The sequence below is a fragment of the Lolium perenne genome, chromosome 7, assembly GCF_019359855.2.
Source record: "Lolium perenne isolate Kyuss_39 chromosome 7, Kyuss_2.0, whole genome shotgun sequence".
NCBI classification, from domain to species: Eukaryota; Viridiplantae; Streptophyta; class Magnoliopsida; order Poales; family Poaceae; genus Lolium; species Lolium perenne.
The window spans coordinates 259,988,517-260,059,144 of record NC_067250.2 but is presented as its reverse complement, the minus strand read 5'-3'; the positions used below and the strand labels follow the sequence as shown (position 1 = coordinate 260,059,144).

The 70,628-nt window shown below is 46.7% G+C and overlaps 5 protein-coding genes across 6 annotated transcripts; 3 read left to right on the top strand and 2 right to left on the bottom strand.

The window, feature by feature from the left end:
• Positions 1-120: 120 nt before the first annotated feature.
• LOC127311830 (ABC transporter G family member 26) lies at positions 121-3,152 on the bottom strand. Its single transcript, XM_051342306.2, has 4 exons — positions 2,991-3,152; positions 2,171-2,460; positions 757-1,942; positions 121-685 (listed from the first exon to the last, which is right to left on the bottom strand). The coding sequence occupies exons 1-4, from the start codon at positions 3,150-3,152 to the stop codon at positions 308-310; spliced, it is 2,016 nt and encodes a 671-aa protein (XP_051198266.2). The 3' UTR covers positions 121-307.
• Positions 3,153-28,529: 25,377 nt separating this feature from the next.
• Positions 28,530-29,443, top strand: LOC127311831 (3'-5' exonuclease-like). Its single transcript, XM_051342307.2, has one exon. The coding sequence runs from the start codon at positions 28,700-28,702 to the stop codon at positions 29,300-29,302; it is 603 nt and encodes a 200-aa protein (XP_051198267.1). The 5' UTR covers positions 28,530-28,699; the 3' UTR covers positions 29,303-29,443.
• Positions 29,444-40,685: 11,242 nt separating this feature from the next.
• LOC127311832 (3'-5' exonuclease-like) lies at positions 40,686-41,599 on the top strand. Its single transcript, XM_051342308.2, has one exon. The coding sequence runs from the start codon at positions 40,856-40,858 to the stop codon at positions 41,456-41,458; it is 603 nt and encodes a 200-aa protein (XP_051198268.1). The 5' UTR covers positions 40,686-40,855; the 3' UTR covers positions 41,459-41,599.
• An 8,165-nt stretch (positions 41,600-49,764) lies between these two features.
• On the top strand, positions 49,765-55,017 carry LOC127313079 (phosphatidylinositol/phosphatidylcholine transfer protein SFH2). Of its 2 annotated transcripts, XM_051343617.1 has the most exons (12): positions 49,765-50,006; positions 50,229-50,257; positions 51,307-51,372; positions 52,303-52,386; positions 52,469-52,522; positions 52,636-52,713; positions 53,270-53,323; positions 53,580-53,639; positions 53,732-53,827; positions 53,924-54,025; positions 54,110-54,190; positions 54,367-55,017. In XM_051343617.1, exons 3-12 carry the CDS (start codon positions 51,364-51,366, stop codon positions 54,664-54,666), a joined length of 918 nt encoding a protein of 305 aa, XP_051199577.1. In that variant the 5' UTR covers positions 49,765-50,006; positions 50,229-50,257; positions 51,307-51,363; the 3' UTR covers positions 54,667-55,017. The 2 variants fall into 2 exon arrangements, with proteins under 2 accessions (XP_051199577.1, XP_051199576.1); XM_051343616.1 differs by lacking the exon at positions 51,307-51,372 and having other exon boundaries at positions 49,766-50,006.
• A 382-nt stretch (positions 55,018-55,399) lies between these two features.
• On the bottom strand, positions 55,400-57,470 carry LOC127313080 (phosphatidylcholine:diacylglycerol cholinephosphotransferase 1). The gene is made up of 2 exons (XM_051343618.2): positions 56,955-57,470; positions 55,400-56,144 (listed from the first exon to the last, which is right to left on the bottom strand). Exons 1-2 carry the CDS (start codon positions 57,327-57,329, stop codon positions 55,671-55,673), a joined length of 849 nt encoding a protein of 282 aa, XP_051199578.1. The 5' UTR covers positions 57,330-57,470; the 3' UTR covers positions 55,400-55,670.
• Positions 57,471-70,628: the final 13,158 nt, after the last annotated feature.

Sequence of the window (70,628 nt, the reverse complement as noted above, 5' to 3'; positions counted from 1 at the left end):
CCAAATCCAAAACCCTTGAGAACCTCCAACACATAACCCCAATAAACTGAGTTAAAAGCCTCGGCAGTATCTAGCTTAATTGAGAAACAACAAAGACTTTTTTCTTTCCATGAGCTTCCTTGATAACATATATTACTGGACAAGATGAAAACCACAGATATATTACTCAGAGTTCATGCCTTGTACTACCCCTTAATTAACATGCATTACATGCTGCCAAGGAATAAAGTAGGAAGACCTAAGCTAGCAAATCATGCCATGCCAATTCGCCGTGGCAGGCGCAGTTCACATTTTCTTTCCCCTCTTTTCACAAGGGCATGAGGCTGATCCTCTTGAGGAGGCAGAAGTAGGCAAGAAGGCGGTACGCGACGGCCATGGCGAGCAGGATCCATACTTCCCGCATACCGCCGTCGAGGTCGACGGTGTCGAAGGACGGCGACGACTGCAGCCGCTGGCATCCCGTCCGGCTCCCGCAGTTGTAGGTCAGGTGGCCGTGGTACTGCGCCTTGAGCAGCAGGTTGAAGCCGTAGTGCATGAACGACACGTACCTCAGCCACCGGATGAATTTGGGTATGTGCTGCACGTAGTACCCTCCGGTGAGCAGGAACAGCATCAGCACCAGCGACGCCATCACCCCCGCCCTCTTCACGCTGAGAATCGCCGCCCCCAGCAGCTCACCCGTCCCCTGATCGCAACAAATTTATCATTTTCGTCGTCATCGCCGGAAGTAGTATCAGAAGATGTATGATCAAGTACCTGGCTGGTGAAGACGATGAGGAGGGTGGCGAGGAGTGTGAGGAAGAAGCAGGGGACGGTGCGCCGTAGATCCGCCATGAAGTAGAGGATGCCCATGAAGAGGACCGGGTACACGACGTGCGGTACGGCGTCGCAGAGGGTGCTGCTGGCGTAGTAGGCGCTGAGGCGGTACATGTCCGCCTTGCGCTCCTTCACCAGGTAGAGCTTCTCGAAGGGGAACACGTAGACGGACCCGAACAGCGACGACGATGTCCAAAAGATGCAGATGTAGAAGATGAGCCCCACCTGGTCCCTCAGCTGCGCCTCGTTCCCGGTCTTGGACTTCCACCACAAGAGCCCCAGCAGCAGCGCCACGCCGACGGCCTGCGCTAGCCGCATCTTGTCCAGGTAGTCGGCGGCGCGCTCCCGGAACGTGCGCCGCGACAGCACCAAGAACTGCTGGAACCAGTTGATGCTCCGGTCCTTGCGCATCCGGATCGCCAGCTTCAGCTGCTCCCCGGGCCGCCTCGCCGCCACCTTCTGCAGCTTCGCCTCCTCCTTGTACTTGAGCTGGAGGTAGGACACGACGCGGGACCTGAATTCCTGCGGCGCCGGCGAGCCGTCCCGGAGCAGCTCGGGCACGCTAATGTCCTCGAGGTTGCCCGTGGCGAGGTCCAGCAGGAACTCGGCCGGGTTCATGGGGATCTCCGGCGTGAACCCAAGCGAGGAGAAGTGGTGCATGCAGTCCCTGGCCTTGCCGTGGTAGATGGCGTGGCCCTCCGAGATGAGCAGCAGCTTGTCGAACAGGTGGAACATCCGGCTCGACGGCTGGTGGATAGTGGTGATGATGGTCCGCCGCGTCGACGACTTGGCCAGCCGCTGGAGGATCACGATCAGCTTGCTCGCCGACGTGGAGTCCAGCCCCGACGTGGGCTCGTCCAGGAGCAGCAGCGACGGGTCCACTAGGATTTCGTACCCGATGCTTGTTCGCTTCCTCTCGCCGCCCGACACCCCGCGCACGAACGCGCCGCCGATCTTGGTATGCCGGCACCGCTCCAGGTTCAGCTCCGAGATGATGGCGTCCACCCTGTCGCGCTTCTGCTGCTTGGACATGCGCGCCGGCAGCCGCAGGAAGGCGGCGAACACCAGCGTCTCCTCCACCGTCAGCTGAGGGAACAGAACGTCGTCCTGAGTCACAAATCCAATCCTGTACGTTTTTGCAACCATCAGAAACAACAAACTTACATTAATCTTCGTGATCTTTTTCACTCAACTGAATCAAATATGTTCCTATGATGAATTGCAAGAACTATGCACAAATTCAGGCACTGACTCGACTTTCTGAAGTAAAAAAAAAAATATGTTCCTATGATGAATTGCAAGAGCTACGCACAAATTCAGGCATTGACTCGACTTTCTGAACTTTGTTAGTTACCTCCTCTTGAGGCAGGGGCTGTAGGGTGTGTCGTTGTAGGTGATCTGGCCCTTGATGCTGCCACCAAGCCTGCCACCGAGTATCTTGAGCAATGTAGTCTTGCCACTGCCAGAAGGGCCCATCAGTGCAAGGATCTCACCAGGGTCAACGCTGCCACCTATGCCCTTGAGGATGTGCTTGCAGCTGCTGCTGCTGCCATGATCCGCCCTCATGTGAGATGCAAAGGCCACCTTTGCAGCTGTCAGGGGGTTATTGGGGCTAAGCTTCACCTTGTACTCCACATTCTCAAACTGCAATTTTTTCATATAATATGGAAGGTGTTTTAATTTTTGATGAGCAGAACTCTGTTACATGGCATGCATATTTTTCATGTAAAAAGCATTTCCTCTGCACTTCCTATATAGTTGCCAATTAGCTAGCGAGCTGTTGGAGCTTGCAAAGGGTCACACAAATCGCCAATCACCTAACTTGTACCTTCCAGAGCTTATCGTCTAGTTGAGGTTTCATAGATAACCAAGACTGTAACCAGATTAATTTTCTTAATCATTCTGACCCAGATGTCATGATCATGGTTAACTGAGATTATATGGCAGCTTCCTAGTTAAGTCTATCAGCACTAACTGTTCCTCTGCTACTACTATGTACACTTTTGCCTATGTATGGAAAGAAGATAAAAACAGTTTGATCTCTGATGTAAACACAATTCATTATATTCTTCCTTGTGGCAAGCTAATTAAACATGCTAGACACGTAGAGAACTCTACTGATATAAACGTGCTATGACTATATGAAAGAAAAGAAAATGGATGTACATAAATACCTTAAGGAATATAGGAAGAGGGCCATCTTTGGTTGGCCATAGATGATCCTCCTCCATGGCAACCTCCACACCGCTGGTGCCTCCATTGTTATGGGAGGAAGGAGGAGGGGGGAGGTGTTCCACAATGGATAGCTCCACTCTCTCATCACTGCTGATCTCCATGGGCAGAGAGAAAATTAGATTGAGAAGAAAGCCAAGCACACGGCCCTCTCTTCTTTTTATGAACCAGTAGAAAAAATGGGAGGCGCGAGAGCAACTACTAGCAACCAAGAGCATGCCTACTTTGTTATATACGGTTACAATTTTTTTAACCTGGTTTGGTGACCCACAATCTTTCCAAGGGCCTCTGGTTTGGGAGAACCTTCCACTCTAGAGGATAACTGTTGACGATATCATCTCCTCCTGCCTCTGTGACAAGACGGAATTTGTGAAGGTAAATGCATGAGGGATAACTAATTATCTGGTTTGAAAATGCCATGATGTTTTACTAACTCCCTCCATCACTATGCTTAGGTTGACGCCAAAAGATTGGCATTCTGTAACACCATGTTCAGATACTATACCGCCCCAGTAACGCTCTCCAGGTTTCGAACAGGCTTAGAGGCTGCCATCTATATATGGAGCACATGGTTTTATATGTTGGCTCCATCTACATTACCAATGTGGAACTATTTCCAACCATTACACACACACACATACATGTCCATCAAAATTAAACTCATTCTTTAATAACCTGAAATGTCGGGGGATGACCCCCGGTATGCCAAAGGCATGCCAAACCGGATGGTTTGAGCCATCAAGATACCGGTTTAATGTTTACACCGGAGGACAAAGTTAAGTGTTTGGCTAAGTAGAGCTAAGCCGGTATTCCCAAGAGGGGTATACCGGAACCGGATAAAGAAGACACCGGGCTACCGGTAAGAAGAGCGTGTCGGCAAGACTGGTCAAAGATTCTCTCCAGAGCTAGAAGACAAAGATGAGCTAAGCAAAGTAGCTTTAAATGAAGCCCTGACGCTAAAGAGGAGGGTGACGCCAAAAGCAACCGGAGGACGTCAGCCTCCCTGATTAAAGATACCGGCACCGCCATTTATGATTAAAGTTACTTTGTAAAGTAGTTTGTCTAGTCAAAGATGCCATTAGGGTTTTCTTGGGTTCCTTGCTCTGTAAGCCACCTCTCCCCTATATAAGGAGAGGGGGCATAGTCCTTTACGGGCACGAAACACTTGACCTATGTGTGCAATAGACGCGAGATACGGTGTTGTAACCACAAACTTGTAACCTCTTAAGATCAATGAGTTGAAGGATCTAGAGCAGAGTTCTTCCTTGTGTATTTCTTCTTCTACCTTAGTTCTTGAGGAAAGCACCCGGAAGTTCATCCAATCTAATCCAAAAACCCTCACCCGAATCCTCTAGCGTCCATATGGCCCCAACTTAAGCCATCCCATGGCATCTGCTCGTTCGCCACGACGACAGTTGGCGCCCACCGTGGGGCAAGAAGTGGCGCTTGACGGAGTTCACATTCGGGTGGGCCTCCTCGACGTCGCCGGCCAGCGTACGGTGTCCGCGCTGGTGCAGCGCATCTATTCCATGGACTTCATCAACGACAACGCGGGCTGCTTCGCCAACGGCGGCATCTTCCCCAAGAACGGCCACATCATCGAGTTCGGCAGCCACCGCGTCTACTTCGGCACCGTCCCTGTGCGCCAGCGCCTTTCGCCGGTGCTGGTGGCGCCGGATCCGCCAAGGTGGCTATGTGCTGGCCGCGCCGCCGGCAGCGTGGAGGTGATGATGGCTGGCGCGGTCGGCGCTGGCAAGGAAGCTGAGGGAGAAGGAGCCGGGCGTGCGGCATCGACTCGTGCGGCCAAGCCACCGCTGGAGCGCGACACAGGCGCTGTGGGAACATCTTCCGCGCCACCAGAGACCCCGCTTCAGGCGGCGATGAGCGTCCTCGCCACGCCCATCGCGCAGAACATCGACCCGGCAGCGGCTCAGGCGGAGCTGGAGGCGCAGCGCCAGAAGCTGCTCGAGAACGGCAAGGACATCATCCGGGCGCAGCGCGAGCTGAACCTAACCCTACGTGAGTATAACGCTGCCCATGGCTTTGCTTCTGTTAGCGCTCAGGCTGCTAGGATACCGGAAAACCCGCTTAAAGCTCGCAATCTAGATCAGGATTTGCGTAAGGAGATTCTTACCGGAAAGAGCACTTCTGCATCTGTGAGCATCATAGAGAAACCTAAGTATAGTAGCCCGGATAAAACCATAAAAGCTGCTAAGGCTGCGGTAGAGCTGTGTGAATCACTTTCCGGAGACGCTCTGGCAAAACAGCAAGAGCGTGTCAGGGAGTTGCTTGATACCATCGAGCAGCAGAATGCTGAGCAGGTGGCTAAGCTGAACAAGGCTGTGGCTTCAAAATCCGCGCGTTCAACAAAGAATGCCGGTAGCAAGTCCCAGGGCCAGGCATCGCCCCCCCATCCGGACAGAAGGAAAGAAAAAGAGGTGAATGCGTAGCAGATGACTGTGTATGATCCGGTCCTTGCCGGAAAACAACAAGCCGGGCAACATGATGCCGGAAGAAAAAGCCAAGGGGCAGATCGAGGCTACGCCAGAAGGGGCTATGCCGGAAACAATCATGCTGGTAAACACGAAACCGGGAAAAATTATCAAGCTGCAAGGGCAGCGTACGAAGAGGAAGAAATGCTTCCCCCAAGGTACCGGCAGGCAAGGGCCGCGGTACCGGAACCCTACGATGAGGCTGATTCGACAGCTGAAAGACTCACGGCGTATCGGAACCCGTTGGGAGAGCGCGTGGGAGAAAGACACCTGCCAGAACGGGATGCGAGGCACCGTCTGGATAGAGTGTATCTGTCTGAAATGATCGAGGCAGAAGGTCCTCCGGGCCCAAAATGTTTTGGTCCAAGGATCATGAAAGAGGAACCGCCAGTTCGCAACTTTCAGTTGCCGCGTGATACAAAAACATACGATGGAACCACTAAGCCGGAAGATTGGCTTGCGGACTACGTAACTGCAGTTTATGTTGCTGGTGGCGGAGGAACCGTCACTGGTGGAGGAAACTGGCGTTGGGCCGTGAGAATTGTACCATCATTCTTGGTGGGACCGGCACGAATCTGGCTGAACAACTTGCCGGCAGGAAGCATAAACGGTTGGTTGGACTTCGAGGAAGCTTTTGTGAGTAACTTCAGCAGCACATACCGGAGGCCCAACAGGCTGCAGCAGCTCGCCTTGTGCGTGCAACGCCCAAACGAAACAGGCCGGGATTACCTGACCCGGTGGAACTCCACGAGAAACTCTTGTGAAGGAGTGATTGAAGCGCAGGCCATAGCTTTGTTTTGCAATGGCTGCAGAAGAGGTTCGCCGCTGTGGCAAAAGCTGCAGCGAAACATGCCGGCAACTCTGGCGGAAATGATACGTGTGGCAGATAGCTACGCGTTGGGAGACCCAATGCAACCGGCAGTGCAAGCGGATCCGGCGCAAACAAGCCAGCCGCGCCAAGAGCAATACCGGGACAACCGGCACAACAAGAGAAGGGAAGATTTTCCGGATCGAAGGTATGGTCCACAGCAGGTAGCTACGGTGCAGGATAACTCCGGCCCCAGCGGGAGTCAAAGGCAAAAAACCGGATCGCAGCCATGGACGGGTCCTAAAAAACAATGGGTTAAAAAGGAACCCTGGGGCCAGAAAAAAGATTGGCAAGAACATATAAGGTACACTATGGAAGCAGCGATGGAGCAACCATGCCGGTTCCACACTCCGAATCCGGCAAAGCCGGCAAACCATTTGACAAAAGATTGTTCTTGGGTTAAGCACTTGATGCTGAGAGGTGCGGTAAAAGATGCGCAAGCACAAGGATGCTCCACAATATTGCCTCCATCGCATGACATGTTGCACCAACACCCGTTACCACCACCACCGCCGCTTACCGGAGCCAATGCTATACCGGTGCAGCCTCAGCAACACCAACAAGTTCACCAGGTGGCTGATGGCAATGGCCAACCACCTCCACCGGCACCTCTGGGCCGGAATGTGTACCATGACCCAGACATGTGCTGCGTTGTGTTCGTCACTGAGCCAACAGACAAACAAAGCTTGCGTCGCCGTTCCATGGAAGTAAATGCTGTGATGCCGGCAGTACCAAAGTACATGATGTGGTCTGATCAAGAGATCTCCTGGTCGTTCAAAGATCACCCCAAGATAATGCCTAATCCGGGTGGTTATGCTCTTGTGGTTGACCCAATCATGCAGGGGCCATCGACTCGAGTCAAGTTCAGCAAAGTGCTGATAGACAACGGAAGTAGCATAAACATCATGTACCGGCACAGCATGAACATGCTGGGCATAACAGAAAACATGTTGCAGCCAACTCGCACGACATTTCATGGAATCGTGACGGGCTTGTCCTGCGCGCCAGTAGGAAAGGTCCATGTGGACGTATCATTTGGAGGGCGTGACAATTGCCGGGTTGAAAACGTTGAATTTGAGGTGGTGGATCTGGACAGTCCCTATCATGCATTGCTGGGGAGACCGGCGTTGGCAGCTTTCATGGCCTCAACACACACGGCTTACCTCAAAATGAAAATGCCGGCACCTCGAGGACCCCTAACTGTGGTGGGAAACTACAAAGTCTCACTGGAAACCGCTTCCGCCGGATCAAACCTGGCAGAATCGCTGGTGATTGTAGAGGAAAAGAGGAGGATGCAAACTGCGGTTGCGTTGGCTCAGTCCTCACAGCTGAGCTTAGCGGCAATGAGCGCAAACTTGGGCGCACCGGCATTCAAGCCGACAAAGGAAACAAAGGACATCGTGCTGGACCCGGCTTACCCTGAGCGCACCGTTTGTATCGGTGCCGGCCTCAGTGAGGCATAGGAAAGCGCGCTCAATAGCTTCCTCCGTGAGAATCGGAATATCTTTGTCTGGTCTACTGATGACTTGGTAGGTGTTCCGAGGGAGCTGGCTGAGCACTCTCTAAATGTTCGGAAGGATGCTAAGCCGGTAAGGCAGCCGCTGCGCCGGTTTGCTGAAGACCGGAGAAAGATCATTGGAGTGGAGGTGACAAAGTTGTTGGTTGCCGGTTTCATTGTGGAAGTGTTGCATACTGAGTGGCTAGCCAATCCGGTGCTGGTCGAAAAGAAGAAAGAAGAGAACCTAGAAGCAAAAGCTCCAAAGGTGTGGCGCATGTGCATCGACTACACCAACCTAAACAAAGCTTGCCCGAAAGATCCTTTCCCCTTACCCCGGATCGATCAAGTGATTGATTCCACTGCTGGATGTGAACTGTTGTCTTTCCTGGATGCTTATTCCGGTTTCCACCAAATCCCCTTGAAAAAGGAAGACCAAATAAAGACTGCGTTTATCACCCCGCACGGGGCTTATTGCTATGTCACTATGCCTTTTGGTTTGCGCAACGCTGGTGCAACGTACCAGCGCTGTATGCAAAAATGCTTGTTTGATCAAATTGGCAAAAACGTGCAAGTCTATGTGGACGATGTCGTAGTAAAAACTAAGAAAAAAGAAACCTTAATCGATGACCTCCGACAAACATTTGATAACTTGAGAAGATTCCGGATGAAACTCAATCCGGCAAAATGCACCTTCGGTGTTCCCGCCGGCAAGTTGCTTGGTTTTCTCGTGTCAAGCCGGGGCATTGAGGTTAATCCGGTAAAAATCCGGGCAATCGAAAGAATGACTATACCGCGAGATCTCAAAGACATGCAAAAGTTTACCGGAAGCTTGGCATCGCTAAGCCGGTTCATAAGCAGGTTGGGAGAAAAGGCTCTGCCGCTCTACGCCTTAATGAAAAAATCCGATACGTTCGTCTGGACCCCTCAGGCAGACGCAGCGTTCAAAGAGCTAAAAACGATGCTGGCTACTGCGCCTATATTGGCTTCACCTCTAGAAAGAGAGCCCATGCTATTATACATAACAGCAACAATCCGGGTTGTGAGTGTGGTGGTTGTAGTTGAAAGAGAAGAGGAAGGTAAAGCCGTGCAGCGACCGAATCAAAGCTTCATAGGCTTAAGGTTGCAAAAGAAATCGGTGCACACCGAATCATTTGTTATTGCGATTCAGATCTAGTGGTGCAACAATGTTCCGGAGATTGGGATGCGAAAGATGCCAACATGGCTTCATACCGGTTTCACGTGCAAAAGATTGCCGGCTTCTTTGAGGGCTGTGAATTTCACCATGTGCCACGAGCAGAAAATGAAGCCGCGGATGCTTTGTCCAAACTGGGCTCATCTAGGCAAGAAATCCCTCCTGGGATAGCCTTGGCACACTTAAGAGTACCATCGATCAAACCAAGCCCGGAATCGGAATCAATTTTCATACCGGAATCACATGTTGTACCAATGGATATCGATGAAGAAAACCCGGGGACTGTTCCGGTAAACCCGGGGACTGTTCCGGTAAACTCGGGGACTGATGCGTCCATACCGGAAGAAGCAATGCTGGTGGATAACATGGAGATAGACGTACCGGTGTTTCTAGTTCGAGAGGCACCATCTTGGGTTAAACCTATTAAGGAATTCCTGATCGATGGCACATTGCCGGTTGACGAAAATGAATCCAGGAGAATACAGAGAAGGTCCAAAGCATACACCATCATCAATGGCGAGGTGTACAAAAGAAGTGTAACCGGTGTCCTCCAAAGATGTGTGGAACCGGAAGAGGGAAAAGAAATGCTTGTGGAGATTCACCAAGGGGAATGTGGGCACCACGCTTCATCGAGGGCGTTGGTGGCAAAAGTATTCCGGCATGGGTTCTATTGGCCCACTGCTTTGGAGAATGCTGAGGATTTGGTACGAAAATGCAACGGGTGCCAGAGGTACGCCAAACAAAATCATACCCCAGCATCCGGTTTAAAAACCATACCGCTAACTTGGCCATTTGCTGTTTGGTGCCTTGACATGGTTGGCCCATTCAAAACCGCAAGAAGTGGCTTTACCCACGTCCTAGTGATGGTAGATAAGTTCACCAAATGGCTTGAGGTGAAACCTATCGCAAAATGTGATGGGCATACAGCAGTGAAGTTCCTGAAAGATGTCATCTTGCGGTACGGATACCCACATAGCATTATCACTGACAATGGCACAAACTTTGCTCAAGGTGAGTTCAAAAGATTTTGTGAGGATAACAATAGCCGGCTGGATTTATGTTCAGTCGCACATCCGCAAGGCAACGGCCAAGTGGAGAGGACCAATGCCTTAGTGCTTTCCGGTATCAAACCAAGGCTCATCGAACCTCTTGAAAAGACACCGGGGTGCTGGCTTGATGAGCTGCCATCAGTGCTGTGGAGCATAAGAACGACTCCAAACCGGTCAACCGGGTACACTCCATTCTTTATGGTTTACGGAGCAGAAGCGGTCATACCAACCGACATTCTCCATGACTCACCAAGGGTACAACTCTATACCGAACAAGAGGTAAAAGAGGCCCGAGAAAATGATGTGGACTTGCTAGAAGAAGCAAGAGAATTGGCATTGGCAAGAACAGCCATTTACCAGCAAAACCTCATACGCTATCACAGCCGGAAGGTTAACCCGAGGATATTTCGGGAAGGAGATCTGGTGTTGCGCCTAGTGCAACGCACTGAAGGCCGGCATAAGTTATCACCCCCATGGGAGGGACCTTTCATTGTGAGCAAAGCTCTTCACAATGATGCCTATTACCTGATTGATGCACAGGAATGGAAAGAAGGAAAGGCGGACAAATCCGGAGATGAAACCAAGCGTCCGTGGAACGTAGCTCTGTTGCGTCCTTTCTACTCATGAAGTTGTGGTGTAAGAAGTTCCTTTTGGTACCTTATTTGCTATGAATAAAAGATGTCGGAACCTCGAATGAATCTCGGGGACTACCCCTACTGAAATTGCATGCAATATGTTTATTTTTTCAGTTCACCGGTTGCTTGTCGAACATTTTTTCTTTCCGGTTTAGTAACGTGCTAAAACCTACCGGAGTCTTCGACTCTGCTGCTGTCCGCAACCCGGCTTCATGGCAAGCAAGATAAACCGGTAGGAATTAAGCACGTGAACGACGGAAAGAGGTAGTGGGAACGAACAATCCGGAAAAGTTTAACTAACCCCGGTTAAACCGGTTTTTTGTGAAAATTTCGAGTTGTTTCTAAGTTCAAGAAAGTGCTTGCTTGGCAAAAGAACTTTGTGCCTCATACGCCAAAACACCCAAAAGAGGTAGCCAGAGCCAAAGTAAAAGAGCCAAGTGTGCATCGGATTGGATGCGAAACGATTCCGGAATCTTTGCGGTGCAGGATCAAAGCAAACAATAAGTAAGATGCTAAAGTGATAAGCAAACATAACTTAATAACCTACCGGTAAAACATACCGGCAGGCAATATGGTAGCACAGCCAAAAGAATGGCTAAGTTTTATATTACATCATAGACCCCGGTATACCGGGGTAGAATTTAATGAACATTGTTTTGAGTCAAACAGGATACAACCAAGCAAGATAAGCATGTTCAGGCAGCAGGAGCTTCCGGAGGCGCATCACCAGCTCCAGCATCTTCATCTTCCTCATCCTCTCCTTCTTCTTCGTCGCTGAGGTAGTCCTTGACGTCGGGAGGAGGGTGGACGAAGGTGCGGACCGGGGCGTACTCTGCGATCCGGTAGGCTCGATCCTGCCGCTTCGCGGTGAGGACCGGATCCGTATCAGTTGGAGCATTTTCGCGCACGCCAAGGAGGGCGTCCAGGTCCAAGTCCTGGTACCAGGAGCAGGCGACGCGTAGCGCCGAATCCGCCCCGGCACGAGCCGTTGAGCATTGCCACTCCCGGATCCTCCGACCGGCACCTTTCAGGCGATCGTTGGTGAGCGACAAGTTAGCCGGCACCTCCTCCTCAGGCCAAAGCACCTTGAAGAGCTGAATCGCCACCTCAGGGATGTCGGCGAGGTTCCGGTCCACAGCACGCATGTGGGAGACACGGGCAGACAGCGCGACCAGGTGGTCATAAGGGTCCCAGGGCGCATCCAGGTTCTTGAACGCCTGCGCAACCCAGCGCTCTACTACCTTTTGGATCGCGTATGCCTGTGAATCCGGAAAGAGCCCTGCAAGACAAAGACCAGAGATAAGGACATGCTACCGGAAGGTATAAGCTTATAAGCAGAAGCCGGAAAAGAAAGAAGAAAACTTACGGAGGGCGAGGGCGTCGGTTTGCATGACCAATAGGTCATACTCCTTCTGCTCTGCCTCTAAGTGGGCGACCCGGTCTTCGGCTGCTTTCCGCGCCTTGCCTCCCTCCTCCAGCTCTGCCCGCAGCACCGCGGTGGAGTTCATAGCGTCATCCAGGGCCTCCTTCAGCTGCGCCTCAGCCTTGGCGTCCTTCATCTCCTTATCATGCCGCAACCCAAACTGGATGAGCTGGTCCTTCAGCCCCCTGGAGACAAGCTCCTGGGCATCCAGAGCCTTGCGGTGATTCTGGATAAGCTGCTCCTTTTCACCTAGAATCCAGAAAGAAAATGTTAATAAAGTTGTAGTTGATAAAACACAGGAAGGCAAGTCAACCGGAAAAGAAGCGATACCTTGAAGGGTGCTGATCTGGGCCTTGAGGGCCTCAATGGAGGATTCCGGGATAGCTGGTATGCAAAAGTTGGTAAGTAACGAAAAAAGAAAACCAACCGGTAAAAAGAAGCCGGAGATAAAAAAGAAAGAACCAACCGGTAAAAAGAAGCCGGAGATAGAAGAGCTTACCTTGGCAGCGGCTGTGGGCCTCGGAAAGATCCCGGTGCTCCCACAGAAGCTCCTCAAAGAGGCGCTTCCGGGCGTCCGCCGTGCTCTGTTCAAGCGAGATTGGTTATGAGAAGAAGCCAGTTTCTTTATGTTTTTGGCTAAGTTTCGCGCTAAGAGCTATGCTCTCAACATGAAACTCGGGGACTGGGGAGATATACATAATCCGGAAAAAAGTGAAACCGGCTTGAGTTGAAAAGATTGCAAGGAGTTGGTGAAACTTACCACCACGTTGTTGGTGGCATCGTGCCACGCATTGTCGAGCTCCTTCACCGCGCGGCGCAGCCGGATGAAGTGCTGCTCCGTGCACCGCGGGCCAGCGGGGTCTACCGCCGGAAGCCGATCCTTCCCCAGGCCGCGCGTAGCCGCGCACACATCCGCCCGATTCCACCTTTTGGCGTATTCGAGCAGATGGCCCAGCTCGTGGCCTCCGCGCTTCAGCTCTGTGATCTGGCCCAGCAGGCCAGTAGCTGTTTCTCCGGCTGCGACAGCGGCGCGGCCGGCATGCAGCGTCAGCTGCTGCGAACCAGGCGCAGCGCTGCCGGAGGCCGTGGCCTTTCCCTTGGCCGCAGCGGGCCCTTGGCCTGGAGATGGCGCCGGTCCTTGGATTGGCGGCGGCGTTGGTGTGGCCCCGGTTGGCTCAATGGTGGCGGCTTCTAGTGGAGGCACGGATGAAGTCCTGCGCGGCGAGCGGGCGCCGGGTGCGTCCTGGTCCGGGGTGAAACTTGCCGGCGCGGAAGAATCCGGCACGGACTTGGAGGGGGAAGAGTCAGTGGTCTTCTTCTTTCTCTTAAGGATGGGAGGAACCTGAGGTTCCGCCCTCCCGGCAGCTTCAGAATCGGCGCCGATGTTGCTGGCGCCGGTATCTTGTGTTTCGAGAGGGGAGGCATGCTCCTCCTCTGCACGGTGATCTGGAGGTGTAGGGGCCGCGCGCCCCGCACTTGGAGTGCCTCCCAGAGGGGAGGCAGAGATGTTGCCGGCACCATATGGTGCCGGGCTTGGGTGAAGAGAAGATGAAGATGAGGTCCTTGCGGTTCCCTCAGAGCTCTCAGGCCTCGGGCCGGTGGCGCTCTTGGAGAGCATAAGCGCAGGGCCGAGTGAGAAAAAGAGAAAGGATTGTAAAAAGCAATCGGAAGAGAAAGTTTGTAAAACAGAGTATAAAGAGAAACAAGGGCTTACCCGGAAGCAACCGACATCTGTTTGTGTAGGTGGCGCTTCTTGGCCACAGCTTTCCCTCCAACAACCTCGATCCAGGAGCGTTTGGCGGGAGGGGCTTGGCTCGAACCGGCTTCAGCTGCCGGAGCCTTATGCTTCTTGCCCTGGGTGGCAAGCTTCTCCATGAACTCGCGGCCAACCTCGGCCTACAGAGGAGCTACGTGCTCATGAACCTGTGGTTGGGTGCTAGCTGAGGGAGCATCTACAGAAGAGAAATAACAAAAAGCATGAGAAACCGGAAGAGAAAGCTACCTCAAGGATAACGACCTCATCATTGGAACCGGAACCTTCGGATGAGAAGTTACCGGGGCGCGGGGTGTGAGTGCGGCCCATCTTGAGGTTGGTCCACTGGACGTAAGGGTCGGGATCGACCTCGTCAAGACCCTGCTTCTGCTTACGGCCTCGCTTCTCCGCAGCGATGCGAGGAAAGCGCTCTAGGGCCTGAAAAAGAATGGGAACACAGTTAGCCACAACGTGAAAGCTACCGGAACAACAACCCGGATGGCACGATCTCTTACTTCAGGAGTTGGAGGGTTGGTGGAGCTGAGAGGCACGAAGCCCCACTCCCAGTCCATCGGCATGTTTGTCCGACAGATTTGCCTGGCCTTAAGCACTACGCCCTCTTTGTTCAGAGGGAGGCCGGTGATCCTGGTGGGGTCGCGAGGGCCATACATCTCGCTTATCTTATGCGCCCGACGCTGGAGGGGAAGCACCCGGCGGGAGAGGAAGGTGCGGATGATGTCGTCAGAACTGATGTTCGTCTCCCTCTTCAGGTTTTCCATAAAGCGAACGATCCGGTTGGTCTCGGTGTAGTTGGTCTTCGGATCGAAGCTCCAGTTGACCTTCGTGGGCACCGCCGGATTGAAAGCCGGCAGGTTGATGAGATCAGCCTCGCCGGTGTTCTTCACATAGAAGAAGGTCTCTTGCCATGCCCGGCACGACTCGAGACCGGAAAACTTAAAAAAGGGGCTCCCTTGGCGGGAGCCGATGATGCAAGACCCGCATTGAACGGGGGGTTTGGTCTTAGGAATGTCTTTGCCCTGGACTGAATTGATCCTAAGGCTAAAGAAGCGAGCAAAAGTCTCCTTCGTAGGACGGAGGCCGATGTAGCCCTCCATGAAGGCGACATAGCAAGAAAGATAAAAAACGGCGTTGCCGGGAAGATGGTGAGGTTGGAGTCCATAGAAATCTAAGAACTCGCGAAAGAAATCAGAGGCAGGAAGGCCGAAGCCACGCTCGAAGTGAGCAAGGAAAACGACGAACTCACCGGGTTCGAGCACCGGCTCGATCTCGCCGCGCGGAAGCCGGCAGGAAACTCCTGCCGGTATCCTCCTAGAGCGGTACAACCAGTCGATCTCGTGCCACGTCACGTCGGAACCTTTCCAGGCTCCGCGAGTGTTACCGGAAAGGTCCACCCCGGAACCCTGGCCGGAGCCGCCGGCCTCTTGGCCTCTTCCGGTATCGGTTTCCATCCGGGCGAGCTCGGCGGAAAGGTTATCGGAGGCCTCGCTCTGGCGGCTACTGCTTGCGCACAGTTGACGTGGGCGTAGTAGCTTCCTTGTGACGGTAAAGCACTCGTCCGTTGGGAACCCCAAGAGGAAGGTATGATGTGTACAGCAGCAAGTTTTTCCTCAGTAAGAAACCAAGGTTTATCGAACCAGTAGGAGCCAAGAAGCACGTTGAAGGTTGATGGCGGCGAGATGTAGTGCGGCGCAACACCAGGGATTCCGGCGCCAACGTGGAACCTGCACAACACAACCAAAGTACTTTGCCCCAACGAAACAGTGAGGTTGTCAATCTCACCGGCTTGCTGTAACAAAGGATTAGATGTATAGTGTGGATGATGATTGTTTGCATAAAACAGTAGAACAAGTATTGCAGTAGATTGTATTCGATGTAAAAGAATGGACCGGGGTCCACAGTTCACTAGAGGTGTCTCTCCCATAAGAAATATAGCATATTGGGTAAACAAATTACAGTTGGGCAATTGACAAATAGAGAGGGCATGACAATGCACATACATGACATGATGAGTATTGTGAGATTCAATTGGGCATTACGACAAAGTACATAGACCGCTATCCAGCATGCATCTATCCCTAAAAAGTCCACTTTCAGGTTATCATCCGAACCCCTTCCGGTATTAAGTTGCAAGCAACAGACAATTGCATTAAGTATGGTGCGTAATGTAATCAATAACTACATCCTCGGACATAGCATCAATGTTTTATCCCTAGTGGCAACAGCACATCCACAACCTTAGAACTTTCTGTCACTGTCCCATATTTAATGGAGGCATGAACCCACTATCGAGCATAAATACTCCCTCTTGGAGTTACTAGCAAAAACTTGGCCAGAGCCTCTACTAACAACGGAGAGCATGCAAGATCATAAACAACACATAGGTAATAGATTGATAATCAACATAACATAGTATTCTCTATTCATCGGATCCCAACAAACGCACATGTAGCTTTACAGATAGATGATCTTGATCATGATAGGCAGCTCACAAGATCAGACAATGATAGCACAATGAGGAGAAGACAACCATCTAGCTACTGCTATGGACCCATAGTCCAGGGGTGAACTACTCACACATCAATCCGGAGGCGACCATGGCGGTGTAGAGTCCTCCGGGAGATGATTCCCCTCTCCGGCAGGGTGCCGGAGGCGATCTCCTGAATCCCCCGAGATGGGATTGGCGGCGGCGGCGTCTCAGTAAGGTTTTCCGTATCGTGGCTCTCGGTACTGGGGGTTTCGCGACGAAGGCTATAAGTAGGCGGAGGAGATAGGTCAGGGGGCCGCCCGAGGGGCCCACACACTAGGCCGGCGCGGCCAGGGCTTGGGCCGCGCCGCCCTAGCGTCAGACCGCCTCGTGGCCCCACTTCGTCTCTCCCTCGGTCTTCTGGAAGCTTCGTGGAAAAATAGGCCCCTGGGCGTTGATTTCGTCCAATTCCGAGAATATTTCCTTACTAGGATTTATGAAACCAAAAACAGCAGAAAACAGCAACTGGCTCTTCGGCATCTCGTTAATAGGTTAGTGCCGGAAAATGCATAATAATGACATATAATGTGTATAAAACATGTGAGTATCATCATAAAAGTAGCATGGAACATAAGAAATTATAGATACGTTTGAGACGTATCAAGCATCCCCAAGCTTAGTTCCTACTCGTCCCGAGTAGGTAAACGATAACAAAGATAATTTCTTAAGTGACAATGCTACCAACATAATCTTGATCAATACTATTGTAAGCACATGTAATGAATGCAGCGATCAAAACAATGGTAATGACATGAGTAAACAACTGAATCATAAAGCAAAGACTTTTCATGAATAGTACTTAAAGACAAGCATCAATAAGTCTTGCATAAAAGTTAACTCATAAAGCAATAATTCGAAGTAAAGGTATTGAAGCAACACAAAGGAAGATGAAGTTTCAGCGGTTGCTTTCAACTTGTAACATGTATATCTCATGGATATTGTCAATGTAAAGTAATATAACAAGTGCAATATGCAAGTATGTAGGAATCAATGCACAGTTCACACAAGTGCTTGCTTCTTAAGGTGGAGAGAAATAGGTGAACTGACTCAACATAAAAGTAAAAGAATGGTCCTTCAAAGAGGAAAGCATCGATTGCTATATTTGTGCTAGAGCTTTAGTTTTGAAAACAAGAAACAATTTTGTCAACGGTAGTAATAAAGCATATGAGTTATGTAAATTATATCCTACAAGTTGCAAGCCTCATGCATAGTATACCAATAGTGCCCGCACCTTGTCCTAATTAGCTTGGATTTACATGGATTATCATAGCATAGCACATGTTTCAACCAAGTGGGTACCTCTATGCCGCCTGTACAAAGGTCTAAGGAGAAAGCTCGCATTGGATTTCTCGCTTTTGGTTATTCTCAACTTAGACATCCATACCGGGACAACATAGACAACAGATAATGGACTCCTCTTTAATGCATAAGCATTCAACAACAGGTAATATTCTCATAAGAGATTGAGGTTTGTTGTCAAAACTGAAACTTCCACCATGGATCATGGCTTTAGTTAGCGGACCAATTTTCTTCTCTAACAATATGCATACTCAAACCATTTGATCATGATAAATCACTCTTACTTCAGACAAGACGAACATGCATAGCAACTCACATGATATTCAACAAAGAAATAGTTGATGGCGTCCCCAGAAACATGGTTATCGCACAACAAGCAACTTAATAAGAGATAAAGTGCATAAGTACATATTCAATACCACAATAGTTTTTAAGCTATTTGTCCCATGAGCTATATATTGCAAAGATAAAGAATATAAATTTTAAAGGTAGCACTCAAGCAATTTACTTTGGAATGGTGGAGAAATACCATGTAGTAGGTAGGTATGGTGGACACAAATGGCATAGTGGTTGGCTCAAGGATTTTGGATGCATGAGAAGTATTCCCTCTCGATACAAGGTTTAGGCTAGCAAGGTTATTTGAAACAAACACAAGGATGAAGCGGTGCAGCAAAACTCACATAAAAGACATATTGTAAACATTATAAGACTCTATACCGTCTTCCTTGTTGTTCAAACTCAATACTAGAAATTATCTAGACCTTAGAGAAACCAAACATGCAAATCAGATTTTAGCATGCTCTATGTATTTCTTCATTAATAGGTGCAAAGTATATGATGCAAGAGCTTAAACATGAGCACAACAATTGCCAAGTATCACATATATCATTTTCCAATTCCAACCATATAACAATTTAACGAAGAAGAAACTTTCGCCATGAATACTATGAGTAAAGCTAAGGACATATTTGTCCATATGCAATAGCGGAGCGTGTCTCTCTCCCATACAATGAATGCTAGGATCCAACTTTATTCAAACAAAACAAAAACAAAAACAAACAGACGCTCCAAGTAAAGTACATAAGATGTGATGGAATAAAAATATAGTTTCACTAGAGGAACCTGATAATGTTGTCGATGAAGAAGGGGATGCCTTGGGCATCCCCAAGGTTAGACGCTTGAGTCTTCTTGATATATGCAGGGGTGAACCACCGGGGCATCCCCAAGCTTAGAGCTTTCACTCTCCTTGATCATAGTGTATATCATCCTCCTCTCTTGATCCTTGAAAACTTCCTCCACACCAAACTCAAAACAACTCATTAGAGGGTTAGTGCACAATTAAAATTCACATATTCAGAGGTGACACAATCATTCTTTATACTTCTGGACATTGCACAAAGCTACTGAAAGTCAATGGAACAAAGAAATCCATCAAGCATGACAAAACAGGCAATGCAAAATAAAAGGCAGAATCTGTCAAAACAGAACAGTTCGTAAAAACGAATTTTTAACAGGCACCAGACTTGCTCAGATGAGAAAACTTAAAACTAATGAAAGTTGCGTACATATCTGAGGATCACTCACGTAAATTGGCATAATTTTCTGAGTTACCTACAGAGAATTAGACCCAGATTCGTGACAGCAAAGAAAACTGTTTCTGCGCAGTAATCCAAATCTAGTATCATCCTTCGATTAGAGACTTTACTTGGCACAACAATGCAATAAAACTAAGATAAGGAGAGGTTGCTACAGTAGTAAACAACTTCCAAGACTCAAATATAAAACAAAATTACTGTAGTAAAAACATGGGTTGTCTCCCATAAGCACTTTTCTTTAACGCCTTTCAGCTAGGCGCAGAAAGTGTGTATCAAGTATTATCGAGAGATGAAGCATCAACATCATAATTTGTTCTAATAATAGAATCAAAAGGTAACTTCATTCTCTTTCTAGGGAAGTGTTCCATACCTTTCTTGAGAGGAAATTGATATTTAATATTACCTTCCTTCATATCAATGGTAGCACCAACAGTTCGAAGAAAAGGTCTTCCCAATATAATGGGACAAGATACATTGCATTCAATATCCAAGACAACAAAATCAACGGGGACAAGGTTATTGTTAACGGTAATGCGAACATTATCAACTCTCCCCAAAGGTTTCTTTATACCATTATCAACAAGATTAACATCCAAATAACAATTTTTCAATGGTGGCAAGTCAAGCATATCATAAATTTTCTTAGGCATCATAGAAATACTTGCACCAAGATCACATAAAGCATTACAACCAAAGTCATTGACCTTCATCTTAATGGTGGGCTCCCAACCATCCTCTAGCTTCCTAGGAATAGAAGTTTCGCGTTCTAATTTCTCTTCTCTAGCTTTTATGAGAGCATTTGTAATATGTTTTGTGAAAGCCAAATTTATAGCACTAGCATTAGGACTCTTAGCAAGTTTTTGTAAGAACTTTATAACTTCAGAGATATGACAATCATCAAAGTCTAAACCATTATAATCTAAAGCAATGGGATCATTATCCCCAATGTTGGAAACTTTTTTGGCAGTTTTATCATAGGCAGTTTCAGCAGTTTTAGCAGTTTCAGGCAGTTTTGCTCGCTTTACATTAGGAGTAGAAACATTGCTAACACCAATTATTTTACCATTGATAGTAGGAGGTGCAGCAACATGTGGAGCATTAGCATTGCTAGTGGTAGTAATAGTCCAAACTTTAGCTACATTATTCTCTTTAGCTAGTTTTTCATTTTCTTCTCTTTCCCACCTAGCATGCAGTTCAGCCATTAATCTTATATTCTTATTAATTCTAACTTGGATGGCATTTTCTGTAGTAACAATTTTATTATCTATATCCTCAGGTTTAGCAGCCATTTTATTAATTAAAGAAGATTGTGACGCAGACATGTATGAGATTCGGGTTTCAGCACTTGCAAGTTTAGTTTGCAACCCAGAGATCTCCATATTCAAATTTTCAAGTTGATTTCCTATATTCTTCAACAAGGTAGATTGCTCATTCATAGTTTTAATAAACAATTTATTTTGCTCATATTGTGATTGCATAAAGTTCTTGGTGGATCTTTCAATTTCTAACATTTTTTCCTCATTAGGTGAAGCATATCTACCATAAGAGTTACCATTAGTAGGATATGGCCTAGAATTATTATAATTGTTATTTTTAATGAAATTCACATCAACATGTTCTTTTTGAGCAACCAATGAAGCTAACGGAACATTATTAGGATCAATATTTGTCCTATCATTCACAAGCATAGACATACTAGCATCAATCTTATCACTCAAGGAAGAGGTTTCTTCGACAGAATTTACCTTCTTACCTTGTGGAGCTCTTTCCGTGTGCCATTCAGAGTAATTAATCATCATATTATCAAGAAGCTTTGTTGCTTCACCAAGAGTGATGGACATAAAGGTACCTCCAGCAGCTGAATCCAATAGGTTCCGTGAAGAAAAATTCAGTCCTGCATAAAAGGTTTGGATGATCATCCAAGTAGTCAGTCCATGGGTTGGGCAATTTTTAACCAAAGATTTCATTCTTTCCCATGCTTGTGCAACATGCTCAGTATCTAATTGTTTAAAATTCATTATGCTACTCCTCAAAGATATAATTTTAGCAGGGGGATAATATCTACCAATAAAAGCATCCTTGCATTTAGTCCATGAATCAATACTATTCTTAGGCAGAGATAGCAACCAATCTTTAGCTCTTCCTCTTAGTGAGAAAGGGAACAATTTTAATTTTATTATGTCACCATCTACATCTTTATACTTTTGCATTTCACAAAGTTCAACAAAATTATTGAGATGGGCAGCAGCATCATCAGAACTAACACCAGAAAATTGCTCTCGCATAACAAGATTCAGTAAAGCAGGTTTAATTTCAAAGAATTCCGATGTAGTAGCGGGTGGAGCAATAGGTGTGCATAAGAAATCATTATTATTTGTGGTTGTGAAGTCACACAACTTAGTATTTTCAGGAGTACCCATTTTAGCAGTAGTAAATAAAGCAAACTAGATAAAATAAATGCAAGTAACTAATTTTTTGTGTTTTTAATATAGCAAACAAGATAGTAAATAAAGTAAAACTAGCAACTAATTTTTTTGTGTTTTGATATAATGCAGCAAACAAAGTAGTAAATAAAATAAAGCAAGACAAAAACAAAGTAAAGAGATTGGATTGTGAAGACTCCCCTTGCAGCGTGTCTTGATCTCCCCGGCAACGGCGCCAGAAAATTAGCTGTTGCCGTGGGAGTTGGCAATCTTTGTGGTGTAACTTTTCTTCAGATCCCCGGCAACGGCGCCAGAAAATTAGCTGCTTGCGCATAGTTGACGTGGGCGTAGTAGCTTCCTTGTGACGGTAAAGCACTCGTCCGTTGGGAACCCCAAGAGGAAGGTATGATGTGTACAGCAGCAAGTTTTCCCTCAGTAAGAAACCAAGGTTTATCGAACCAGTAGGAGCCAAGAAGCACGTTGAAGGTTGATGGCGGCGAGATGTAGTGCGGCGCAACACCAGGGATTCCGGCGCCAACGTGGAACCTGCACAACACAACCAAAGTACTTTGCCCCAACGAAACAGTGAGGTTGTCAATCTCACCGGCTTGCTGTAACAAAGGATTAGATGTATAGTGTGGATGATGATTGTTTGCCGAAAACAGTAGAACAAGTATTGCAGTAGATTGTATTCGATGTAAAAGAATGGACCGGGGTCCACAGTTCACTAGAGGTGTCTCTCCCATAAGAAATATAGCATATTGGGTAAACAAATTACAGTTGGGCAATTGACAAATAGAGAGGGCATGACAATGCACATACATGACATGATGAGTATTGTGAGATTCAATTGGGCATTACGACAAAGTACATAGACCGCTATCCAGCATGCATCTATGCCTAAAAAGTCCACTTTCAGGTTATCATCCGAACCCCTTCCGGTATTAAGTTGCAAGCAACAGACAATTGCATTAAGTATGGTGCGTAATGTAATCAATAACTACATCCTCGGACATAGCATCAATGTTTTATCCCTAGTGGCAACAGCACATCCACAACCTTAGAACTTTCTCGTCACATGTCCCTGCATTTAATGGAGGCATGAACCCACTATCGAGCATAAATACTCCCTCTTGGAGTTACTAGCAAAAACTTGGCCAGAGCCTCTACTAACAACGGAGAGCATGCAAGATCATAAACAACACATAGGTAATAGATTGATAATCAACATAACATAGTATTCTCTATTCATCGGATCCCAACAAACGCACATGTAGCTTTACAGATAGATGATCTTGATCATGATAGGCAGCTCACAAGATCAGACAATGATAGCACAATGAGGAGAAGACAACCATCTAGCTACTGCTATGGACCCATAGTCCAGGGGTGAACTACTCACACATCAATCCGGAGGCGACCATGGCGGTGTAGAGTCCTCCGGGAGATGATTCCCCTCTCCGGCAGGGTGCCGGAGGCGATCTCCTGAATCCCCCGAGATGGGATTGGCGGCGGCGGCGTCTCGATGGGTTTTCCATATCGTGGCTCTCAGATCTTGGGGTTTCGCGATGAAGGCTATAAGTAGGCGGAGGAGATAGGTCGGGGGCCGCCCGGGGCCCACACACTAGGCCGGCGCGGCCAGGGCTTGGGCCGCGCCGCCCTAGCGTCCGGCCGCCTCGTGGCCCCACTTCGTCTCTCCCTCGGTCTTCTGGAAGCTTCGTGGAAAAATAGGCCCCTGGGCGTTGATTTCGTCCAATTCCGAGAATATTTCCTTACTAGGATTTCTGAAACCAAAAACAGCAGAAAACAACAACTGGCTCTTCGGCATCTCGTTAATAGGTTAGTGCCGGAAAATGCATAATAATGACATATAATGTGTATAAAACATGTGAGTATCATCATAAAAGTAGCATGGAACATAAGAAATTATAGATACGTTTGAGACGTATCAGCTACCGGAGGAGGGTGCAGAAGAATAGCCCTCGCTAGACATAGCCGGATTCTACCGAAAAACAGATTTCCCAAGATCTACCCTTGCGCGAAGATCTACGAGTAAGAGAAAAAGCAAAAGAAAATGGGAAGTAAATATCCTACCGGCCCAAGATCTGGAAAACAAAGAAAAGAGAGGTAAACGCGAATCGAGCCTAACCTGAGGCGGCGGAGATGCTGAGGGAGAAGGTCGTCGGTGGAGCGGCGAGCTCGTAGTTGCCGAGGAAGGCCGGCGACGAGAGGCGGAGAAGAGGTCGTCGGAGCACGAACGCTGCGGCCGCAGCAGGTGCACTGCGAAGAATCACCGCGCAACGAAGCTTGGCGAGGCTCGGCGGAGCAGCGGCGGAAGTTCGCCGGGCGGCGGAGCTCTGGCGATGAACGGAAACGGCGAGGGCGCAAGAGGACTAGGAGCTCTATGCGCGCGAGGGAGTTGAGAATGCGAAGAAAGGAGGAAGAAGGAGCGGTTTCCCCTTTTATAGGAAGAAGAGATAATGGGCTGGAAACCGCTGGGCCGCGGCGGTTCGCTTCGTGGGCCACCACGTGGCGCGAGGATACACGCGCGGAAAACAGAAAGCCACAGGGTTGCCGCACGGATCCGGAACGGCAGCCTGGATCCGGTGTGCCGAAGTTAATACGGGCGCAGAAGCCGAAGGGAAGTGACCCCTGACACTGGCGCGTCAGGTACAGTGCGCATGTCACTGACAGGCGCTGTACCGGAGAAATTCTCGACTTCGTCGAGGAGAGATTTAATGTCTAAGATACCGGAGAATAAGATACCGGAAAATACCTTGCAAAGAAAGAAAAGACGTGAGTCCGGCAAAGATGCCGGGATCTAAATTCACCACCGGAAAGATTAAACCGGTACCTTAAGATATGGGAAACTGGCACAGTCTGTTGGATAGAATCCACCGGACTATACCAGCTTCGGGGACTAATGTCGGGGGGATGACCCCCGGTATGCCAAAGGCATGCCAAACCGGATGGTTTGAGCCATCAAGATACCGGTTTAATGTTTACACCGGAGGCCAAAGTTAAGTGTTTGGCTAAGTAGAGCTAGGCCGGTATTCCCAAGAGGGGTATACCGGAACCGGATAAAGAAGACACCGGGCTACCGGTAAGAAGAGCGTGTCGGCAAGACTGGTCAAAGATTCTCTCCAGAGCTAGAAGACAAAGATGAGCTAAGCAAAGTAGCTTTAAACGAAGCCCTGACGCTAAAGAGGAGGGTGACGCCAAAAGCAACCGGAGGACGTCAGCCTCCCTGATTAAAGATACCGGCGCCGCCATTTATGACTAAAGTTACTTTGTAAAGTAGTTTGTCTAGTCAAAGATGCCATTAGGGTTTCCTTGGGTTCCTTGCTCTGTAAGCCACCTCTCCCCTATATAAGGAGAGGGGGCATAGTCCTTTACGGGCACGAAACACTTGACCTATGTGTGCAACAGACGCGAGATACGGTGCTGTAACCACAAACTTGTAACCTCTTAAGATCAATGAGTTGAAGGATCTAGAGCAGAGTTCTTCCTTGTGTATTTCTTCTTCTACCTTGGTTCTTGAGGAAAGCACCCGGAAGTTCATCCAATCTCATCCAAAAACCCTCACCCGAATCCTCTAGCGTCCATCCGACCCCAACTTAAGCCATCCCATGGCATCTGCTCGTTCGCCACAACGACATGAAATGTCACATATTACACTAGAGAAAAAACTGCAATTATTTTAGTTTGGTACTAGCGACCGGTATAACTAGATTAATAAAACAAACTTTAGAAGGCTGCAGGCTCTGTTTTGGTGCAAATTATTTTAAACCACGTTTTTTTCAGAAACCACACTGTGAAAGATTGCAGAGGAAAATACCACAATTTATGGATACAAGGTTATTTTTCAGTACTGGTGTATGCCTGGAACATGAGCTAGATGTAACCCTACTTCCTAATAAAGGTCAGTTTTACCCGCAAAAAATCTGTACACACTGACTGTCTGACTCCATACTAGATCTACTCTTCAATGTTAGGAGGACATCAAGGATGAGAGTGGCATGGTCATAGCTGGAGCGAGTAGTCAGAACCTTTTTTCCTAACGTGGATGGGAACGTAAACGAGAAATGCACTTCTAGGTACGTACCGTGCATGCGTTCATCGTCCATTGTAGTTAGTTGCTTTGAGATTTGGACATGCAAAGGATTCTTGTTTCCTTTTTGCAGGAAAATGGTATCGCCACAGACACACACAAAAAAAACCTAACTCCCCCACCCCATCCAATATAGTACACATACCTAAATTTCAGTCCTATAGTTAAAATGGTTGCAAGTGTTGAAATAACTACAAAATAAAAAAATCTGTTTGAAAACATGTATTTGTTTTGGTGATATCTTCTAAACAAGCCCATTTTTTTTTTACAAACATCGAAACCTGCATTTTGAAACACAATGAAACTTCATGATGGATTTTGAAACCCGGTGAAACCCAATGAAATCTGAGTTGTGGTCACCACGGTTTGGATGCAACCATTGTGTGTTTCCTTAGCATTTAAAATCGAAATTCGATGTTGGTTATTTTTATCAATATATTATATGGTTTGACCTCCAAGAAATTCAAACGAAAGTTTTTTAAGTTTGAAAAGGTGAATTTCAAATATTGTCAAAATATATTCAATTTTGTACTTGAAACTCTCCTCATTAGGCACCCAAATATTCCAATATTTCACAGATTGAACTTGTGGTTCAAAAGCTACAGAAGTTTGAAATTTTAAAGTTATAGCTAATGAAGTATGGAATGGGAGGGAGAGAAGTGGGCTGCATAAGATTCCTTAAAATGAGGAGAAGAGAGAAGGTGGAACCATCCACGCTAGATAACGGTAGGAATGCCACTGGAGTGAGTTTTCGTTTTATCTCCACGCTAGTATAACTTGTTATCGGGTTTGTTCATCTTTAGTCTTTTTCATCATGGTTGTGTGCAACTGTGCATCCATGTAGAGGCCGAAAGTTTAACTCGTCCTTCTACTCATCAAGATACAATGCTTAGAATTAGTAAAAGACTCCATAAAAAAAGTATATTTGTGATATGGAGGAGAAAAGATAATGGATGAGGAGCACGAAACAAACTTTTAATCAATCTTATTGACTTACTAGAATAAGCTTAATTAAGATACTCCCTCCGGGGGCTCTCATTTCCCCCTCCCCTCTCTCGCCCTGCTACAGTAGTTGAGAGGCTCTTCTTCCCCGCCGGGCCGCTCCGATGTCCTCTCCACCGGAATAGCCGGCCGGAGTAGGGAAGGAGCAGGCGCCGGAGTACATAGCTGTAGTGGTAGGTCTAGGTTTTGGTCCTTTATGGCGTCTGGCGTCTATGCCGGGAGGGAGGCGACGGATCTTCTCAGTCAGATCTGGAGCCGCACCTTCTTCTTCCACTGCTTCAAGGTGCTCCGGTGGTCGGAGCCGGTGTTGAGGAGGTGGAAGGGAGAGGAGAACTCCATAAATAAGGCTGATTCGGCGGGATCTGGTGGTCAAGGCCGGAGCTGCAAGCTTCTCCCCCTGATCTGTCATGGTGGCGTGATTGGGGAGGGAGCGCAGCTCTTGGTCGGCCGCCCACTGGATCTGCAGCAGGGGAGCAGCGATGCTTCTCACCGGAGGTTCCCTACAGCGCCGCTGTCGCCGTTCTACATGGCCGAAGGGCGGCCCCTCCAACCTCAAGTGATGGCTTTCGACCGTCACTTCCAGGTCTTCATCTGGAGGTCTCATACGGCGCCTCCGTCGCCGTTAATCATGGCCGAAAGGCGGCCCCTCCAACCTCGAGCGACGGCGCACGGCCGTCATCTCCAGGACTCAATCAACCTCCGGCGGAGGTTTTCTAGCTTTGTCGTGGTTGGCTCCCACCTCCATGCCCCAAGTGGTCTCGTCCCCGGCGGCATGCAGGTTGACTACGGTGAGCTCTGCAGTGGTGGAGAAGGAGCTGTACTGGATTGCCTTTCCTGTTTCTTTCTTAGGGTCCTCTGTGCAAATTGTAAGGGTCGGTTTGTAATTTCTAGTTTTTTTTGGCCCTTTCTGTAATTTGTACTGCCACCGCTTTGACTACAATGAAGCTCTAGGCCCTTCGAGGCCTCCCCTGTTCAAAAAAAAAAGATACTCCCTCCGTCTTAAAAAAAGTGTACTTCTACCGTTTGTCTCAAGTCAAACTTTCTTAATGACCAACTGGAGTATACTGTATTTGAAAACGTAGCCACATTTATTGCACCAAATTAGTATCACTTGATCTATTTTAAAATATAGTTTCATAATATACAAATATGATGTCATATGTTGCTACTCTTTTGTATAAATTTGACCTTTTTGACAAGTTTGACTTAAGGTAAAGCTAGAAGTACACACTTATTTGAGACAGAGGGAGTACATCATACTGTGAGGGTTTATACTGACAACCATAAATTTCGTGGAGAGGACAAAGAGTTGAGTGAGTTGGAAAATCTTGGTGGCAATTGTATCAAAATTGATTTTAGTGCAGCTTATCAAAAAATTGTTTTCTCATTGGCCCTCAAGTTTTTGTTCTCTCTGAGTATTATTTCGCCTCTGCTTTACGTTACTCAAAAGTTTTTTGTGAAATGAGAATTTAAAACGTTGCATTTTTGTGAACATATTCAAGTCAATTTCCTTTGGTCAAATTTTGTCAGCCAAGCCACAAGTAAATGCAGCACAATTCCCCCAAAGGATAGTTAGTGCTTCACTTGGAAACTTAACAGACGACTCCTTGGATTAGGCGTCGGCGTTCCGAATTTCAAAATTGCGTTTTAATTCAAGCACCTCACTCACACTATTTCACTATATAAATAGGGAACCTACACATGAAGAGTCACAACACAATCTCTCCCTGCACTGCACTAGCTAGCTCACGCTAGAGTAAGCGAGGATGACCACGGCAAGGTACAACGTTCGCTTCGGCTCCGCCGTGATCGATACCACGGTCACCAGCGACACCGCGGCTGCCGACGAGTGGGTCCGCAGCGTGCGGGCCTCCAACGCCGACGGCCGCGGCCTCATCGTGGGGCTCGACTGCGAGTGGAAGCCCAACTACCACTCGTGGACGACCTCGAAGGTGGCCATCCTCCAGCTCTGCGTCGGCAACACCTGCCTCGTCCTCCAGATGTTCTACGCCAGCCGCGTCCCCGCGGCCATCAGGGCCTTCCTCGGCGACCCCACGGTGCGGTGCGTCGGCATCGGCGTCGGCGAGGACGTTGCCAAGCTCGCGGACGACTACGGCCTCGTCTGCGCGGCGCCCGTAGACCTGGAGGCCCGCTGCAACCGGCACCTCGGCATCGGCGGCGGCCTCGGCAGGACCAGGCTGGGGCTCAAGGGCTACGCCAGGGAGGTGCTTGGGCTCACCATGGAGAAGCCGCGCCACGTCACCATGAGCAACTGGGAGAAGCGCCAGCTTGACGTGGCGCAGGTGCAGTACGCTTGCATCGACGCCTACGTCTCCTACAAGCTGGGCGAGCGTCTCCTCGACAACTGATGTTTGGAACTTTGGATACTGCAGAAGAATTGTCAATCTAGGGTACCTTAATAGTAATCTGCAACTTCTCTTTCGGACTGCTAGCGCCAATCTGTGACGCGTTTACTTAGCTATGCGAGTTTGGTTTCATGCATGTTCTATTGATGTTGCGCTCGATTTTAGATTATCTAATGCATCTGAGTGGAATGGGGAAAATGACTGATTGGTATGTTACGGACAATGTGCTGTTTTGTTTTGTCGAACGAGGCAGCAATTCTACCGTTATATTGCTAGTGGTTCAGAACGACCCAAGCCCCATATAAAGAACTTATAGCATCGAAAAAATGCAAAAAAAACACGATCTACGCACTATTAGTGCAAATTGTTTTGCTCCTGCCTGAAGCCAAGCCTTTCAGCTCTTCTTTCATTTTGGTCACCACCACAGCTAGCATAGATGTTTTGCTGAAAACTCATGTTTCACTATTTTTCAAATGGGAAAAGACACTGCCCTCTGCATTTATTATTGCAATTGGTTTTTTATTAATTGTGAGTTTCACACTTCTATAAATTTCTACAATATCAGGATTATGTAGTGGATCGCAATCCTGTGGTGGTCAACGCAGTTTTTCTTCACATATGTGGGTGTCCCAGCTGGTTTATCCCAAGGTCATTGCTTCAAGATTCATGTTTGCAAATTTACATTTTCATCTTAAACATTTTCCATCTTATCACCCTTATGGAAACCAAAACGTACTTGTGTACTTCGTTTTCTCCTCTAGTGACCTATACCTCTCTCGTTATCCACCTCTACCCCCTCATGTACGGTGTAGCTGCCTCTCTCCTCATCAACCTTCTCCTCCATCAACACTACTCGTCATCATTTTCACGATCTGATTTGCTTTTGTTTGATACTTTCAAGATGGATTTGGTTCCAATCTGATTTGCTTCCATTTGTTGGTTCTTGATATTTTACATGGCTCAAGAACAAAAAAGAGCTTCCATATATGATTCATGCATTTTTCTTTGGATCCCTCCTTTCCCAGACCTAAAATTATAAATGCTTAAGGTTGATTCTATTGATTACATGGGATTTTTCTGCTCTGTGTTCGGCCAGATCCATTTTTTTTTTGTATGAAGGGTTAGATTCAGATTTTTTTTATGAGAACATGTTCAGTACTAAGTCTATTTGCTTTTGATCAGAATATGTTCTGTACGAAGTCTATTTGCTTTTGGATCAGAACATGATCAAAATTAATTTGTTGTATTGTTTGCATCATATAAGAATTCCCTTCCATCAGGAGTCACAAGCTGTTGCATATCCGTGTATTCATTGTATTCTTGATGGAGTAACAAAAATGATTGCATATTCATACGGCAGAGGTAGAAATGGTACAGAACGGGAAACGACATAGGGATCTCATAGTAAAAAAGTGGACAGATTGAAGGGTGTTTCCTGCACTGAACATATTGAAGGTGTATGGTGTTTCCAACCATACACTAATGGTTTTTTATTTTTTGCAATTTACTCATTCATTGCACCGGCCTTGAAACATATTTTGGAAGCCTAGGATAAATCCGAGACACCCACTTACACTAGTAGAAAGAGAGGCTATAGTTCCGGTTGAGAATGGGCTCCAGTCCCGTTTTCTAACCGGAACTACAAAATCGGGACTAAAGACCACATATTTAGTTCCGGTTGGCCACACAACGTGATGAAAGGCCCTGCACGTGGTTGCGGCAGTGCGCTGGGGCTGGAGGACCTTTAGTCACGGTTGGTAATATTAGAGGTGTAATATGTATCTGTATACAATATGGTATAGTAAAACAATTGTATACGGACTCTCCTTGTACAAGCCACGTGAGGGGTTTTTCCTCACCTATATTAACATGCAATCGGTGACCCTAAGGGGTTACACCGTTCCACCCAACAATAGTTTACGTCAACATGGTATCAGGCCTCCCTCTTCCTTCTCTCTAGCCGCCGACGCCTGGCTCCTTGCCGTCGCTGAGCCTCTCCAGCTCTCTCTCACGATCCAACATCACCAAGCCAAAGCTCCTCCTCTCCTCTCTCAATTCCCTAGATTCACTCTTCTTCTCCCACAACCAAAACCCCCACACCCAAAACCCTAGATACATCTACATACAACCCCTCTTCGTTTTCTTCAACAAACAACCAGACCTCCTCTTTGTTTTTCGCTCTGCACGATCTTCCTACAATCTTCGATGGCTTCCTCATCCACAAGTCCTCTCCCGGCCACTATTGGTGCCCCACCGTCCATCAAGCTAACGCGGGACAACTTCCTCTCATGGCAAACACAGGCTCTGCCCACTCTGCGCGGTGCTCGGGTGATGGGCCTCCTTGATGGCTTTGACTACTGCCCGGCGGAATTCCTTGACGCCGAAGACTCTGAGAAGAAGGCTATTAAAATTCCTAACCCGGCATATGATACATGGGTTGTGCGTGATCAGCAGGTTGTCAGCTACCTTGTCAATTCCCTTGCCGAGGACGTTCTTCCCCATGTCTTTGGGCTCTCTACTGCTGATGCGGTTTGGCGTGCTCTCAATAATCTCTATGCAGCTCAGTCCAAGTCCAGGGTCTCAACAATCCGTGGTGCTCTGACAAACACGAAGAAACTTGACATGACTGCACAACAGTACATCACCAAGATGAAAGGTTATGATTCTGAGCTTGCAGCTACTGGTAAACCTGTCGATGATGAAGAACTCAAGGATTATATCATGAATGGTCTTGATGGCTCCTTCAACAATTTAGTTGCTGCAATCAATGCTGTTCCTTCTACTTCCCTTAATGACATGTGTTCTCAGATTTTATCTTGTGAAACTCGTGATCAGATGCTTCAGACTTCTGGTCAGGCTGCCCCCACGTCCTTCATGTCGTTGGTGAATGTGGTGGCGCGGCAACCAAACCCTTATGGGGGAGGTTTTGCTCGCCCACCACAACCGGCCTACGCTCCTCCTCAGCAGCCGGTGTATGCACCGCCTCCACAGCCGACTTATGTGCCTCAGCCTCCCTCGCCATATGCTCCTCCTTATATGCAGCAGCCATGCATGCATCCCTATGCTCCATACCCACAGCCGATGCCATATAACCCGCCAATTTTTCCTCATCCTCCACCACCGGTCAACCGGCCTATCCCGACCCCCTCAGCAGCAGCCATCTCAGCAGCGCCCTCAGGCACGCCGACAGAAAGGGGGCAAGAAGGATCGAGTTGCATCTCCATGGCAGGAAGGAGTTTTCTGTCAAATTTGCAAGAAGGAGGGTCACTCTGCTCATGACTGTTGGTGGCGCTATGGTGATGATGATGAAGATGATACTTCGAAGGAGCAGAAGGGTGCCTATGGTGTAGACACCAACTGGTATATTGACACAGGAGCCACACATCATGTCACTGGACAACTCAACAAGCTCAATATTCATGAGAATTATCAAGGCCGAGATCAAGTTCACAATGCTGGTGGACAAGGTATTAATTCTAACTTGGATGGCATTTTCTGTAGTAACAATTTTATTATCTATATCCTCAGGTTTAGCAGCCATTTTATTAATTAAAGAAGATTGTGACGCAGACATGTATGAGATTCGGGTTTCAGCACTTGCAAGTTTAGTTTGCAACCCAGAGATCTCCATATTCAAATTTTCAAGTTGATTTCCTATATTCTTCAACAAGGTAGATTGCTCATTCATAGTTTTAATAAACAATTTATTTTGCTCATATTGTGATTGCATAAAGTTCTTGGTGGATCTTTCAATTTCTAACATTTTTTCCTCATTAGGTGAAGCATATCTACCATAAGAGTTACCATTAGTAGGATATGGCCTAGAATTATTATAATTGTTATTTTTAATGAAATTCACATCAACATGTTCTTTTTGAGCAACCAATGAAGCTAACGGAACATTATTAGGATCAATATTTGTCCTATCATTCACAAGCATAGACATACTAGCATCAATCTTATCACTCAAGGAAGAGGTTTCTTCGACAGAATTTACCTTCTTACCTTGTGGAGCTCTTTCCGTGTGCCATTCAGAGTAATTAATCATCATATTATCAAGAAGCTTTGTTGCTTCACCAAGAGTGATGGACATAAAGGTACCTCCAGCAGCTGAATCCAATAGGTTCCGTGAAGAAAAATTCAGTCCTGCATAAAAGGTTTGGATGATCATCCAAGTAGTCAGTCCATGGGTTGGGCAATTTTTAACCAAAGATTTCATTCTTTCCCATGCTTGTGCAACATGCTCAGTATCTAATTGTTTAAAATTCATTATGCTACTCCTCAAAGATATAATTTTAGCAGGGGGATAATATCTACCAATAAAAGCATCCTTGCATTTAGTCCATGAATCAATACTATTCTTAGGCAGAGATAGCAACCAATCTTTAGCTCTTCCTCTTAGTGAGAAAGGGAACAATTTTAATTTTATTATGTCACCATCTACATCTTTATACTTTTGCATTTCACAAAGTTCAACAAAATTATTGAGATGGGCAGCAGCATCATCAGAACTAACACCAGAAAATTGCTCTCGCATAACAAGATTCAGTAAAGCAGGTTTAATTTCAAAGAATTCCGATGTAGTAGCGGGTGGAGCAATAGGTGTGCATAAGAAATCATTATTATTTGTGGTTGTGAAGTCACACAACTTAGTATTTTCAGGAGTACCCATTTTAGCAGTAGTAAATAAAGCAAACTAGATAAAATAAATGCAAGTAACTAATTTTTTGTGTTTTTAATATAGCAAACAAGATAGTAAATAAAGTAAAACTAGCAACTAATTTTTTTGTGTTTTGATATAATGCAGCAAACAAAGTAGTAAATAAAATAAAGCAAGACAAAAACAAAGTAAAGAGATTGGATTGTGAAGACTCCCCTTGCAGCGTGTCTTGATCTCCCCGGCAACGGCGCCAGAAAATTAGCTGTTGCCGTGGGAGTTGGCAATCTTTGTGGTGTAACTTTTCTTCAGATCCCCGGCAACGGCGCCAGAAAATTAGCTGCTTGCGCATAGTTGACGTGGGCGTAGTAGCTTCCTTGTGACGGTAAAGCACTCGTCCGTTGGGAACCCCAAGAGGAAGGTATGATGTGTACAAAGACAAGTTTTCCCTCAGTAAGAAACCAAGGTTTATCGAACCAGTAGGAGCCAAGAAGCACGTTGAAGGTTGATGGCGGCGAGATGTAGTGCGGCGCAACACCAGGGATTCCGGCGCCAACGTGGAACCTGCACAACACAACCAAAGTACTTTGCCCCAACGAAACAGTGAGGTTGTCAATCTCACCGGCTTGCTGTAACAAAGGATTAGATGTATAGTGTGGATGATGATTGTTTGCCGAAAACAGTAGAACAAGTATTGCAGTAGATTGTATTCGATGTAAAAGAATGGACCGGGGTCCACAGTTCACTAGAGGTGTCTCTCCCATAAGAAATATAGCATATTGGGTAAACAAATTACAGTTGGGCAATTGACAAATAGAGAGGGCATGACAATGCACATACATGACATGATGAGTATTGTGAGATTCAATTGGGCATTACGACAAAGTACATAGACCGCTATCCAGCATGCATCTATGCCTAAAAAGTCCACTTTCAGGTTATCATCCGAACCCCTTCCGGTATTAAGTTGCAAGCAACAGACAATTGCATTAAGTATGGTGCGTAATGTAATCAATAACTACATCCTCGGACATAGCATCAATGTTTTATCCCTAGTGGCAACAGCACATCCACAACCTTAGAACTTTCTGTCACTGTCCCAGATTTAATGGAGGCATGAACCCACTATCGAGCATAAATACTCCCTCTTGGAGTTACTAGCAAAAACTTGGCCAGAGCCTCTACTAACAACGGAGAGCATGCAAGATCATAAACAACACATAGGTAATAGATTGATAATCAACATAACATAGTATTCTCTATTCATCGGATCCCAACAAACGCACATGTAGCTTTACAGATAGATGATCTTGATCATGATAGGCAGCTCACAAGATCAGACAATGATAGCACAATGAGGAGAAGACAACCATCTAGCTACTGCTATGGACCCATAGTCCAGGGGTGAACTACTCACACATCAATCCGGAGGCGACCATGGCGGTGTAGAGTCCTCCGGGAGATGATTCCCCTCTCCGGCAGGGTGCCGGAGGCGATCTCCTGAATCCCCCGAGATGGGATTGGCGGCGGCGGCGTCTCAGTAAGGTTTTCCATATCGTGGCTCTCGGTACTGGGGGTTTCGCGATGAAGGCTATAAGTAGGCGGAGGAGATAGGTCAGGGGGCCGCCCGAGGGGCCCACACACTAGGCCGGCGCGGCCAGGGCTTGGGCCGCGCCGCCCTAGCGTCCGGCCGCCTCGTGGCCCCACTTCGTCTCTCCCTCGGTCTTCTGGAAGCTTCGTGGAAAAATAGGCCCCTGGGCGTTGATTTCGTCCAATTCCGAGAATATTTCCTTACTAGGATTTCTGAAACCAAAAACAGCAGAAAACAACAACTGGCTCTTCGGCATCTCGTTAATAGGTTAGTGCCGGAAAATGCATAATAATGACATATAATGTGTATAAAACATGTGAGTATCATCATAAAAGTAGCATGGAACATAAGAAATTATAGATACGTTTGAGACGTATCAGCTACCGGAGGAGGGTGCAGAAGAATAGCCCTCGCTAGACATAGCCGGATTCTACCGAAAAACAGATTTCCCAAGATCTACCCTTGCGCGAAGATCTACGAGTAAGAGAAAAAGCAAAAGAAAATGGGAAGTAAATATCCTACCGGCCCAAGATCTGGAAAACAAAGAAAAGAGAGGTAAACGCGAATCGAGCCTAACCTGAGGCGGCGGAGATGCTGAGGGAGAAGGTCGTCGGTGGAGCGGCGAGCTCGTAGTTGCTGAGGAAGGCCGGCGACGAGGAGGCGGAGAAGAGGTCGTCGGAGCACGAACGCTGCGGCCGCAGCAGGTGCACTGCGAAGAATCACCGCGCAACGAAGCTTGGCGAGGCTCGGCGGAGCAGCGGCGGAAGTTCGCCGGGCGGCGGAGCTCTGGCGATGAACGGAAACGGCGAGGGCGCAAGAGGACTAGGAGCTCTATGCGCGCGAGGGAGTTGAGAATGCGAAGAAAGGAGGAAGAAGGAGCGGTTTCCCCTTTTATAGGAAGAAGAGATAATGGGCTGGAAACCGCTGGGCCGCGGCGGTTCGCTTCGTGGGCCACCACGTGGCGCGAGGATACACGCGCGGAAAACAGAAAGCCACAGGGTTGCCGCACGGATCCGGAACGGCAGCCTGGATCCGGTGTGCCGAAGTTAATACGGGCGCAGAAGCCGAAGGGAAGTGACCCCTGACACTGGCGCGTCAGGTACAGTGCGCATGTCACTGACAGGCGCTGTACCGGAGAAATTCTCGACTTCGTCGAGGAGAGATTTAATGTCTAAGATACCGGAGAATAAGATACCGGAAAATACCTTGCAAAGAAAGAAAAGACGTGAGTCCGGCAAAGATGCCGGGATCTAAATTCACCACCGGAAAGATTAAACCGGTACCTTAAGATATGGGAAACTGGCACAGTCTGTTGGATAGAATCCACCGGACTATACCAGCTTCGGGGACTAATGTCGGGGGGATGACCCCCGGTATGCCAAAGGCATGCCAAACCGGATGGTTTGAGCCATCAAGATACCGGTTTAATGTTTACACCGGAGGCCAAAGTTAAGTGTTTGGCTAAGTAGAGCTAGGCCGGTATTCCCAAGAGGGGTATACCGGAACCGGATAAAGAAGACACCGGGCTACCGGTAAGAAGAGCGTGTCGGCAAGACTGGTCAAAGATTCTCTCCAGAGCTAGAAGACAAAGATGAGCTAAGCAAAGTAGCTTTAAACGAAGCCCTGACGCTAAAGAGGAGGGTGACGCCAAAAGCAACCGGAGGACGTCAGCCTCCCTGATTAAAGATACCGGCGCCGCCATTTATGACTAAAGTTACTTTGTAAAGTAGTTTGTCTAGTCAAAGATGCCATTAGGGTTTCCTTGGGTTCCTTGCTCTGTAAGCCACCTCTCCCCTATATAAGGAGAGGGGGCATAGTCCTTTACGGGCACGAAACACTTGACCTATGTGTGCAACAGACGCGAGATACGGTGCTGTAACCACAAACTTGTAACCTCTTAAGATCAATGAGTTGAAGGATCTAGAGCAGAGTTCTTCCTTGTGTATTTCTTCTTCTACCTTGGTTCTTGAGGAAAGCACCCGGAAGTTCATCCAATCTAATCCAAAAACCCTCACCCGAATCCTCTAGCGTCCATCCGACCCCAACTTAAGCCATCCCATGGCATCTGCTCGTTCGCCACAACGACATGAAATGTCACATATTACACTAGAGAAAAAACTGCAATTATTTTAGTTTGGTACTAGCGACCGGTATAACTAGATTAATAAAACAAACTTTAGAAGGCTGCAGGCTCTGTTTTGGTGCAAATTATTTTAAACCACGTTTTTTTCAGAAACCACACTGTGAAAGATTGCAGAGGAAAATACCACAATTTATGGATACAAGGTTATTTTTCAGTACTGGTGTATGCCTGGAACATGAGCTAGATGTAACCCTACTTCCTAATAAAGGTCAGTTTTACCCGCAAAAAATCTGTACACACTGACTGTCTGACTCCATACTAGATCTACTCTTCAATGTTAGGAGGACATCAAGGATGAGAGTGGCATGGTCATAGCTGGAGCGAGTAGTCAGAACCTTTTTTCCTAACGTGGATGGGAACGTAAACGAGAAATGCACTTCTAGGTACGTACCGTGCATGCGTTCATCGTCCATTGTAGTTAGTTGCTTTGAGATTTGGACATGCAAAGGATTCTTGTTTCCTTTTTGCAGGAAAATGGTATCGCCACAGACACACACAAAAAAAACCTAACTCCCCCACCCCATCCAATATAGTACACATACCTAAATTTCAGTCCTATAGTTAAAATGGTTGCAAGTGTTGAAATAACTACAAAATAAAAAAATCTGTTTGAAAACATGTATTTGTTTTGGTGATATCTTCTAAACAAGCCCATTTTTTTTTTACAAACATCGAAACCTGCATTTTGAAACACAATGAAACTTCATGATGGATTTTGAAACCCGGTGAAACCCAATGAAATCTGAGTTGTGGTCACCACGGTTTGGATGCAACCATTGTGTGTTTCCTTAGCATTTAAAATCGAAATTCGATGTTGGTTATTTTTATCAATATATTATATGGTTTGACCTCCAAGAAATTCAAACGAAAGTTTTTTAAGTTTGAAAAGGTGAATTTCAAATATTGTCAAAATATATTCAATTTTGTACTTGAAACTCTCCTCATTAGGCACCCAAATATTCCAATATTTCACAGATTGAACTTGTGGTTCAAAAGCTACAGAAGTTTGAAATTTTAAAGTTATAGCTAATGAAGTATGGAATGGGAGGGAGAGAAGTGGGCTGCATAAGATTCCTTAAAATGAGGAGAAGAGAGAAGGTGGAACCATCCACGCTAGATAACGGTAGGAATGCCACTGGAGTGAGTTTTCGTTTTATCTCCACGCTAGTATAACTTGTTATCGGGTTTGTTCATCTTTAGTCTTTTTCATCATGGTTGTGTGCAACTGTGCATCCATGTAGAGGCCGAAAGTTTAACTCGTCCTTCTACTCATCAAGATACAATGCTTAGAATTAGTAAAAGACTCCATAAAAAAAGTATATTTGTGATATGGAGGAGAAAAGATAATGGATGAGGAGCACGAAACAAACTTTTAATCAATCTTATTGACTTACTAGAATAAGCTTAATTAAGATACTCCCTCCGGGGGCTCTCATTTCCCCCTCCCCTCTCTCGCCCTGCTACAGTAGTTGAGAGGCTCTTCTTCCCCGCCGGGCCGCTCCGATGTCCTCTCCACCGGAATAGCCGGCCGGAGTAGGGAAGGAGCAGGCGCCGGAGTACATAGCTGTAGTGGTAGGTCTAGGTTTTGGTCCTTTATGGCGTCTGGCGTCTATGCCGGGAGGGAGGCGACGGATCTTCTCAGTCAGATCTGGAGCCGCACCTTCTTCTTCCACTGCTTCAAGGTGCTCCGGTGGTCGGAGCCGGTGTTGAGGAGGTGGAAGGGAGAGGAGAACTCCATAAATAAGGCTGATTCGGCGGGATCTGGTGGTCAAGGCCGGAGCTGCAAGCTTCTCCCCCTGATCTGTCATGGTGGCGTGATTGGGGAGGGAGCGCAGCTCTTGGTCGGCCGCCCACTGGATCTGCAGCAGGGGAGCAGCGATGCTTCTCACCGGAGGTTCCCTACAGCGCCGCTGTCGCCGTTCTACATGGCCGAAGGGCGGCCCCTCCAACCTCAAGTGATGGCTTTCGACCGTCACTTCCAGGTCTTCATCTGGAGGTCTCATACGGCGCCTCCGTCGCCGTTAATCATGGCCGAAAGGCGGCCCCTCCAACCTCGAGCGACGGCGCACGGCCGTCATCTCCAGGACTCAATCAACCTCCGGCGGAGGTTTTCTAGCTTTGTCGTGGTTGGCTCCCACCTCCATGCCCCAAGTGGTCTCGTCCCCGGCGGCATGCAGGTTGACTACGGTGAGCTCTGCAGTGGTGGAGAAGGAGCTGTACTGGATTGCCTTTCCTGTTTCTTTCTTAGGGTCCTCTGTGCAAATTGTAAGGGTCGGTTTGTAATTTCTAGTTTTTTTTGGCCCTTTCTGTAATTTGTACTGCCACCGCTTTGACTACAATGAAGCTCTAGGCCCTTCGAGGCCTCCCCTGTTCAAAAAAAAAAGATACTCCCTCCGTCTTAAAAAAAGTGTACTTCTACCGTTTGTCTCAAGTCAAACTTTCTTAATGACCAACTGGAGTATACTGTATTTGAAAACGTAGCCACATTTATTGCACCAAATTAGTATCACTTGATCTATTTTAAAATATAGTTTCATAATATACAAATATGATGTCATATGTTGCTACTCTTTTGTATAAATTTGACCTTTTTGACAAGTTTGACTTAAGGTAAAGCTAGAAGTACACACTTATTTGAGACAGAGGGAGTACATCATACTGTGAGGGTTTATACTGACAACCATAAATTTCGTGGAGAGGACAAAGAGTTGAGTGAGTTGGAAAATCTTGGTGGCAATTGTATCAAAATTGATTTTAGTGCAGCTTATCAAAAAATTGTTTTCTCATTGGCCCTCAAGTTTTTGTTCTCTCTGAGTATTATTTCGCCTCTGCTTTACGTTACTCAAAAGTTTTTTGTGAAATGAGAATTTAAAACGTTGCATTTTTGTGAACATATTCAAGTCAATTTCCTTTGGTCAAATTTTGTCAGCCAAGCCACAAGTAAATGCAGCACAATTCCCCCAAAGGATAGTTAGTGCTTCACTTGGAAACTTAACAGACGACTCCTTGGATTAGGCGTCGGCGTTCCGAATTTCAAAATTGCGTTTTAATTCAAGCACCTCACTCACACTATTTCACTATATAAATAGGGAACCTACACATGAAGAGTCACAACACAATCTCTCCCTGCACTGCACTAGCTAGCTCACGCTAGAGTAAGCGAGGATGACCACGGCAAGGTACAACGTTCGCTTCGGCTCCGCCGTGATCGATACCACGGTCACCAGCGACACCGCGGCTGCCGACGAGTGGGTCCGCAGCGTGCGGGCCTCCAACGCCGACGGCCGCGGCCTCATCGTGGGGCTCGACTGCGAGTGGAAGCCCAACTACCACTCGTGGACGACCTCGAAGGTGGCCATCCTCCAGCTCTGCGTCGGCAACACCTGCCTCGTCCTCCAGATGTTCTACGCCAGCCGCGTCCCCGCGGCCATCAGGGCCTTCCTCGGCGACCCCACGGTGCGGTGCGTCGGCATCGGCGTCGGCGAGGACGTTGCCAAGCTCGCGGACGACTACGGCCTCGTCTGCGCGGCGCCCGTAGACCTGGAGGCCCGCTGCAACCGGCACCTCGGCATCGGCGGCGGCCTCGGCAGGACCAGGCTGGGGCTCAAGGGCTACGCCAGGGAGGTGCTTGGGCTCACCATGGAGAAGCCGCGCCACGTCACCATGAGCAACTGGGAGAAGCGCCAGCTTGACGTGGCGCAGGTGCAGTACGCTTGCATCGACGCCTACGTCTCCTACAAGCTGGGCGAGCGTCTCCTCGACAACTGATGTTTGGAACTTTGGATACTGCAGAAGAATTGTCAATCTAGGGTACCTTAATAGTAATCTGCAACTTCTCTTTCGGACTGCTAGCGCCAATCTGTGACGCGTTTACTTAGCTATGCGAGTTTGGTTTCATGCATGTTCTATTGATGTTGCGCTCGATTTTAGATTATCTAATGCATCTGAGTGGAATGGGGAAAATGACTGATTGGTATGTTACGGACAATGTGCTGTTTTGTTTTGTCGAACGAGGCAGCAATTCTACCGTTATATTGCTAGTGGTTCAGAACGACCCAAGCCCCATATAAAGAACTTATAGCATCGAAAAAATGCAAAAAAAACACGATCTACGCACTATTAGTGCAAATTGTTTTGCTCCTGCCTGAAGCCAAGCCTTTCAGCTCTTCTTTCATTTTGGTCACCACCACAGCTAGCATAGATGTTTTGCTGAAAACTCATGTTTCACTATTTTTCAAATGGGAAAAGACACTGCCCTCTGCATTTATTATTGCAATTGGTTTTTTATTAATTGTGAGTTTCACACTTCTATAAATTTCTACAATATCAGGATTATGTAGTGGATCGCAATCCTGTGGTGGTCAACGCAGTTTTTCTTCACATATGTGGGTGTCCCAGCTGGTTTATCCCAAGGTCATTGCTTCAAGATTCATGTTTGCAAATTTACATTTTCATCTTAAACATTTTCCATCTTATCACCCTTATGGAAACCAAAACGTACTTGTGTACTTCGTTTTCTCCTCTAGTGACCTATACCTCTCTCGTTATCCACCTCTACCCCCTCATGTACGGTGTAGCTGCCTCTCTCCTCATCAACCTTCTCCTCCATCAACACTACTCGTCATCATTTTCACGATCTGATTTGCTTTTGTTTGATACTTTCAAGATGGATTTGGTTCCAATCTGATTTGCTTCCATTTGTTGGTTCTTGATATTTTACATGGCTCAAGAACAAAAAAGAGCTTCCATATATGATTCATGCATTTTTCTTTGGATCCCTCCTTTCCCAGACCTAAAATTATAAATGCTTAAGGTTGATTCTATTGATTACATGGGATTTTTCTGCTCTGTGTTCGGCCAGATCCATTTTTTTTTTGTATGAAGGGTTAGATTCAGATTTTTTTTATGAGAACATGTTCAGTACTAAGTCTATTTGCTTTTGATCAGAATATGTTCTGTACGAAGTCTATTTGCTTTTGGATCAGAACATGATCAAAATTAATTTGTTGTATTGTTTGCATCATATAAGAATTCCCTTCCATCAGGAGTCACAAGCTGTTGCATATCCGTGTATTCATTGTATTCTTGATGGAGTAACAAAAATGATTGCATATTCATACGGCAGAGGTAGAAATGGTACAGAACGGGAAACGACATAGGGATCTCATAGTAAAAAAGTGGACAGATTGAAGGGTGTTTCCTGCACTGAACATATTGAAGGTGTATGGTGTTTCCAACCATACACTAATGGTTTTTTATTTTTTGCAATTTACTCATTCATTGCACCGGCCTTGAAACATATTTTGGAAGCCTAGGATAAATCCGAGACACCCACTTACACTAGTAGAAAGAGAGGCTATAGTTCCGGTTGAGAATGGGCTCCAGTCCCGTTTTCTAACCGGAACTACAAAATCGGGACTAAAGACCACATATTTAGTTCCGGTTGGCCACACAACGTGATGAAAGGCCCTGCACGTGGTTGCGGCAGTGCGCTGGGGCTGGAGGACCTTTAGTCACGGTTGGTAATATTAGAGGTGTAATATGTATCTGTATACAATATGGTATAGTAAAACAATTGTATACGGACTCTCCTTGTACAAGCCACGTGAGGGGTTTTTCCTCACCTATATTAACATGCAATCGGTGACCCTAAGGGGTTACACCGTTCCACCCAACAATAGTTTACGTCAACATGGTATCAGGCCTCCCTCTTCCTTCTCTCTAGCCGCCGACCTTTGGCTCCTTGCCGTCGCCGAGCCTCTCCAGCTCTCTCTCACGATCCAACATCACCAAGCCAAAGCTCCTCCTCTCCTCTCTCAATTCCCTAGATTCACTCTTCTTCTCCCACAACCAAAACCCCCACACCCAAAACCCTAGATACATCTACATACAACCCCTCTTCGTTTTCTTCAACAAACAACCAGACCTCCTCTTTGTTTTTCGCTCTGCACGATCTTCCTACAATCTTCGATGGCTTCCTCATCCACAAGTCCTCTCCCGGCCACTATTGGTGCCCCACCGTCCATCAAGCTAACGCGGGACAACTTCCTCTCATGGCAAACACAGGCTCTGCCCACTCTGCGCGGTGCTCGGGTGATGGGCCTCCTTGATGGCTTTGACTACTGCCCGGCGGAATTCCTTGACGCCGAAGACTCTGAGAAGAAGGCTATTAAAATTCCTAACCCGGCATATGATACATGGGTTGTGCGTGATCAGCAGGTTGTCAGCTACCTTGTCAATTCCCTTGCCGAGGACGTTCTTCCCCATGTCTTTGGGCTCTCTACTGCTGATGCGGTTTGGCGTGCTCTCAATAATCTCTATGCAGCTCAGTCCAAGTCCAGGGTCTCAACAATCCGTGGTGCTCTGACAAACACGAAGAAACTTGACATGACTGCACAACAGTACATCACCAAGATGAAAGGTTATGATTCTGAGCTTGCAGCCTCTTGGTAAACCTGTCGATGATGAAGAACTCAAGGATTATATCATGAATGGTCTTGATGGCTCCTTCAACAATTTAGTTGCTGCAATCAATGCTGTTCCTTCTACTTCCCTTAATGACATGTGTTCTCAGATTTTATCTTGTGAAACTCGTGATCAGATGCTTCAGACTTCTGGTCAGGCTGCCCCCACGTCCTTCATGTCGTTGGTGAATGTGGTGGCGCGGCAACCAAACCCTTATGGGGGAGGTTTTGCTCGCCCACCACAACCGGCCTACGCTCCTCCTCAGCAGCCGGTGTATGCACCGCCTCCACAGCCGACTTATGTGCCTCAGCCTCCCTCGCCATATGCTCCTCCTTATATGCAGCAGCCATGCATGCATCCCTATGCTCCATACCCACAGCCGATGCCATATAACCCGCCAATTTTTCCTCATCCTCCACCACCGGTCAACCGGCCTATCCCGACCCCCTCAGCAGCAGCCATCTCAGCAGCGCCCTCAGGCACGCCGACAGAAAGGGGGCAAGAAGGATCGAGTTGCATCTCCATGGCAGGAAGGAGTTTTCTGTCAAATTTGCAAGAAGGAGGGTCACTCTGCTCATGACTGTTGGTGGCGCTATGGTGATGATGATGAAGATGATACTTCGAAGGAGCAGAAGGGTGCCTATGGTGTAGACACCAACTGGTATATTGACACAGGAGCCACACATCATGTCACTGGACAACTCAACAAGCTCAATATTCATGAGAATTATCAAGGCCGAGATCAAGTTCACAATGCTGGTGGACAAGGTATGCATATTGCTAATATTGGTCATTCTGTTTTGCACACCCCTGATAGTTCCATACAACTTCGTATATTTTACATGTTCCTGATGCTTCCAAGAGCTTACTTTTTGCTCATTAACTTACTCTAGGCAATAATACCTTCATGGAAATTCACTCATTCTTTTTCTTGATTAAGGATCAGGCAACCAAGCAAATCGTGTTTAAAGGTCCTTGTCATGGTGGCTTGTACCCTTTTGTTCCTGTTTTGGAGACATCCAAACACGCCCTCGCCACCATCAAGCCTTCGTCCTCTACATGGCACCGTCGTCTAGGACATCCATCATCCTTTATAGTTCAGCATATCCTTAGAAAGAATAATCTTTTATATTCCCCATAAATAAATCCTTACATATGTGATCCATGCCAACAGGCCAAGAGCCACCAGCTACCATATCCCATCTCCACTAGTGTTTCTACTGTTCCATTGGAGCAAATTTTCTCTGATGTATGGGGTCCAGCTCCTCTTTCTGTAGGCAAACATGCATACTATGTAAGCTTCATTGATGATTTCAGTAAATTTACTTGGATTTATTTACTTAAGAAACGCTCTGAGGTGTTTCAAGTATTTCTTGATTTTCAACAATATGTCGAACGTCAGTTTGGTAGAAAATTCTTACTATGCAAACCGACTGGGAGGTGAATATGAGAAACTAAATAGCTTTTTTCAACGTGTTGGCATTGTTCATCATGTGTCTTGTCCCCATGCTCATCAACAAAATAGCTCAGCTGAGCGTAAACATAGGCATATTGTTGAAGTTGGTCTTGCTTTACTTGCTAATGCCTCCATGCCTCTAAAATTCTGGGATGATGCTTTCATTACAGCTACCTATCTCATCAATATGCTTCCCACTAAGGTTCTTAATTTTTACACACCCACAGAACGACTCCTTCCACTAAAATTCTGGGATAATGCTTTCATTACAGCTACCTATCTCATCATGGAATTTTGACACACCATGATCCATGCATCCAGTAGCCATGGCCAAAATTGGATTTGTAGTAATTGAGTGTGTGTGGGAGAGAGAGAGAGATGATGTTTGATCTCTTTGTTGAGAGGTACCTTGAGGAGAGCACATTACTCCCATGGAAAGAGGCGACAAACATCACTTCCCTCGACTCTAATTTATTGATGGTGGGCATTCAACTCCCGCCATAAAGGTTTGTGCCCAGTATCCTAGGGTGAATCCTATTTGGCACTCAATGCGGGAGCAATTTTCTCCCTCATGAAGCGGTCGGATGGGTGCCTCGATCCATTACCGTGAGGTATGGCCGACTATCAATTAGATTTTCCTTTTGCTTCTCTTTTCTTTATTGGTTTTTTTCTTGAGATTTCAAATTTCTAAAAATGTTCAAAATTAAAAATTCTTCATGATTTTAAAAAGTTTAGAGTCGAAAAATGTTCATTGTTGAATTTTTTTTGCATAGTTTTAAAAGTCCAGGTTTTTAAAAAATAAATTATAAAAATGTTTAGATAAAAATATTCAGATTTTAAAAAACTGACAAGATTTAAAAAATTAAGTACCCATTATTAGGCCGTATTTGGGAGCAGCCCACGAAGAAAGAGATGCCTGTGTAAGGGATTGCCTCCAGTGACGAGTGGCAAATAGGGGCTCCCCTATCCTAGTTAGCAGTGGGGTCGAGATTTTTCAAGATAGATCAGGCGATAGTCCTTCTATTGGGACTTGGCCATTTTCTTTTGAACTGGATCACTTGATTCATTTACTGTATGAGACCATGCATCCTAGGAGGTTCGCCCAAAGTCACCTTTTGCAATATTAATCTTTAGTGTAGCTGGGGAAGCCATGGTAGGATAATTTGGCTATGGGGCTCCATTCCCCGATCCATGTGGTTAATTCATCTATTAGGGGATGGTTTTGGTTAGTATTTGATCCCCGTGGGGCTCTTATTGGAGGCAAAACTGTGAATTAATTCCTCCTTAGGTGGGTCCGTGTTTGGGATACCACTATCCATACCCGATAATCATGACATCCCTGTTAGGCGTATGACATATGGGATGAGGGTACTGAGAGTAGTAGAGAGCCAACATCATATACTTCACCCTAAAACTCCCAACTAGACACCCATCCCCACTTCCCTCGCCCTCTTCAGCCACCACCGCAACAAAGGCATGCATGACACAAACCCATCTTTCTCCCGCGCGCACTCCATGGTCCTCTTCTTCCTCTTGATCTCCTGCTGGCATCACTTGCTCCTCTTCCCTGCTTGGAGGAGTTGTCATTTTATTTTGGGCTCATAGTTGTTGGCTAAAGCGGGGATGGTTAATCATTGGTTATTTTCTTATCCAATTGGGATGGGGATGGTAAAAGAATTCGTCCCATGACGGTTAATGGGGATGAGAATGGGGAGATTTTTGTTGCACGGTGATTGTTATGGTTGAGCAATAGTTGGTGGTTAGTGTCCCGGCTGCCAAATTGAGTCATATGCAAAGAACGCTTCTTTCTACCAGTTGTACTTCACTTGGTGCAACTTCGCAACCATTTTGTAGCTTATTCTGGTTTCCATATTAAACACCATGCTTCTCTGTTGTGGGTTGTAACTTGCAGTGGTTATATTGTTTGACCCATCCAGTTTTAGGTTGTGAATTTCTAGGAGGACCTCACCATGCTCTCTTAGAGCAAATTCCGCCTGTCGACGCGACGTGCAATCGGGTCAGATGCGGAGATCAAGATGCCGTGGGATCAGATCGATCGGATGGGACAAAAAATACAGTCTAGAACAATTGTGTAGATGATTATTTTTCTGTCTATTTTTTTAGTTATTGAATCATATTCATGCATACCATCATTATTATATATAGATTGTCATGTACATAACTTGTTTGTGAAACTCTATGGTTTATATGATATATGTTCCAAATGGTTCCCAATTCAGTAATTTCAACCCGTCTATTGGTGCTCCCACATCCCAGAATAAGACCAGGTCTAGACAGTTCTTCATATACCATCGTCAAACCTGAACCACCATCTTTATATCAAGAACACGTGAACCACATGATCACGCTCCGTCTTATTCGAACTGCCGGTAATTTACAACCCGTGCTAGCAAGATGTTTTCTACTACTACTTACCCATGTTTAAGTCTCACGCGTTCAGGTCCGTCACATACGCCAACATTGCACACGCCGTACTCTACTAATATTCCATTGCTAAAACTAACTACGACAAGACGGGTGAGCTCACGAGCATCGATCCCTCCATGTGCCCACTCGCAAATCAATGAGGACGATGACTCGATGAGTCAACACAGTGTGCAAGGCATGGCAAGAGAAGGATAAAGAATACGCAGGCATGTCAGTAGTTCTATTCTATTCCCCATACATAAAGCCATTTTACCAACAAAAAGATAATATTCCCCATACATAAAGCAAACTTGTGTCCAAACGATACGATTAGCATATCTTCCTTCCGCGGTGGCGCAACCACCAACGGCAACTTTGCACCTGACCCCCGGCGAGCATCTTCGCCATTGCCGGTCGATGTTAAAAATGGGCTGGAGACTCGACCAGATTCCTTTCCTTGCGTTCTAGCTTTTGCATATATCCAATTATTATGCAGAGTATGTTACTCCATCGCACGAGCTTTGCTTTACCAATCGTGCGCATGAGTTGCATGAGGAGCCACCTAACTAACCAGATTAATTTTACATTTTTCATCACTAACAACTGGGAACACGCGTCAGACTCAGGGACTTATTTTTATTCATGGTATTTGCGAACGTAGTAATATAATACGTAATGTAATAGCAGAAAATCTAGAATTACAATGTCACGTCCACACCGTGATTTTGCTTGCACCGAAGTACCAAACTTTGTTTTCTTGCACCATAAAACAAAAAAAATGATTTTTCAAAATGTTTGAGTGGATGAAAGTATCTTACAAAATGAAGTGCAAACAAAATAAATCCTATAAATAGGTATGTAGATATTGACATTTATTTCATATAATTGGCAAAGCTTTATGAAACTTTAATTTGACTAAAAATATACAATACTATATTTTGGCATAGAGAGTAGAAATATTTGTACATGAATGTTTAGGCATTAATTCTTCAACCAGCTTATAAGTGGAGCCGGATCCTCCCAAACTTATTCTGACTTTGGATCACTGACAGACGGGTCCTATATCCAATGGCCCCACGTGTGAATGACCTAAAGTTAGGGTGGCTAAGTTAGAGGATCCCGTTCCTTATAAATATAGAGCGGGCGATGGCAGCAATTGGATTCAAAGGGGAGGGACGACATCCAACTTATTAGAATGTATGCATATATATGGTCCACAAAATTTGTTTTCTCTCTTGGTCCGTAATATAGAATGTTATTACGTGATGGAGGGAGTAGTTGGCTACCAAACTAGCCAGAGTGGCATTTTTCCTCTAACAACCGAGAATGTCAGATTTTATGGACTTATTTATTCACGTGATTTAGGAACTTAATAATATGAACAAATGTAGAATTCTCATCAATTGCCCCTACACAAAAATTGTCCAACATTTTGTTTGCGCCAACTTGTTTGAATCCAACATAGAAGAAACAATTTCTTTGAATGTTTGAGTGATGAAAAGTCTCTTATTGAAATGTAATTCAAACAAAGAAGATCCACTCAAGAAAAATATGCTATGCATAAAGGAAGTATGATTTCGACGAAATTAAATTTGAGGACAGAGCCGCCGATCAGTGGCTCCGTACCTGAATCCGTATCGGGCTCAGAAGGAGTCTATACGTGGCAAGATCCGAATCCGACCTTGTCTGCACTGCACGCAGCACCCCTATAAGTATAGCGCACTGAACGCCTCCCACCGTCCTACCGAAGTGGACTCCCTCTCCAAGAGCAGCTCAATAAAAACGAGCCACCGACTCACCGACCAAAAGCCACACGACTGGGGCGCGCGAAACAGTCCCTCCCCCACCGCCCGCCTTGAATCTTTCCCTCCGTTGGCCGTCCTCCCAAATCCGCGCCAAATCGGCCCATCGCCATGGGAGCCGCCTGCGACGACGCCGTCGAGCAGCTCGCCCGCTTGCTGGACCAAGGTGCGCCGATGCTCCCTCTGTCCTCTCTTCTGCGGCTGTGTTTTGTTTCTGAAGTTCCAATCATTTTTTATGGATTTTGCGAGCGTGGACCTCCGCTCCTTCTCTCCCCGTTCTCAGATTTCTCTTTCAAGTCTCGGTATAGATGTGTGTGTCAGGTGTGTGTTATGCGGTGCTTGGTGCTGAATGCTGATTAGCGTGTTTTCCTTGTGTCGATTTTTGCAGTCGAGGAGCCGCTGAAGAAGACCTTCCAGGTACGGTGGATCTTCTATGCATCCGTGTTCCAGTTTTTTGCATACCTTAAACTATTGGTTATTGCGCGTGGTTAGCCGGATTGGACCATTACTTGCTTTAGTTCAGCTCAGCACTCTGCAAGACCCGTTTGGTTCAAATGAATCAGGGGACATGGTTTGGTATTCTTATCTGACGATAAATGTTTGGTACAGTACTAGTATTAGACACTTCATCGAGATTCGCTGGCTACTTTACTTTGGCTTTCGGAATAGTGCATTAGTTGAGATCCCTGAACAGGGCTGATTTACTGAATACTGACGAACTAGCGCTAGGTTAGGTAATTTTGATCACGGAGTATGATAGTGACTAGTGAGCCTATGGCAGACTTTCGGTAGGGAAAGTTGGCGTACTGTTGCTTGGATTTGGATGCAAGGGTCTTCTTTTGTTGCTTGTTGTAGCCCCCCTCACCTTTTGCAACTTTGGGGGTAATTTTGAGTTGTCCGACAATGATGTGAGGGGTGTGTCTCTCAGAAAATTGTTCTGATCTCAGCTCCACTAAGTCAACTAGTGGAAAGTGGAGGTGTTCGCACTCGAAGCCTCCTGATCTGTTTTTGGGGGCATCGAACCTCCCGATTAGCTAGTTTTCCTTGTTTTTCGCTGCTACAGATTCTTTTAGCAGACACTCCAAGTTCTCCGGCGAAATTTTCCTTTTTTCTTTGCCTTTTAGTTTCTTAATATGGTGGCATTGCACAGTTGTAGTCTCATGTTTGAGCCACATGTTGATACACATCCTAATCGAGATTCCTTGTCACTTTTTATGCTTTTGTGGTTACTGAAATGCTCTTTAAAACTAAGGCTTTTGCATGCACCTAGCGCTGATCAGTAGGAGATGTCAACTTATTCGACAACAGAATCTCTTATTTAGTGGAGTTGGAATCAAGATGGGTAGTGCTAAATTACAGTAAAATTTGTTGTGCTGAAAATCAATTACTAGGCAGACAAAGTACTAGAGCATGCAACTACGAGTACTTTCATTCAAAATTATAACAGTAACCAAGTCCTTTTATAGGGAAAATGCATCTCCGGTCTCAAAGGATATATCTGGGTGTAGAAGAAACAAATACATATGAATTTGGTATGTTTATTTTCATACTTGTAGAATATCTATAAAACTATGCAGAATCTATTTCAAGGGATTGTATGGGAAAAGAATATTTCCTCATTCAGTGATAGCAAAACCCAGCTTTTAAGGCTAAGATTCTATATTCCTTCTGTCATAACAAAACCTGACTTTTAAAGACAGATTCCAACCATGGGAAAAAATATCAAAAAGCACTCAAGATAAGCATATACCTAGCACTTACTCAGCTACATCTCGAATCCTATCTGCTATGATTGTACTAGTAGTATCTGATCGTGCCTGGTTCTGTTACTCTGATTGCAAAGTTTTCCTTCTAACTTAAGGAACACTTAATGTGATCCAGCTATTATTGGGTTATTAGCATATGGTAACACAACATACCACTATGAGTGCTTATAATAACATGACAAAAAATACCATATTTTGGAGTATAAAGTTAAGCTCAGTGTTCATACTTCATACTACCGCTTAATATGAACTTTTTATGAGTATGGGTGCTTACAAATTACAATAATATGATTTATTAAATTAGTTTGGAAAAGGGAAATTTTATTAGTGCATCAAAATGATACAAATAAACTCCACTGGGCCTCTGCCAACACACACCGAACACAGAGGATAAAAAAAAGGAAAGCCAAGAAGAGTAACTGTCCACAACTGTCATCTTCAAAGAAAACACCACCTAGCCTCTTAGCTTCATGGCAAAACTAACATGAACTACGTTACATTGGGCGTAAAAATACTATATATTTATAAGATATCAAATTAACCTCAGTGTTACATACTACCATGCCAGGGGAGAAACATGAACCATATTTTGTGCATTTCCGCTGTTTCAGATTTCTACAATTTATTACTGTTGGACATTGTGAAGTAGCTTTCATACGAGCGTTGAGTTCTCAACTACATGAGTTTCTTTTCCAGAATGTGCACCAGGGCTATCCAAGAGAGACACTAGTGCGCTTCCTTAAAGCAAGAGAGTGGCATGTAACAAATGCTCATAAAATGGTAAGTTAGATTACATTTGATTAATACTGAAGTAAATGTCTCATGGATTATTCACTCATTAAGAGTATTTTGTATGTGCTAGCTTGTAGATTGTTTGAATTGGAGGATACAAAATGAAATTGACAGTATACTGGAGGTTAGCAACCGTTCTTATACGAGATTGCCTATAACCTCTGTTTGAGGAGTAAATCCATTTTTCTGTTTCCATTTTCTTATTACTGATCCTCTGCATGTGTTGGAAAACTGCAGAAACCTATAATTCCAGTAGATTTGTATAGATCGGTACGAGAATCACAGCTTATTGGATTATCCGGATACTCAAAGGAGGTAACTGTCTTAAGCCAGTTATTATATTTTAATTTTTTCCATTGTTGGTTCCTATCCTTTCACTTTTGTAGAACTTGTTTCATCAGAATGTGTTTTTTAACATGCACTGTTCTGCATAGTTGAACCTGATGCGGCTCTTTGTTCCATACATCCATTATCACGTACTAGTATATGTTTTATACGGCTGCCTTTTGATGCTAGCATATGATTGGATTATCCATTGTATATATGTTTCCGATATGGATAACATAAGATACATTCACATTCAAAAACATAAGAGTTGCACTAATAAAGGATATATGTATATTGAACAATCAGTGGTAACAAATTTGAGAAAGGGTCCAGCTTTGAACTTCTTTGATCAGAAATGTTCGGCCGATTGGTGTCTTGATGACATGGTTTTGTGTTTTGAAACTATATTTATATCTCTATGGAAGTACTACAATGGTCCTTGTGGGTCTTTACGAGATACAATTGTTGGTGTCGAGACCATAATTAAATGTTACATACATAATCTTTAAGTTATGTACGCTAAGCTTTATTTTGCCTTTGCCAGGGTGTCCCAGTATTTGCCTTTGGTGTTGGACAGAGCACATATGACAAAGCTTCGGTAATTTATTATATACATGTGCAAATTGGATGTTTTCACTTTCTCCTCTGCAAATACACTTCTAATCAGTGTTTAATTTGTCAGTGTGCATCCATTTCAATTAGAATATTATCAAATCCCCGTTTCAATAAAGAAGAATATTGCCAAATTGTAATATTAATGAAATTGAAAATGTATTTCTGCTGTATTAATAGGCATGCTTATTTAATCTATCGTTCTTTATGTGCATTAAAATGATAGCATTTTGCATTTTCAGGTCCATTACTATGTGCAGTCTCATATTCAGATCAATGAGTACCGTGATCGTATTATTTTGGTGAGTGTGGAACTAATCTTCCATTCATTCAGATCATCTAGTTCATATGAGGTTGCATAACACATGTTTTTCCTTTCTTATGTTCTATCTAGCCTATGGCTTCGAAGAAGTTTACACGGCCTATTACCACATGTATAAAGGTTCTTGATATGACTGGTTTGAAGTTGTCAGCACTGAGCCTATTGAAGGTACGTCCTATACAGGATAGCTAAACATTTAGATAAGATATGACCACTGTGTAATACTTGTCCATATTTATGATGCTACCTGTTGTTTGGTTACAGATTTTGACTGCAATATCTGCTGTTGATGATCTGAATTATCCTGAGAAGGCCGAGAGCTATTATATTGTAAATGCTCCATATATATTCTCAGCCTGTTGGAAGGTATGATGCATAAGATTTTCACTGTGCTGGTAATTAACTGATTTTTGTTCTGAAGGCTCAATAGTCATTTAATTTTGTTATTAGGTTGTGAAACCTCTTTTGCAAGAGAGAACAAGAAAGAAGGTTCATGTTTTGCATGGTTCTGGTAAAGATGAGCTCCTAAAGGTAATGTTACTTGCTAGTGTTGTATTTACATTGATCCTCCGTTGCTCAGCAAGACATCACTGCACTCCTATTGAGAAAAAGAAATGATAATACCTCAATTAAGTTTGGATGTTTTCAGCTTTCGTGTTTGCAATACGATTTACCAAAACACACCTGCATTTATATAAACTTTGCAGATTATGGAGCATTCCTCCATCCCCCATTTCTGTCGACGCGAGGGCTCATCTAAATCTTCATTGAGCGGCGTCAATGACTGCTTCTCGCTTGACCACCCTTTCCACCAAGAGCTCTACCGCTACATTGAGCAGCAGGCACTGAACCAGGAACTCGTCAAGCAGTGTTCTTTGCATGTAGACATCCCTGACCAAGACCCTGAGGACGTCAAGATTGTGGAGGCCATCGAGGCTGAGTTTCACAAGCTCGGTGAGCAGAACGGCTCTGGCAATGTTGGCAATAAGATAACAGTGTCTGTGTAAGATGCACAGCTGTGTATCACAACAAATGTGTATTGCTGTGATGAAACTGATGATTATTTTCGGGGTCTGCTTGTTTGCTTGATCGCCCTGCTGTTGTTCGCGGGTAACAAGTTTATAGTCGCAGATCCTTGCAGTTTGGTGCAGGGCTGAGGTAGAAGCAACAATTGTATACTAGATAGACATAGTCACCTATTCACATGTTGTACCCTTTGCAATGTATTGTCCTGCATGGCTGCATATGTCATATATCCTCTAACTGGATGCTAGCAAATCATCCTAGTAACTGGATGCAAAAATAATCTTCGGAGTACCACAATTCAGTAAGAAATAAATGGTGCATCTTTACCTTGCTATCCGTCGCCATGTACGAACTTAAACTTAATTTTTGTGCCGATTCTGTCTTGTTATGTGCAAACTTCTGATACTTGCATTTTACAAGATGTTGCAGCTCATGTAAGGCAAACACTGTTACAACAATCACATATCAGTAAGTAGCATCTGGATTCTCTTACATGGATCAGTATCCATGTAAGATGCACAGCTTCGTATCATAGCAAATGTGTGTTGCTGTGATGCAACTGTTGATTATTTCTGGTGCCTGCTTGATCACCCTGCTGACAAAGTGACAAGTTTATTGTCTTAGATACTTCAGTTCCATGGCGCAAGGCCGTCGACGTAAAAGCAGCAACCACTGTATACTAGATAGACTGATAGACATGGCCATCTATTCACATGTTGTAAACTTTTGAAATGTATTGTCCTCCAAAAATCATCGTACTAAATGGATGCAACACCAATCTTCAGAGAAGTACCACTCTTCAGTCAGAAATAAATGGCGCATCTTGTTATCTACTTGAAACTTCTGATACTTGCATTTCAGAAGATGTTACAGCTCACATAGGGCAAACACAGGTTACAACAATCACGTATCAGCAAGTAGTATCTGAAGCCTCTTACATAAAAATTGACATGGATAAATGTCCAATCCATGGCCATCGATGGACCTATGATGTAAGCTTCTGTGAGACCTTTTGGCAGTTGCTGCAGCAACGGGTCACGCCAGCGTTGACGTTCTTGCTCTCCAGGTACCTGGCAGCGAGCATGTCAAAGAGGAGACCCGCGCCGACACCGACAGCCAGGTCGATGGTGTAGTGCCCTCTGCACGCGAGCAGCCTGACCACCTGAGCCAGGTTGAGCGCGTCGTAGAGGGCCGCCAGCCTGTACCGCCCCACGCGGCGCATGTCGAGGGACGCGATCACCGCACCAGCAACGTGCCCGGAGTAGAAGAGGAAGAAGGAGACGTTTCCCACGGGGAAGTCCATTGGGGATCCCAGGAACTCCGCCGGCAGGGGCAGCTGCGTGGAGCAGCCGAGCAGGCCGCGGCAGGTGAACATCATGAGCGTGGCGATGGCGGCGCGCGGGCGCTGCTCGACGAGGATGGCCCACAGGATGTAGGCGGCCTGCATCGCGACGAACACCTGCACATGACAAGGTCACACAGACGTCCCATTCAGCATGGATTCTGCCAAGGCAAGTTGGGGAAAACTAGCAAATTACAGTGGGGGCCAGGTAGCTATCTAGCCAGATTCAGAATCTTATCAGGAAATGCATGGACATGTGAAGGATGCATGGATATGAGATTCTTGATCTTATCGGGAGAGATAGGATTGTGGTTCTAGGTGAGCCAAGTCAGTCACCCAGCACCGTCCATCAGTTTCTTGCTACTTTGCGTTTTGGGTACCAGCTGGTTTTGCTTGCCACAGCAGAGGCGACAATTCTCAGAGAAGGTTCACTCGTTGTCACAAGAACATAGCCTAGACATAATCGTTCTTATAATTAAAGCGGGAGATGTTGATGTGGAACTGCCAACGGTGCATCTTAATTAATTCTAAGTACTCCACCTAGAAACATAAATTGGGATTAAACAACTACTTACTCGGTGGACAGCGCGCGTGCGCGGAAGAACAATGTAGATACAAAGAAGTGGCAATTTTATAAACTAGTGTCAAACAAATTGGACACAAAGTGTGTAGGAAAAGACAAAATCACTAGGAGTATGTGAAATCTGTGAGTGGTGTCGGTGTTAATTTCCACTATGTGGAGCGCGTGGCTACAATGGAAGCGCGGGTTGCTTCAGGATTGGTCGAATGAGAGTCACATTGGGGAGGTCAGAAAGCGATGGGGGAAAAAGCTGTGAATTACTAGAGCATATCAGACGGGTAGATCGACAGCAGGTAGAGCAGGTCCAACGGATCTAGCTAGGAAGGCGGTTAGCCAAGCATACTGACCGTGTTGAGCGCGGCGAGGAGCGAGTTGAGCCACGGCCTGGCTTCGATCGCCGCGTGCATGGCGGCGGTGGCGACGAAGCCGAGGTCGAGCGGCGGCGCGGCGGCGGGGACCATGGGGATGGTGTACTCGACGCCCATGAAGAGGAGCAGCCCGCACGCGAAGAGCGCGGGCAGCGGGTGCCGCGCCAGGATGCCGGCCACCCCCGCGGGCGTCAGCCAGTCCGCCGCGGGCCTCCTCGCCGCCGGCGCCGGCTTCGGCTTCTCGTCCCCCATCGCGGCGCCGTCGGGCAGCGGGTGGACCTTCTTGCCCTTGCCAGCGCGGCGGACGGCGGAGGCGGCCTGGTCCTGCGCGGCGGGGAGGCTGGGCGGCGGCATGCGCGCACGGGAGCGGGGCGCGTGGGTCGGACGGTTTGGCGGTTTTGGTCCGTGCGTGCGCGCGCGTGGCGCGCTTGGTGGGTGGGCGTGGGCGGTGGCGGTGGGAAAATCTAGGGTGATTTGTTTTGTGCTTTCGCGTTTGCTTTTTGTAGGAGTAGCGTTTTCTCCGGAGGCTGCGGCGCGGGGGCGGAGGTCCCGAGGGCGTCGGCGCGTGTTCAATGCGAATTGAAGATGGACGGGGTTGAGGTTGAGCCAGCGTGAAGTTGTGGTTGTGTTAGAGGAGAATTACGTGCATTTGGAAATATACATCTCCACGTTCTCCTCTCACTAGTGGAAATATGGCCTTTTGCACCGGTTTTTAAAGGCCATATGCACCGGATGGCCAACCGGTGCAAACCATCCGGCATAGTGCGCAGGTTCTCTTACGAACCGGTGCTAAAGGGGTCTCCACGTGGCTTGTGGGGGCGCTCGGCGGGGGAGCTTTGCGGTTCGTAATACGAACCGGTGCAAAAGGGTTAGTCGCAGGGCATTTTAGTGCCCTTCCTGCTGCGGCACTCGCCGCGGGGAATTGCACTAAAACGTCGCGCAGAGACTCGCCCCATTCGAAATACGGTATAATATTAATGCAGATAATTCACATATATATATATAGGAAACCATTGTATTACATATATCGATCAAAGTGACACACGTTCATGCATATATATATATGTCTACATCAACATTGATATTGGCGGTTGTCCACATAGTGTTCTCCATCTGGAGCTATGACTTGCTCAAGTAAGAACCCCGCCAGTTCTTCTTGAATTGCTCGTACACGCTCGTTGCTAGAAGACCGTCCCGCAACCGTTCGATCTAATAATTTGAAGAAGGTACGATGGTCGCATATATATATGTGTGTATGTGAATGAAACACAAGGTGATCGATAAAATAAAGCCATGAATGTTGTTTAATTACTTACATCAAGTTGTTCCAAAATGTCCCTCTTATGGTGGGTATTCTCGGATGAACTCGCAAACGTAGAACCCGCATAAATTATTCCCGTCCTCCTGCCTCAAGCACTTTACGAGAACAAAGTTCAATCAAAATAATATATATATAATCAAGGATGATAATAATGGTATTGAAACTACAATCAAAGAGATGCGCGGCCTAGCTTGATAGTACTTACCGGTACATGTTTTATTCGAAGTTCTTTATTCTTTAAACCCGGAGACTTGTTGGTGAACCGTTTCCAAGCCTTGAGGAGGATATCAGCCATGTCCCCCCACGCCTCAAGGGGTTTACTCTTCGAGTCCATGACTTCTACTATCCCGGTGTCGGGTTCAATGACTAGCAGGATATAGTGAAACCTGCGGACACACATATATATGCATAACTCATCAATTACACTTAACACATGGAGTAAGCGAAAAAGATTTAATGTGTGAAGACAAGAACACTCACGCGAAGTTGTAAGGAAATAGTATTGCCCTTTTGTATGAGTTTTCCTTAAGACATATACCAAGTTATTCTCCGTGTCCTTGGGAGAGTTGTCGACAGTATACCCATTCACGGTATATGGGTCAACGAACCCAAGATCATAGATTTGCCCCTTGCGGCATTCGCGAATCTTCATTCTCGCATAATACGGTGAGAGTATGGTTATATGCTAGCAATAATGGACGAGTCGCGGTAGAGACTTAATTACATAAATAATACTTACAGACAGTATGCACTGAGCAGAGATTTGTCGAGGGCGTCTTGGTTGAATAACTGAAATAATTCGCAAAATTCGATGTTCATCACGTCAGTTCGCCCGTAGTGCTCATCTCTTATTGCCACCATGATCCGATTCGCCGTCCTTACATGCATCCAAGTACCAATTATGTAGTCTTCGCAGCTGTGTTGATAGATTAGGCAACTCCGCAGCTCTGACAAGAGGTTCCCCGTATGTGTAATGGTATGCTAATTGGACATCGTCCGTGGCCATGAATTCGATGCGGCTTAAGTACTCAGGAATACTCATACCGGCCGCATCTGCCTCATCTTTGTATAGTTTTACCATCGTTGGATCAAGGCACGCTAGGACATCGGGATACACTTGGAGCGGGGGCACGAGTTTTTCCGGGGCTCCAAGCTGGGGAACTGGTTTCCCATCTACCTTACTTTTTCCCACCGCTCTTTTGCTAACACATTTGACTTGCGAATAGACCGGTCATAGTTCGATGAAAGACTTGGCTTAGGTTGATGAAGGTTCTTCAGCAGTTTCAACTTCTTTTCCAGAGATATAGCTGGCTCCGGCTCAAGCTGGGGCTTTTTAAGTTTCAACATTTGTTGCTTGTCTTTGTTCAGCTACGATCTTGGCATTTTCCTCAATCGTATAGTCATAAGGTCTCTTGGGAGGAACCTTAGGCACTCTTGGGAGGGGCTCTTGTTTGCGTCTCGGTGATTTGTTACGACTCACCAGGTGTCGTAGCGGCCCGCCTAATTTTCCTCTTATACTAGGGCGGCGGAGAAGGCTCACGCGGCGGAGGAGATGGCTCACGCGCCGGCGGGGAAGGCTCACGCGGCGGCGGAGATGGCTCACGCGCCGGCGGGGAAGGCTCACGCGCCGGCGGGGAAGGCTCACGACCGGAGACGGCTGCATCGGTGGAGAATGCCGGCTCGGTGGAGACCTTGTTGGCGCCTTCCAACCCGGAATCACAATGAATTCCTTTCGCCATAGAACCGTAGTGTTCTTGGCCTCTCCCAGCTCTAGCAAATCCCCTTCACCGGCAGGGTGGTCAAGCCTCGGCGGCCCATACCCATCCATAACTTGATCCACCCCGGCAACGGCGTATCCAGGTGGAACCGGCTTGAAGTGATATCTTTGATCGTGTACCGGCGGTAAGACATAGCCGATCGCCGCCTTGAGCGTTAAGTAGCCCATCGTTTGGAAATGTAGCTCACAAGGTGTCGACTCGTGATAAAGTCCACAGGGTAGAGATCGAAGGCATCTGCGGATCCACAGGGAGGGAGGAGCCATCTGCGGATCCACATCCGCATCATCACCAGTGCAGCTCCGTGGAAGCCACGCTGCTCTTCCGCCGAGATCCCTGGCCGGTAGCATCGAATGCAACTTCTTCTATCCGCGGATTAGGTTGAGGTTGGGTGACCGTGACCGAGCCTCGACATTATCATCCTCACTTGCTCCTCTAGCTTAGCAACGCGTTCTTGAACCACATCCTTTTGCCTCGACGGCTTCTATCGGGATATTTCTTCGTTTCGCAGAAACCCAATACACCACGGCTTGCCACCTGGTATGGTTCGTGTTCGTCCTGGGTGTTCGGGATTCCCAAGGGCGCGTGTGAGCTGGTCCTTCTCTCTTTCGGACGGAACTTCCCCTCTTCAACTTCCTTTGCAGCATTTCTAAAGGCTTCGATGGGAAGTGGGTTTTTCCGATGTCTTTGTGTATATATGCGAGAACCCTTGTGCGTCCAACGTGCCCCCATGCGCGTAAAACCAATCCCTTGACCGCTGGTTTCATTTCCGTACTCCTGGCTGGATCCCGTTCTTAATTAGGTCATTCTCCCATTTCTCCCACTTAGGTCCGCTGACCTTGTAGCCTCCTCGCCCCATGGTATGGAAGTACATCTTATTAGCAGCATTTTTCTTGTTGGTGTCCGACCTTGTCTTTGCCCTCTCCGATGTCTTGTACTTCACAAATGCCTCCCAGTGGTCTTTTATCTTCTCATAGGGGCCCTTGAAATCTGGAGTCTTCTTTTTCTTGACAAAGGAGTTGTCCAATTTCTTCTTGTAGTCGTTGAACTGCGTTGCCATCTTCTTAAGAGCCCACTTCTTGACTCTTCGTTGTATGCTATTCAGCTCGGGATCCTCGTGTCTGGCCTTTTATTATCACTATCGTAGTCACTGGCTCCGGAAATGTGAAATTTACCATGAGTTTCCTAAACATCAGATTTTTGGATCTCGTATCGACGTAAGTAACTCCTTCGTCCTCCTTTGCAGGTTTCTTCCATTCTTGAGTGGTGATCGGGATGGTGTCCCTAACAATAACTCCGCATTGACTTACAAACTTTTTGCGTGATCCTTGGGAGAAATCGGTTCGCCGTCTATAGCGATTTCCGTGATGATGCACCTTTCATGGTCTTCCATCTTTCGGCCGCGCCTCGTTTAGTTCTCGCCAGTAGAGTGTGTTGATTGGGAGGTCTAAAAGAAGAAACAACGTTAATATATGTATATGCACATATCTCGTAGGCTTGGTTAATTAATATATATACACCTCGACGTGGTGAGCTTCTCCCTCGCGATCGTCACCTTCTCCCTCACCGGAGCCGTCTCCACGGTGGTCTTGATCATCTTCCTCATCGGAGCCGTCTCCTCGGGTTCGCTCGTCTCCCTCGCCGGATTGGTTTAGGTAAAGAGAGGTGATATCGTCATCATCACGGATAATCTCCTCGACGAGGTATTCTTGTTCTAGGTCTCTTTCCATAGTTTCGCAAAGACTTAAAAGTTATTCTAATGCTATAAACACAACGAAGCTAGATTCTGCAAAGACTTACAAGTTTCTGCAAAGACTTACAAGTAATTAAGAATAATGCTCAATACATGATCAATAATAGTGCTGAAAGCAGATAGTGCAGTTACATGCATACATAGATCGATAATACATCAATCACTACTACAAACACTCAACCGCGCAGACCGGGTCCTAGAGGGCGCCGACCGGGTCCTGAGCCGCGCTGGGTGTGCCCCCAAAGCCACGGAACAACAACGGGAGCATAGCTAACATGAGATCCCTGCATAACGCTCCATCCGCCCCTATACATGTTGTCTAACGCATACATGTAACGGCGAACGTGCTGGTCCTCCGCTTCAATGCGCTGAGCTACCTCCTCCGGCGGGGCCGGCTCCCTCTGAAACGAACGTGGCCCATAGGACCTCCACCAGAGAATATCCGGGTCGACGACGGGACCCGGATTCCGCACCAAGGTGCGCGCCCGAAGATAACACCTCCCGGTGCCACCCGGCGGAGCCCGGTCCCGGACTTCCCCATCCGCTGCATCTCCTCTAAAACTGTCCTAGCTCCAGGACGCGGAGGCCGCGGCATCGTATGCAAACTAACAAATATAATATTGAATTTGAATAAAGTACTTATGAATATGAATCAAAGTAATTAAAAATTTTCTAACACATACTAATATAGTACTGACATATTCCATCTAATTTTTTTCTAACACATCTAAAATAAAGTACTTACATATTTCATCTAATTTTTTCTAACACATATTTAAAATCTAACACATACTAAAATTTCCTAACACATCTAACACACTAAATTTTTTCTAACTAAAATTTCCTAACACATCTAACACACTAACTTTTTCTAACACACTAAATTTTTTCTAACTAAAATTTCTAACAATTTCCTAACTAAAATTTCTAACAATACTAACTAAACTTTCTAACAATTTCCTAACTAAAATAACTAAAATTTCCTAACTAAAATTTCGTAACTAAAATTTCCTAACTAAAATTTTCTAACTAAAATTTCCTAACTAAATTGTTTCTAACTAAAATTTCCTAACTAAAATTTCTAACTAAATTTTCCTAACTAAAAACTAACTAAAAAAAAAAGGAGGGGGCAGGGGCGGGCGGCGCTGCTCACCTCGAGCGTGCGGCGGACGGGCGACGGCGATGGCAGCAAGGCGGGCGGGCGCGGGCGACGGCAGCGGGCGAAGCGGCGGGCGGGCGACGGCGGGCGGGCGGCGGCGGCGGGCGACGGCAGCAAGCGGCAAGCGCGGTGTGGAGGAGGAAGAGGAGGAGCAGGGCGCGGCGCGGGCGGGCGGCGGAAAGCGGGCGGGCGACGGCGGGCGACGGCGGGCGAAGCGCGGCTGACGGCGAAGCAACGGCGCGCGGGCGCGCGGACGGCGCATGACGGCGGGCGGGCGGCGAAGCGGCGGCGCGCGATTTTGGCAGCCTGCGGCGTCCAAAACTCCTCGCGCGAATGGGGAAGAAGGAGGGGCGCGCGCGATTAAGTAATTGGGGTCTTTTGCACGGTTCGTGGCTGGAACCGGTGCAAAAGAGTCTTTTGCACCGGTTCCAGCCACGAACCGGTGCAAAAGACCCCAATTTTGGCTGAAAATTTTGCGTTCTTCCCGCCTTTTTTCTCTCTTTCGCGCGGGATCGAGTTCCCGCCACGACGCTGCGCGGGTTTCCGCCACGACGCCGCGCGGGATATGTTCCCGCCACGACGCCGGCGCTGGACATTTCCCGCCCCGTCGCTGCGCGGGTTTCCGGCAAGACGCCGCGCTGGACATTTTCCCGCCACGACAACTGCGCGGGATATGTTCCCGCCACGACGCCGCACTTGACATTTTCCCTCCACGACGCCCAGCGCGGAGATTTCCCGCCTAAACGCCCTCTATAAATAGTACTCCCCCGTGTCTCCCATTTCACTCATCACTGAACCCTAGCCCATTGCACAATGCCTCCAAAGCCGCACCCACCGCCGGTGGAGGTGGACCCGCAGCTCGCGGAGATAGAGGAGTGGGAGGAGTTGCAGCAGCAGCTGCGGCAGGAGGCGGCAGCCAGGAGGGCAGCAGCGGATGAGGTGGACCCGCAGCTCGCGAGAGATAGAGGAGTGGGAGGAGGCGGCGCTAGCGGCTACCATAGAAGCGTTTGAGAGGCGTAGTCTCCGGGGAGCTGCATAAGCGGCCGCGTGTGGCGGATCTGGATAGTGAGGAGATGCATAAGCGTCGTCGTGAGGAGGAGCTGCGGCAGGAGGCGACAGCCAGGAGGGCAGCAGCAGATGCGCGGAAGAACTAGTAGAAGTTGTTATTTTTGAATTTCAATAAAGCAGTGTTGTCGTTGTTTTAGTTTAAGTTTAGTTAACGTATCTTGTTAAATTTCAATAAAGTCGTTGTCGTTTTATCCCGGTTAATGGCTGGAACCGGTGCTAAAGATGGTTGATTAGTTTATATACCCCTTTTATCCCTAAGCATCGGCTGGAACCGGTGATAAAGATGGTGGATTAGTTTATATATCCTTTTATCTCGGTTCTGGCTGGAACCGGTGCTAAAGATGGGGGGGCTAAATCTGGGGGAGGCTTATCTGTTATTTGCCTTATCTGGGGTGGTTTCATCTGGGGGGAGGGGATTATCTGGAGGCACACACCGCTATATATAGCCCCCTCCGGGGAGAGTAGAGAGAACAAAGAGAGAAGATGCAACGACCAAGAAGGAAAGAGCCTCTCCGGCGAAGTTTCTCGAAGATGTCTTAGATGGCTGGCCGTCTTAGACATCTTCGGAAACTTCGCCCGAGAACTCTTCCCACAAGCTGCTAGTATACACCCAACAAACAATAGCTCACGGTAAGGAGGGGAGAGCATAGAGAGCTTCCAGGGAGCTGGTATATAACCCGACGACGGCAACCTCGAAGGAAAGAGCCTCTCCGGCGGAGTTTCTCGAAGATGTCTTAGATGGACGGCCATCTTAGACATCTTCGGAAGCTCCGCCCGAGTAACTCTTCCCGCAAGTCCCGCTCGGAAGCTGCTACTATACACCCAACAACCAGTAGGTGAGGATAAATTTCCAAACATGTGTATCTACAAAAATAATAAACTTGGATAATTGCATTTAGTTAAAACGACCAATGTTACAGATACATATCACAACAAACGCTTCACAATATGAGCTCAAGGTACATGATAATAATTAATACATTATGATCGCTTCGACCGTAACCATGGAGTATCTTCAGCATTTAACGCGATGGTTGGATCAATGTTCACTGTGAAGGGCGGAATTTCAGCAAACTTATTATAATCTTCTGACATGTCTGTCTTGTCCTCGACTCCCACGATGGTTCTTTTCCCTGAAAGAACTATGTGACGCTTTGGCTCATCGGATGAGCTCGTTTCCTTATGTTTTCTTTTATTCGGTCTAGAGGACATGTCCTTCACATAGAAAACCTGAGCCACATCATTGGCTAGGACGAATGGTTCGTCTCTGTAACCAAGATTGTTGGTATCCACTGTTGTCATTCCGTACAGCTGGTCTACCTTTACCCCTTTTCCATCCAGCTTGAACCATTTGCACCGAAATAAAGGGAACTTAAAAGAAGGTCCATAGTCAAGTTCCCATATCTCCTCTATGTAACCATAATATGTGTCCTTTTTGCCACTGCTAGTGTTTGTTGCATCAATGCGGACACCACTGTTTTGGTTGGTGCTCTTTTTATCTTGGGCGAACGTGTAGAAGGTATTTCCATTTATCTCGTACCCTCGGAAAGTCACTATAGTCGAAGATGGTGACCCAGCCAACATGTACAACCGATCTACAATACTGTTGTTATTAATGAGATGTTCTCGGAGCCAACCGCCGAATGTCCGCATATGTTTATGCGTAATCCGATCTTGAGACTGCCCAGGATGTTCGAGCGCACAATATTCTTGTGATCAGTGATATACGGGGCCACCAAGGTGAAACTTTGTAGAACTGTGTAGTGTGCTTGAGTGAAAGAAATGCCGTCCCTACATATCATTGATTTCCTTCCAAGCGTGCCTTTTCCACTTAGTTGCCCCTCATGTCGCGATTCAGGAACACCAATCGACTTAAGGTCAGGAATGAAGTCAACACAGAACTCGATGACCTCCTCTGTTCCATAGCCCTTGGAGATGCTTCCTTCTGGCCTAGCACGGTTATGAACATATTTCTTTAAGACCCCCATGAACCTCTCGAAGGGGAACATATTGTGTAGAAAGACAGGACCGAGGATGGCAATCTCTTCGACAAGGTGAACCAGGAGATGTGTCATAATATTGAAGAAAGATGGTGGAAACACCAACTCAAAGCTAACAAGACATTGCACCACATCCTTCTGTAACCTTGGAAGACTAGCTGGATCGATTACCTTCTGAGATATCGCATTAAGGAATGCACATAGCTTCACAATGGGTATTCGAACATTTTCCGGCAGAAGCCCCCTCAGTGCAACCGGAAGCAACTGCGTCATAATAATGTGGCAGTCATGCGACTTCAGGTTCTGGAATGTTTTCTTCTCCATATTTATAATTCCCTTTATATTGGAGGAGAAGCCAGACGGGACCTTGATACTGTAAAGGACTTCAAAAAAGATATCCTTCTCTGCTTTGGTAAGAGCGTAGCTGGCAGGACTTAAGCGACTCCCTGTATCCTTGTAATCTTGTTCTTGCTTGTCTTTTGGGACTTTCATACGATACTGGTCCTCCCGTGCTTCTGGTGTATCTTTTGTCTTCCCATACACGCCTAAGAAACCTAGCAGGTTCACGCAAAGATTCTTCGTCACGTGCATCACGTCGATTGAAGAGCGGACCTCTAGGACTTTCCAATAGGGTAGATCCCAAAATATAGATTTTTTCTTCCACATGGGTGCGTGTCCGGTAACGTCGTCATTCGGAACAGATTGGCCGCAGGACCCTTTCCAAAGATTACTTTTAGGTCCTTGACCATATCAAGTAAAGCATCACCGGCACGGAGTTCGGGCTTCACCCGGCGATCCGCCTCACCTCCGAAATGATTGCCTTTCTTTCGACGGGGTGCCTCTTTGGAAGAAATCGACGATGCCCTGTACACAACCTTCTTACATTTATGCAAATAGGCACCTTCGGTCTCATCTATACAGTGCGTTCATTCATTTTATCCCTTGTTTGTACGTCCCGAAAGGTTACTAAGAGCAGGCCAATCATTGATGGTCACGAAAAGCAACGCTCGTAGGTTAAATGACTCCTGTTTGTACTCATCCCATGCATGTACACCTGGTTTTCTCCACAACTGTAAGAGTTCTTCAAATAATGGCTGTAGGTACACATCAATGTCGTTGCCGGGTTGCTTTGGGCCTTGGATGAGCACTGGCATCATAATGAACTTCCGCTTCATGCACAACCAAGGCGGAAGGTTATAGATACATAGAGTTACAGGCCAAGTGCTATGACTGCAGCTCTGCTCCCCAAAAGGATTCATTCCATCTGTACTTAGGCCAAACCTTAAGTTCCTAGCGTCATCTGCAAAATCCGGGAACTCTCTATCGATTGTCCTCCATTGCGACCCATCAGCGGGGTGTCTCAGCATCTTGTCTTTCTTACGGTCTTCTTTGTGCCATCGCAACAACCTGGCATGCTCTTTATTTCTGAACAGACGTTTCAACCGTGGTATTATAGGAGCATACCACATAACCTTGGCAGGAACCCTCTTCCTAGGGGGCTCGCCCTCAACATCACCAGGGTCATCTCGCCTGATCTTATACCGAAGTGCAGTGCATACCGGACATTTTTCCAAATTTTCATACTCAGCGCGGTAGAGGATGCGATCATTAATGCATGCATGTATCTTCAGCACCTCTAATCCTAGAGGGCAGAGAACCTTCTTTGCTTCGTACGCATCGTCGTGCAATTCGTTATTCTTTGGAAACCTCCTCTTCATTATTTTCAGTAACTTCTCAAATGGCTTGTCACATATACCAGCCTCTGCCTTCCATTGCAGCAACTCCAGGGTGGCACCGAGCTTTGTGTTGCCATCTTCGCAATTTGGGTATAACTTCTTTTTGTGATCATCTAACATGCCCTTTAACTTTCGCTTCTCGTTTTCTCGTTTCGCATCTCTGTGTGCATCGGCGATGGCCCGACGAAGATCATCATCAACGGGCTCATCTCGATGCCTCTTCATCTTGATCACCTCCTCCTGCATCTTAATCTTCATCATGCCCTGTTGCAGTATAACCGTAGTTAGGGTACATATCATCATCCTCTTCTTCTTCTTCGTCGTCTTCCATCATAACCCCTCTTTCTCCATGCTTGGTCCAACAATTATAGCTGGGCATGAAACCTTTCCAAAGCAGGTGTGAGTGAATGACTTGCCATTCAGGGTATTGCTTCAAGTTATGGCAATCAACACATGGACAACACATAAAACCATCCGCCTGTGGGTTTTCCTGAGCCACACGGATAAATTCTTCCAGGCCCGATCTGAACTCGGGTAGACGTCGGTCAACGTACATCCATTGCCGCCGGTTCATCTACATCAAATAATTAATTAAGTTTATCAATAAACAATTACAAAACATCATAATATTTATAAATAGTGGAAATTAGCGCCGTACAAATGAAAGGGTTAAGTTGTTGCTTAAACCTTGATGGAGGAGGAAAGAAAGAGGAGAAAGCTTAAGTGTCGCTCCGGCACCTCATCTCATTTTTGTTGGGTGTAAAATCAAGCGGCATCACTCTCTCACACATTTCATCGAGCACCTTACGTGCATGCCAAAGAGAAGCAACTTAGCACTCAACACACACACCTTCTCCTAGCAAAAATGAAGTGAGCTGGGCTGTTTGGCCGGGTAGCTGAGCTGAAATAGGGCTGGGGACCTTTAGCACCGGTTCGTGTTACGAACCGGTGCAAATGGTCTATCTTTTGCACCGGTTCGTAACACGAACCGGTGCTAAAGGTTCCTCGGCTGAAACGTGCCTGGCGACGAACCTTTTGCACCGGTTTGTGTTACGAACCGGTGCAAAAGATAGATCATTTGCACCGGTTCGTAACACGAACCGGTGCAAAAGGTCCCTCGGCCGGCTGCTCCCCACGAACCGGTGCTAATGACCCCTTTTAGCACCGGTTCGTGCCAAATCCGGTGCAAATGACATTTGGGGCAAAAAACCAAAGCCCTTGTTTCTACTAGTGTCTAGCCATGGCGCCGCCCGTCCTGGGCTTCGACCGGAAGCTAGAGGTTGTTCCCGTGGGGATATAGATGATGCACGGAGCAGGCAGCAGGGCGGGTGACGCTGGGTCAATCAGAGGTAGGCCCTGGGAGCAGCGTTCGTAGCCGCCGGATGCGAGGGGTAGGCGGCGCCGTCGAGCGGCTGGGAGGCAGCAGCGCGTGGCTCGGCGAGCGGCCGGTGGACTCCGGTGTCCAGCCCGTCACCGTCGCGCCACCAACCTCCTACGACGCCCGCGAGGCTACGAACGCCGGCGTGCGGCACGTCATCCGCCTCCAATCCCATCCCCGCCGTGAAGCACCCGCCCCGCGCTGGGTCCCATCCCCATGGCCAAGCAACCACCCGCTCTTGGTCGTACGCCTCCGCGGCCGAGCAACCACCTGCGCTGGCACTCGAGCTCCTGCCGGGAGGTGCAAAAATTAGCTTATCCTTAACGAAGGAGCCGTCGGAAGGCTTCTGGTCGTCCTCAAGCCGTACTTCCTGGGGCATCAGAAGTTTCTACCACCGGCGAGGGCGTGTGTTACCACTGGCGAGGGCATTCGCTACCACCGGCACATGACCTTGCTACCGGCGGATGCCGACGTTGCTACATTTGGCATCTGGCGTTGCTACTAGTGGAGGGGTGGATTTGCTACCTTAGGTGTTCGACGTTGCTACCGGTGGTCCGAGGTGTTGCTGCCTTAGGTGGATGGAGTTGCTGCAACCTTGGGCGGCGTTCTCCGATGTTGATTTGTACCGTAGGATTTTTTTGCTCTAATTACTCCGGCGAAGTTTCCGGTGAGGTCTCATTGTTGTCTCCGACGATATTTTATTGTTGCTACAGTAGCATTTTTTTGCTATAAGGTCTCCGGCGAGGTCTTCGTCAATTTTTTCATATGATATTTGGGTTTTGCTACATTAGCATATTTCTGCTACAATAGCATAATTTTTTTTGCTACGAGCTCTCCGGTGACCTCACCCTTTTTATTTGATTTTCGTAACTGAACCGCTTTTTTCTACAATGTAGCAAAAGCGGGTTTTTTTTTGCTGCCGGGAAGTTTTTTTTTTTTTGCTACATTCAGTAAAAGCAGATCTGACCGTCCAAGATGACCGATCCGACGGCTGGGGACCCGGGGGCTGGGAAATCAGATCCCGGGGACGCCCAGCACTTTCCTTTGGGAATTGGAATCAGATACATCCCTATTAGGCTGGTCATAGAGTACTAGTATCATGTAATAGTACCATACATATGTACTACTACATAAAACTATCTCTATAGTGAGTACTATCATGGAATAGTATCATAATCATGCTATATTTGTTGTTTTTTAAATCTCAATGTAAATTTATGTACAAGTATTTAGCATTAAATTTTCTCATTATTTGCGCTATGATACGGTATCTACCTATGTTACTCTAATCTCCCATCTTCTCATTAATTAACTGCCACATCAGTATTTTTGTGGGACCAATATGCATGATATTAGCTATAATACTAGCACTATGGTTCGTCTTAGCATCAAGTAATATGGATTGAAGAGAGTAGTAATAGTCAGTATTTATTATCTAGTATTACCTCCGTCTGTAAATATAT

What these genes read in the sequence shown, in the direction of transcription:
- LOC127311830 (XM_051342306.2), bottom strand. Translation starts at nt 3,152, where the DNA reads ATGGAGATCAGCAGTGATGAGAGAGTGGAGCTATCCATTGTGGAACAC. An exon ending in CTCTTCCTATATTCCTTAAG is followed by an intron (nt 2,461 to 2,990) that starts GTATTTATGTAC and finishes AAAAAATTGCAG; the next exon opens with TTTGAGAATGTGGAGTACAA. An exon ending in AGCCCCTGCCTCAAGAGGAG is followed by an intron (nt 1,943 to 2,170) that starts GTAACTAACAAA and finishes AAAAACGTACAG; the next exon opens with GATTGGATTTGTGACTCAGG.
- LOC127311831 (XM_051342307.2), top strand. Translation starts at nt 28,700, where the DNA reads ATGACCACGGCAAGGTACAACGTTCGCTTCGGCTCCGCCGTGATCGAT.
- LOC127311832 (XM_051342308.2), top strand. Translation starts at nt 40,856, where the DNA reads ATGACCACGGCAAGGTACAACGTTCGCTTCGGCTCCGCCGTGATCGAT.
- LOC127313079 (XM_051343616.1), top strand. Translation starts at nt 49,952, where the DNA reads ATGGGAGCCGCCTGCGACGACGCCGTCGAGCAGCTCGCCCGCTTGCTG. An exon ending in CGCTGAAGAAGACCTTCCAG is followed by an intron (nt 50,258 to 52,302) that starts GTACGGTGGATC and finishes TTTCTTTTCCAG; the next exon opens with AATGTGCACCAGGGCTATCC. An exon ending in TAACAAATGCTCATAAAATG is followed by an intron (nt 52,387 to 52,468) that starts GTAAGTTAGATT and finishes TGTATGTGCTAG; the next exon opens with CTTGTAGATTGTTTGAATTG.
- LOC127313080 (XM_051343618.2), bottom strand. Translation starts at nt 57,329, where the DNA reads ATGCCGCCGCCCAGCCTCCCCGCCGCGCAGGACCAGGCCGCCTCCGCC. An exon ending in TCCTCGCCGCGCTCAACACG is followed by an intron (nt 56,145 to 56,954) that starts GTCAGTATGCTT and finishes TGTCATGTGCAG; the next exon opens with GTGTTCGTCGCGATGCAGGC.